The sequence below is a fragment of the Xiphophorus maculatus genome, chromosome 11, assembly GCF_002775205.1.
Source record: "Xiphophorus maculatus strain JP 163 A chromosome 11, X_maculatus-5.0-male, whole genome shotgun sequence".
NCBI lineage: Eukaryota > Metazoa > Chordata > Actinopteri > Cyprinodontiformes > Poeciliidae > Xiphophorus > Xiphophorus maculatus.
Genome location: NC_036453.1, coordinates 16,652,736 through 16,724,824, shown reverse-complemented (window position 1 = coordinate 16,724,824; position 72,089 = coordinate 16,652,736). Strand labels below are relative to the sequence as shown.

At 38.3% G+C, this 72,089-nt stretch overlaps 1 protein-coding gene across 1 annotated transcript; it reads right to left on the bottom strand.

Moving 5' to 3' along the window:
- Positions 1–26,143: 26,143 nt before the first annotated feature.
- On the bottom strand, positions 26,144–70,246 carry LOC102217773 (junctional adhesion molecule C-like). Its single transcript, XM_023342582.1, has 9 exons — positions 70,128–70,246; positions 39,093–39,161; positions 38,901–39,014; positions 38,677–38,829; positions 37,975–38,177; positions 34,278–34,377; positions 32,911–33,040; positions 32,733–32,787; positions 26,144–30,759 (listed from the first exon to the last, which is right to left on the bottom strand). Exons 1-9 carry the CDS (start codon positions 70,174–70,176, stop codon positions 30,724–30,726), a joined length of 909 nt encoding a protein of 302 aa, XP_023198350.1. The 5' UTR covers positions 70,177–70,246; the 3' UTR covers positions 26,144–30,723.
- Between the last annotated feature and the right edge of the window lie 1,843 nt (positions 70,247–72,089).

The following is a 72,089-nucleotide window of genomic DNA, read 5'->3' as shown; positions in this document are numbered from 1 at the left end:
AATAAATAAAATAAATAAATAGGCCACTTATTTTGTATTATGCTGAATACTGAGGTTTGTAAATTAGCTAGCACATCACAAGATAGTTGAATGCATTACATTTAAACAATATTTGAATAAATTACCTCAAGAAATTCTTGCTGTCAAAAAATCTCAAATGACCCATTGCTAAATGTTCATTGCTAAAGACCAACATGGCTTCTATTATGCAAGAATGAAACTTAGTAAGTTTCAGGAAGACAGAAACCATTTGGTTGATAAACGCTATTGTGAGTGTTTATTTTTTTTTATTCATTTGAAACTGATTATCTGTTAAAGGTGTTACTAATATATGAAATAATATAAATGGGTTTCCTGATTAAATCACATTTCATTGCTTAGAATCCTGTCATTTGACGCTTGTCCACTAGAGGTCATCAGTGACCTACTCTTAAAGTTTAATTGACCAGAGAAGAAGGTGAACGTCGCTGTTCACCTTCAGAAATAAGAAAGAAAACAAGGTCGGATTAAAAACATCTTTATTTCGCTGATGCGGGAGACATATTTACATGTTTAGAGTGAACAAAGTGTCTAAGCTTTGTGTCTATATATATATATATATAGAAAGAGAGAGAGAGAGATCTAATCTAATTATTGACTGCCATCTTGTTTTCAGGCAGCGGTGTCAAAAGTCTGTATACAAGGGCTGCTGGTATCCTGCATGTTTTAGTGTTTTTTTCACTGGTTCTTCACACCCGAACCAGTTCATTAGGTCTCTGCAGAACTTTGACATGTTGAGAATGTAGTTTAAATCTGTCCTATTTCAGCAAAAACTCCTATAAAACTGGCAGGGCACCAGCCCTCCACGACTGAAGCTGCACACCAATGTCTTAAAGAATTATCCAAAACTATATTAATTGACAATGTACGTGATATTTATTTTAATGAAAGTCTTGGGAAATAATCGTACAAGTGTGCCAATTACGTCACAATAACAAATTTCTCTGTCTTTGTTTCCTACATATTTTATTGCATTTTATCAAAAACTTCAGCAGAAAAAAAGCAAATAGCAAAGGTTTTGAAAATGGGTGGTAACAGTAATATGCATATGTTCGAATGGCAAAGTCATTTAGCAAAGGCATACTGGTAAAACCCATACTGGAAAATATTTGAGCGAAAAGTTAATTAACAAAGGCTGTAAATGCCAAGCTACAATGGTGTAAAAATTATTCCAGTACCTTTTCTGACTTCACCTTACCTTATTACATCAAGTGAATATGAAGTTTGAATTTTGATTTATGCCCACATAAAAGTCAATAACATAGCAATTTGTTATTGAAAACAATAGCAATTCAAATTCAAAAGAGTTCCTACAGGTTTTTTAGATCAGAACACTTTTCCAGTTTCATCCCGTTACCAGGGTGGCAACAGATTGCATGGGTAAAATTTATCAAGGAAAATGGCCCTGAATCTTTGAATGATTGAATTTTCTCAGCTTTTCGTGATAGTCATTGCTGCTTCATTTAATATTTTCTATATAGTTTACTTGTAAATAAATTTTGAATAATATGCACAGAAGAGACAACTCAAACAAAACATAGAAACATTTTATAGCCATAAATCCAATTCTATAACACTGTGTGATCCAATCCATAAATTAAAACCATAACATCACCCATGCACAGCGTATTGTTAATCAATTTTTAATTTTATAAACAATAGACATGCTGCTGCTACATTGTTTTGGAATATGTTGCTGTTACGGCTACTCTTGGATTTTAACAAAAATCAAAAATCAAAAGGTGCCAGAGTAGTTTCTAGGAGGAGGGTTTTCCGACTCATCCAAAACAAAGCACTCGCGGAAAGTTTTCTGGTGGCAAACGGTGACTTTCTCAATGTACAAAAATAACAGAAACACTCTCCGAGTTGACTTTCCAAAAAATGTAAAATTAAACTTTATTTGGTGCGGTGGAAAAACTATTTCACCCCTCGCTCCTTAACCAAACAATCAGATGCCCCGCAGCAGCTGCTTCCGCTGCCTAATCACAGCAGGAGGTCACCTGATAAGGAGGAGGGTCTAAACAAAACAAGTAAATAAACAAGTTACAATAGATATATTATTTATATAAATTTAGATCTGTAACCTTAATACATTAGCAAAAATAAATTAATCCAATTCTTAATAGGCTCCAACATCCCGGCCCCAAATTGTTAGCCTTAGCAAAGTAACAATTACAAAAATAATATTCATAGGAGCCTAGTATCTAGCAAAAACATGACAAAAATTTAATTATGATCTTTAAAAATCAATGTTCATAATCCTTTTGTCTATAAATGTTATCTAGAGCCTCTCAACATTTCTAATGCTTAAAGCAATCCATAGTAAATATTAGAAAGTCTTTTATTTCATCCTGCTGCCTCCATTAAAAGACAGAGCTTATCTATTGGTCGCTGGGTAACATTGGCTTTGGTTTTAACCAAAACACTTCTAACAAAGCCTTTGGCATCTGGAAAAGTCTTCATAACACGGCCCATTGTCCATGCGCTCCTTGGTGCCGAGTTATCCACAATAACAACGAGATCTCCAGGGCTGAAGTTCCTCTTTTTGCTGTTCCACTTGCTTCGTTCTTGCATGAGTGGGAGATACTCCCTTATCCAACGTCTCCAGAAAAGATCTGCAAGATACTGTGCTTGTCTCCATCTTCTTCTTGAATATTGATCTGTTTTTTCAAAGACTCCTGGTGGTATGGTTGCTTTCCCTTTCAGCTGGAGTAAATGGTTTGGTGTTAGTGGTTCTAAGTCATTGGGGTCATTTGACACTGAAGTTATTGGCCTGTCATTTAGGATGGCTTCTACTTCACATAGTGCTGTTGACAGCGTTTCATCGTCCAGTGTTTGTTCCTTTAGAATAGATGTGAGGGTCTTTTTGATTAGACGTATTAGTCTTTCCCAGACTCCACCGTGGTGAGCCCCATAAGGAGGGTTAAAAATCCATTTTATTCCCTCTACTAAAAGAGCCTTTTGGATTTTCTGATGATTTAGCTCTCTTAATGCTTCTTGTAGTTCCTTTTGTGCTCCCACAAAGCTTGTCCCGCAGTCTGTTCTGATGCTCATCATTGATCCTCTTCTGCAGATGAATCTGCGTATAGCATTTATACACGAGTCTGTGGTTAAGAAATTGGCCATCTCCAGGTGGACAGCTCGACTCACCAGACAGGTGAATATGACTCCCCATCGTTTCACCTGAGCTCGTCCTCTTTTTACTTCAATAGGACCAAAGTAGTCAATGCCAACATGACTAAAAGGAGGTAGGTCTGGAAATAAACGGTCCTCAGGAAGGTCCGACATCTTCTGTTCACCAGGTTTTGCCTGTATGCGTCTACAGAATACACAGCTCTTGATAATTTTTCTGGCTAAAGAGTTTGCATGTGGGAGCCAGAATTTCTGCCTTAGCTTGGAGAGCATGTGGCTCCTTCCTGAATGTCCAACTTGGTGATGAATTTGTTGTAAAATGAGGTTAGATATATGTGAACCTTTAGGTAAAATAATCGGGTTTTTCTGGTGGATTGGCATTGTACTTTTATTTATCCTGCCGCCAACTCTCAAAATGCTACCATCAAGCATCGGATCCAGTTTGAGGATGGTACTTCTTGAACTCAGAGGTTTGCCTTGTTCCAAGTAAGTAAATTCACAGTCAAAGTAGCGTTTTTGTTCAAAACAAATTATAGCTTTCTCTGCATTTTGCATGTCCTCCACTGACAGGTTGTGGGTTTCATGTTGATTTTTCAGCTTTTTCATCACTCCTGAAGACAGGTGAGTTTGACTTTTTCTTTGCTGGCTTAGCAGTAGAAGATGTCTTTTCACTTTTAATATCCAGGCTACCGCCTTCTGAAGTTTGTTCCATGATGAATGATACTTGATTAGCTTGCATACTGGATGTTGATCCTCCACTATCACACTGTTGATTGTGATCTCCTTTCTCACCTCAGGATCGTTTGCTGGTATTTCTTCCAGACCTTCTGTGTGCCTCGGCCATGTTCTTTTTTCTCTGCTGAGATATTCCGGACCGGTCAGCCATTTTGAACTTACGAAAGATTCCACATAAAGCCCTCTTGATGCGTCGTCGGCTGGGTTGACTTTTGAACTTATGTATCTCCACTGGCTGGTGTGGGAGAGGTCATGGATTACTGCAATCCTGTTGGATACAAAAGTGTGAAATCTTTTCGTTTGATTGTGAATATATTTCAACACAGATGTACTATCTGTCCAGAAAGTTGAATCTGTAAGTGGTAATTGCAGCTCCTTCTTTAGCATTCGATCCACTTTTACAGCCAATGTTGCTGCTGTGAGTTCCAGTCTGGGTATGGTCATCTGCTTTAGAGGTGCCACTCTAGCCTTTCCAAATATAAAGCAGACATGGATTTGACCTTGGTGATTTGATAATCTGAGGTAGCTTACTGTACCATAGCCTGACTCACTTGCATCACAAAAGTGATGCAATTCAGCAGTTTCCACAGGATCAAAGTTTTCAGGCTTTATGCACCTTGCAACTTGAAAGTCATGTAGCAGATTTAATTCCTTGAGCCATCTTTGCCAAGGCTTTGCAAATTCCTGGGGAATGACATGATCCCATCCATATTTGGTTTTGCAGAGTTCTTGGAGTAATTGTTTGGCTTTCAGGACGAAAGGAGAAAGAAATCCTAATGGGTCATATACTGAACTCACTGTGGAGAGTATACCTCTTCTGGTAGCAGGTCGACTCCTGATGGTTACTTTAAAGCTGAAGGTGTCACTGAGAGTGTCCCAGTGGAGTCCAAGTGCAGACTCAACTGTTATTTGTTCTTTCAGCTTTTCTTTGTCCAGATCTAGTTCCTTAAATGATCCAGCTCTGTGATGTTCATGGATGCTTGCCAGCACTTCATGGTTGTTGCTGACCCATTTTGTTAATGTGAAACCTCCCTCACTGCATATTTTGGTGAGATCTGTGACAAGCTTCATTGCCTGATTTACTGTTGCCACTGATCGGAGGCAATCGTCCACATAAAAGTTACTTTTAATGGTTTCGATAACCTCATCAGAATAATGCTTCTGGTTGTCAGTAGCAGTTTGACGCAGAGCAAAATTAGCGATGCTTGGGGATGATACAGAGCCAAAGAGGTGAACTTTCATCCTGTAAACTTCCAGAGGTTTGTTAATGTTCCCTTCTGGCCACCACAGAAACCTCAGGACATCTCTGTCTTTTTCATCCACATAGACTTGATAAAACATTGCCTCAATGTCTGCCATTACTGCGATTGGTTCTTGGCGAAACCTTAGCAGTACCCCAATAAGGGTGTTTGTTAAATCAGGCCCTTGGAGGAGCTCCTTGTTCAGAGAGGTTCCTTGATATGAGGATGTACAGTCAAACACCACCCTCAGTTTGTGCTTTCGCTTATGGTAGACACCATGATGTGGAATGTACCAGACATGTCCATCCTCCCTGCAAAGCTGCTCAAATGGAACCTTTTCTGCATAGCCCCTTTTCAAAATGTCCTCCATAAATGATGTGTATTCTTCTGCATACATCCTATCCTTCTTAAACCTTTTCATAAGGTGCTGTGTGCGTTCCTTAACCATTTTATAGTTATCAGGCATAACTTTGTCTTTATTTCTGAAAGGAAGTGGTAGGTGATAGTGTCCATCTTTAATATACAATGAGCCAGAAGCAATCTCCATAAAACACTTATCCTCAACAGACATCTCAATTTTCTCCTCATATAAGTTCTCAGAGAAATCCTGGTTATATTGTCTGATGAGCAGATCCTTCAATTCAGTAACAGAAATTCTGTTACTTGACACTGCAATAGGCCCAGCATATTCTGCGGTACTATCAACACCAAGTGGTCCAGTTACCACCCATCCAAGTACAGTTTCCACTGCGTATGGTCCATTATCATGACTATTTATTATTTTCCATGGCTCTAATGCTCGAGGAATGTCAGTTCCAATGAGGAGTTCAATGTCTGCCTCAATTTTCTTTAAATGGACACCCCTGAGATGAGGCCACATCTCCAGATCAGCTTGTGTGATGATGTTTTCTTTTGAGACAGGTATTTTATCCTGTGTGTAAACCTTCGGCAGGTCCAAGTATGTACAGCCCTTCAAATCTCCCACCTCTAGTCCTCTAACCTCATAGGTTTCTGCAGGCTTTTCCTGTCCCATTGTTCGCAGAAGTATCTTTGTTTTGCGTCCTTTCAAATTTAGTCGGTTCATCAATCTTACAGTACAAAACGTTGCAGTGCTGCCCGGGTCAAGGAAAGCATAGGTCTGAATATATTTGTCCCCTTTTGCCTCCTTAACTCGGACGGGAACAATTGCAAGTGCACATTTTCTCCCGGCCCCGGTTGAGTCACCTGCTGAAACAAGAGCACTGCTTATGGGAGTTTCTTCAATCTCAGTTTGACTGTCCTGCTTTGAAACTTTTGCACTTTTAATATGGAGTACTGTTGGATGTCTCATTTGACAAACTTGACACATTAGTCTCCTCTTACAATTTTTGCTTAAATGACCTTTTCGTAGGCAACCAAAGCAATATCCGTGACTTCTCAAAAATTCAACTTTACTATCACGTGACTCTGTTTTAAAATGCAAACAGTTAAGTTGTGTTTTCCTTCGCAAAATCCACAGTGAGGGATAATGGGACTGGGTGTGGTTTCAGGAGGTGGTGGAGGCAAAACTGATTGCTTTATAGCACATCCTGTATTCTCGGTAACTATTGATGTTGCAAAGCTGCTGTTTTTACCTCTTATTGATTTTAGTTCACCTTTGCCTCTTGGGAATGTTTTTCTGGTTGTTGTTTGGTCTTGAATGTCTCCAAACAAAGGATCCAAAAGCATGTTAGCATGATTTTCCACAAACTCAACAAGATGTTTAAATCTGACTCTCCTGCCAGTTTTCTGTTGTATTTCATAAGCTGTGGTTCGCCATCTTTCTCGCAGTTTATAAGGTAGTTTGGATGCTAGCAGCCTTAAGTTTGATGGGATTTCAAGGTCCTCTATGTACTGTAAATCTTGCATTACATTACAACATCCTCTCAAATACATTGCATATCCATACAGCATTTTTCCATCCTCAGCTTTAATTGCTGGCCAGTTCAAGGCTTTATCCAAATAAGCTCCAGAAACTTTAATTTCATTTCCAAAGTGCTCCTTTAATAGTTGTTTAGCTTCTCTGTAGCCTCTACTTCCTTCCATATGTAAGCAGCTGCGAACCAAATCTCTTGGCAAACCAGATGTAAATTGTTCTAGATAATACAGTCTGTCTTTATCATTTTTAGTCCTGTCTTCAATTAATTGTTCAAATGCATGAACAAAAGACTGGTATTTTAATGGGTTACCATCAAACACAGAAATATTTCTCGGAGGTAACAAAGACAGGTTTTGCTGGCTGACAATGAGTTCTGCTATGTCATTTTGTCTTTGAATAACAACATTAAAATTGTCATTAGCAGCAGTAACAGCCACATCTGGGTAATCTTGTACAGTTTGAGATGCATTATGATCATAAGTTGCAGCTTCAGTTTCACTTTCAGTGGGTTTCTTATTTTGAGGTTTATTCTCTGCTGTGCTTAAACTCCTGGGAGAAGATATACATCTCTCAAAAATAGTCCGTTGAAGTGGAGTTTTTGGTATAGCACCTAGCTGCATAAATTCCACATTGCCCTCTATTGACTCTGGTTCTTGATGAGAGCTATAATATTCATTCATGCCATCACCTAAAGATGGTTTCTGGTCCACCTCATCACTTTGCAAGGTCTTTAATTTAGCGGTTGATGCTGCAAGATCAGCTTCTAGCTCAATTTGCTCCATCTTTAACTTCAATTTTGCTTCCTCCATTTGCAAAGCATGTTTCTCTTTCAAGGCAGCTACTCGTGCCAGTGCAGCAGCCTGTTCTGCTTTGGCCTTTTTTAACTCTGAAGAGACTGAGGAAGATCTGGATGCTGATGATCTTATGGAAGAAGAGGATTTTGATTTCTGTGATACATTGGATATGCTGTCAGATGGTCTGATTGTTGATTGTACAATGTCTTTTTTCCATGTTTCAACATCGTTCAAAAAATAATTTAGGTTAGTTATTCGAGGCTCAAACCAGTCATCGTAATCATTTTCTTTTTCTTCCTCTGATAAGAGCTCTTGAACTAACTTATGAGCATTTCTAAACTCATCCACAGCTTCCTTAAATGCTTGCACTGATTCATTGACTGCATCAACGTTTCCTGCATCAGACATCAAAGTCTTGGTTTCATTAATCTTTCTAGTACAGGCACCCAGTCTGCCTCTGCGCGAAAGAACGCGCACCTTTAACATGTCCTCAGACGCAGGAGGAGTTTCAGGATCAGACATCGTTAATTATCACACAGACCCCTTCTCTTTCAAATAAGTTCATCAATAAAAATTCTTCTTTGCCACAGTCCTTTTTCAAAGTCAACAACTTTGCTTTCGGTAGTGATCCATAGTTTCTTTGTAGCGCAGCGGCGCTTTCATTCATAAACTTAATCAGCTGGTTTTACTCACGACCCGCTGGCTGCTTTCTTTGTTCGTCTGCGAGCGATCTCCGCTGGATCCCCCAACTTTGCGTCTTTCATCAAGTCATCAGTGAAGTTTTTCCACTTGTTACGGCTACTCTTGGATTTGAACAAAAATCAAAAATCAAAAGGTGCCAGAGTAGTTTCTAGGAGGAGGGTTTTCCGACTCATCCAAAACAAAGCACTCGCGGAAAGTTTTCTGGTGGCAAACGGTGACTTTCTTAATGTACAAAAATAACAGAAACACTCTCCGAGTTGACTTTCCAAAAAATGTAAAATTAAACTTTATTTGGTGCGGTGGAAAAACTTTCTTCTTCTTCTTCTTTTCCTTTTTTATGGCGGTTGGCAAACAACTTTTAGATGTGCATTACCGCCATCTACTGGAATGGAGTGTGGATCGGGACGCTAACTATATACACCCCCCTCAAAACAAAACCAAACAAACAAAACAATAAAATAATAATAATAATTAAAAAAAACAACAATATATATAAAATAAATAAATAAATAAAATAAATAAATAAATAAAAAATAATAATACTAATAATAATAATAAAATAGCAACACTTAAATCTTTTCTATCAATTTTGTTTTCTTAAGATAATTAATTAAATAACTTATATCTTTAGAATTAGAAATTTTTCCCAAAATATCTTGTAAATTTAACTGTAATTTATTTTCTTGTAACCGGCAAACTAATTTCCTTCTCTCAACAGAATATTTGGTACAGAACAACAAAACATGTTTTACTGTCTCTTCTTGACCACAAAAATCACAACTTCCAGTTCGATGTTTTCCTATTTTAAATAAATTACTGTTTAACCTTGTATGTCCAAAACGCAACCTAGATATAACTGTTTCCTCTTTTCTATTTCGTCCCGTTCTCATTGCACCAACTTTTCTTTGAATACTGTACAGCCATCTACCAGTTCTATCTTCCTCCCACTGTCTCTGCCATCTTTCCTTAACCTTTTGTTTAATAATAGATTTGATTTCTTCTCTACTAAATGGAACTAATATATCAATAACACTATATTTTGAAGCTTGTTTCGCATATTTATCAGCCAACTCATTCCCTCTTATTCCTATATGTGATGGTATCCATGTAAATATAACTAATAACCCCATTGCTTGAATTCTATATGTTATTAACTGAATTTCTAATAAAAGATCCGGTCTACTAATAGCATGATTATTTTTTAATGAATATAATGAAGAACTTGAATCAGAGCATACTATGCTTCTTAATGGACGGACTTCCTCAATCCATCCTAAAGCTAAAATAATTCCCATCATCTCTCCAGTATAAACTGATACTCCATCAGTAATTCTTTTACAGTTTTTAACTTTGAATTCTGGAACAATGAACGATACCCCATTACTGCTATTTGAGTTTTTAGATGCATCTGTAAAAACTTGGACATATCCATAGTACTTACTGTCTAAATATGATTGAACCAAATATGGATCTGAAATGTTTTCTCCTTTCCTTTTCTCCAACAAAGTTAAATCAACAACATTATTATGAAATAGAGACGGATAAACTGGTGAAAGAGGAACTGTTTGACTAATGTTTATATCAGATAAACCAAAATCTTTTACAACATTTTCTATCTCCCATCCAAAAGAATTTAATTTCTTCTTTTCTTTTTCCCAACTAGATTTTAAAATGTCTTGACATGGATGATTTCCATCATGGCCCTTTAAATTACACCAATAATTGGACTTTAACTGTAATCTTCTGAGATTAAGTGGCATCTCTCCCATTTCTATTAGCAAAGCTGACGTTGGAGTTGTTCTAACTGCTCCTGTACATAACCTCAAGGCTTGATACTGAATACTATCTAATTTTTTTAATAGTGTTTCTGATGCTGACCCAAATACAATACTTCCATAATCAAATACAGACCTTATTAACCCAGTATATATTGATTTCAATGCCTTCCTCTCAGCACCCCATTCACTTCCCACCAAACACCTCATTACATTTAAAACTCTCTTACATTTATTCACTACTTTTTGAATATGATTTTTCCAAGTAAGTTTTTCATCCAACCATAAACCCAAAAACTTAAATTCCCTTACCCTTTCTAATTCATGATTATATATTTGCAGTTTTAAATTTTCAGACACTTTCTTCCTTGTAAAAAATAAAGTCTTTGTTTTGTCTATAGAAATTTTAAATCCCCATTTAAATGACCAGTCTTCTATAATACTAATTGCTTCTTGTATCTTTTTAACAATAAACTTTAAATTTTTCCCCCTCTTCCATATTGCTCCATCATCAGCAAATAAAGAACACCCCATTCCACTTTCCAAATTGTCAAACATATCATTAATCATAATAGAAAAAAAACAAAGGACTCACTATACTTCCCTGAGGTGTACCATTCTCAACAAAAAACTTTTCTGACAATTGTTGTCCTATTCTTACTTGTATTGATCTATCTTGTAAAAAATCTTTTATCCAATAAAACATTGATCCATTAATTCCCATTTTTTTCAATTTAATTAAAAATCCATCTTTCCACATCATATCATAAGCTTTCTCTATATCAAAGAAAACAGCCACTACACTCTCCTTGTTAACTTGCCCTTTTCTGATTTCATGTTCTAAACATAATAAAGGATCCATAGTGCTTCTCCCTTTTCTAAATCCACTTTGACATTTTGATAAATATCCCCTCTTTCGGTGGAAAAACTATTTCACCCCTCGCTCCTTAACCAAACAATCAGATGCCCCGCAGCAGCTGCTTCCGCTGCCTAATCACAGCAGGAGGTCACCTGATAAGGAGGAGGGTCTAAACAAAACAAGTAAATAAACAAGTTACAATAGATATATTATTTATATAAATTTAGATCTGTAACCTTAATACATTAGCAAAAATAAATTAATCCAATCCTTAATAGGCTCCAACAGTTGCACCAGTTTAAATTGTTGCACTTCAATTGATTTAGCAATTGTTTCCAAAGTGAAGTAAATGCAATTTTGTCTTAGAGTTTAATTGTAAGAACTGGCCATAATGGCAGGGAATGTGGAAGTCTATGATGTTCATCTAAAACCTGTAATAGTTGCACCTTTGCTCAGAGTTTGGTGAAACTTAACAAAAGGTATAGAGCAAAGATTCTTTGAAATTATGGTCAAGAAAGATTTATTGGAAAAAATATGTCTATACTAGAAAGGGACTATTTTCCCCTTTCTCCCAAACACATTCAGTAACATTCAACAAGCAGTGCGATGAGAAGAAATCAGAGGACCAATCCCTTAAAGAGTTGAATATAATTAATGTGAATAAATTCAAAATGGACACTACTAACAGACTGAGGAATCAGTGTAACAAAATGAAAAGTTTTAAAGGTTTGGGGTAACATAATGGAAGCATGTTAAGAAATATGCTTGATCTTTCACCAAGGTAACAAGATCGTGGAGACTAAAGGTTTGTGGTTAGTATAGTCTTCACATTAAAACCAACGTTTTGTACATAAACACCCTTATAGAGTGTTTATGTACAATGATTGACCCATCTCCTAAGCAAATTTTCGTTAAAAATTCAAAGACATCATTTTAGAATTTACCCAGACATCTTGAAAAATGTGGTGACAAATTTAAAGATGAGAAGATGTTGTCATGAGGACAACTAGTGATATAGGTGTAGAGGAAAAACTTATTATGACTTATCAAAATATACACCCAGCTGATGTTGATTACCGCACCAGTCAGACCCGCTGCAGCAACCAGCGTTTAAACTAAGACAGAACTGAGAGTCAGTCCCAAAGTGAGATGAAGTGGATTATGATGATGATGATGATGATGAATATGTCCCATTGCATGTCTAATCTGATGAGTCATCAGAAATCTCCACATTAATGGTTCTGTTTATTCGTCCCTCTTGAGTCTAACGCAGGGGTCTGCAACTGTTACAATGCAGTTATATCTCTGGAGAAATGCGTAGGAAATGTGGTCATTTTTAAATAACCGCTATTTTATTTCTAATTTGAGGCTCAACTTTTTGATCCAATTTGAATAACAAACTAAATTTTACTGAATTGTTTGGGAACTGGGACTGAGTTTACTTTTTTTTTTTTTATTATTGTAAAGTGCTTTGAGTTGGTGCTGTATAAAGAAGCTGAACTGACTCACACAAAGCTGCATGGCGGCACAGTTGTTGACACTTTTTAATTGCATGAGGGCATGGAGCTGGCATGTTATTCCCATCTGTGTTTCGGTTCCTCCCAACGTCCAAAAACCTGAAAATGCTTTGGCGTTCAAAAAATAAAAAATAAAAAAAGTTTTTTCAATATAAGGGTTGACGAAATCTTTGTTTCGTTGAGAGCAGCCCCAGAGCCCGGAGCTGCTGTCAGGATCCGGAAACATTGGGACCTTAGTCCAGAAGAGAAAGATCTCTACTTTCAAATTGTACGTTTTATTTTAACTGGGCTGTTTTTGTTGTAAGGAATCTGGGTAAAGGATGAAAAACTAACTAATGTTTGTTTGTTGTACACCGGCTTTAAACAATCTCTCTGATGAAATCTATTGTTCAGTCAAAGTTCTCCACTCCTTGGCTTTTATGTTCCTCCTTTACTACGTCATAAAAAAGATTCATTTATTTATTTATTTTTTACAGTCATTAGCATCTACCTACATTTTCTACAGTTTTCAGATTAAAAATAAATAAATAAACGTATACATTGGCGCCTCGCCAAAAGTTATATGAAACTTAAAATTTGTTTGTGTGATGAATTTTATTTAAGTTTGAAACTATATAATATTTCTTTTCTTTTTTCTTCATGTGAAACTCTTGTTGTGATTGTGTTTATTTCTATATGCTACATATAATTAAATAAGATGTTGCTCATGACAAGGCTTGTATTAGGTTGATAAGTACAGAATAATAAACAATATTTCATGTTGGAGTGACGCTTCCTTTAACAAGTGAATATAGGTGAAAAGCTTAGACACTTTGTTCACTCTAAACATGTAAATATGTCTCCCGCATCAGCGAAATAAAGATGTTTTTAATCCGACCTTGTTTTCTTTCTTAATTCTGAAGGTGAACAGCGACGTTCACCTTCTTCTCTGGTCAATTAAACTTTAAGAGTAGGTCACTGATGACCTCTAGTGGACAAGCGTCAAATGACAGGATTCTAAGCAATGAAATGTGATTTAATCAGGAAACCCGTCTGTCTGTCTGTCTGTCTATATATCTATATATATATAGATGTAGATATGTAGACATGTACATAGATATCTATATCTATTTACATATAGAGAGAGATCTATGTATCTATATAGATATATATCTATACTATATATGTATAAATATATGAGAGATTTATATATGTATAGAGAGACATATCTCTCTACTCTCTATACATAGACATATATTTATCTATATATCTATATATATAATATACATATATCTACATATCTATCTATCGATCGATCGATAGATATAGATATCTATATACATGTCTACATATCTACATCTACTGTATATATTTACAACTCTACATATAGAGAGGGGTAGATTTATAGATATTTAGATTGATATCATATGTAGATATATATAGATTTATATATATTTATAGACAGAGAAACATATATATATATATATATATATATATATATATATATATATAGAGAGAGAGAGAGAGAGAGAGAGAGAGAGAAATTTAGATATAGATATCTATCTTATCTATCTTTATCTGTTTATATAGATAAATTTAGATTTAGATATTTATATCTTGCCCATATATATGAGAGAGATATCTATATCCATGTCTACATATCAACATCTATATATCTACATCTCTCCCTATAAATATAGAGAGGGGTAGATTTACAGATATTTAGATTGATATCATATGTAGATATATATAGATTTATATATATTTATAGACAGAGAGACATATATATATATATATATATATATATATATATATATATATATATATATATATATATATATATATATATATATATATATATATAGTATAGATATATATCTATACTATATATAGATATAAATCTATACTATATATATATATATGAGAGAGAGATTTATATATGTTTAGAGAGACATATTTCTCTACTCTTTATACAGAGACATGTATATCTATATATATATAGATATATCTACATATGTAGATATCTATATATCTATATCTATATCTATCTATCTTTATATATATATATATATATATATATATATATATATATATATATAGAGAGAGAGAGAGAGAGAGAGAGAGAGTTATCTATCTTTATCTATTTATATAGATAAATTTAGATTTAGATATTTATATCTTGCCCAGAAAGATAAATAGTTTTTAACATTTTTCCCAATTTGTATAGGTTTAGACTTCTAATAGGCTCTTTCTGTTGCACATTGTTTACATTTTTTTCCCCAAATCTCCCTTTAATTAATAAATGTGGTTGTCTTATTTTCTGTTTAGAATTAGAAATAAAATCTTACACTGGATGAACATGAGTACTGATGTTGTTGAACGTGGGGGAAGCCGGAGCACCCGGAGTGAACCCACACCTACACGGGGAGACGTTTCCCACCGTGCAGTCCTGGCTTTTTAATATTAAAATGTCCAATTAATAACAACAGTAGCTCTTTTTTCAATTACCGCCAATCACCCAACCCACACGTGGCCCCACCTCCCTTTCAAATCTAATATACTAGAGACGTAAAGTGATGTCTATGCTGGATGGACTTTACATCTGTCTTTGAATTTGCGCAGAGATGTTGGAGATAAAGCCTTTTTGAGACGCTTCCACAGTGAAATCTTTTTTCTGGGGCTCTCTTCTTGTTCAGCGATATCGTTCTGCTGAGCTGACTCTTCTGCTACTTGAGTGTCTAATTCCTGAGATGTTGCTTGGATTACATCTTCTTTTACTGTAACCTTTATCTGTAGATTGGATGTTCTCTGTGTTTCCATTAGACCACTCTCCCCTTCTGTGGAAACTATGGGAACCTTACCTGTTACATCTCCTGAAACCTTGCCAGGTTTTGTCTGTATTTGCTCAAAAGCCGTCTGGGGGATCTCTGGTATTATTTCAAAATCAATTTTTGGTGTCTTAATGTTTTGGACTGTCTCTGTTGGTTTTATAATGGTTTCCAGTTCAGTTTTTGTTGCCATCTTTCTGTTTTTCTCACATTTAGATTTAATCAATGGCCTTGTCTCATCTGGCTGGTCCAAAATTTGTTGTGTTTCAGGGACCGTTTCGTCTTCCGTCACCTGCTGTTGTTTACCAATCACCGTTTCATTCGTATGAATCTCTGTTATGATGGTAACTGTTTGATCCCCAACTACTTCCTGTATTGAAACTTGTTCTGTGTTTTCTCCAGAAATTATTTCATTACTGACAGCTTTCAATGCAGAATCAGCTTTCATTGCTAATTTTCTCTTGTTTTTACGTTTTGATTTCTTTGATGACCTTTTCTTCTCTTCATTATCCCCATTTTGTTGTGTTTCGGAGATGATTAGCTCTGCTGAGATTTGCTGGGGGCTAGAGATAACTGTTTCAATCATATCAATGTCATTTATGATGGCAGCTGTCTGATCCCCAACAGTTTCTGGTACAGAAACTTCTTCTTCAATGTTTTTTCCAGAAATGTTTTCTTTATTGAGGGTCTCCAGCTCAGAGGCAGCCTTTCTCTTGTTCTTATGTTTAGATTTCTTTATTGGCTTTTTCTCATCATGATGGTCCCCATTTTGTTGGGTCTCAGAGACCGTTGCTTCTTTGATCGCCTGCTCAAGTTTAGCAATGACTATTTCAATCATATCAATCTCATTTTTGAGTATAGCTTTCTGATCCGCAACCGTTCCTGGTATGGAAACTTCTAGTTGTTCACTGTTTTCTCCAGATTCTTTATCAGTGTTGAGGGTCTCCGGCTCAGAGGCTGCTTTTATTGCTGACTTTCTCTTGTTCTTACATTTAGGTTTCTTTGATGGCTTTTTCTCATCTAGCTGGTCAAAGTTTTTTTGTGCTGTGGAGACCGATTCTTCTTCAATGATCTGCTGTGGTTTACCAGTCACTGCTTCATTTCTATCAATCTCTATTACGATGGTAGCTGTCTGGTCCCCAACTATTTCTGGTATCGAAACTTCTTGTTCACTTTTTTCTCCAGAAATGTTTTCATTACTGATAGCTTTCAAATCAGAGGCTGCTCTCATTGCTGACTTTCTCTTGTTCCTACGGTTAGATTTCTTCTTTTTCTCATCTTGCTGGTTCCCATTTTGTTGAGTCTCAGAGACCATTTCTTTTTCAGTGATCTGCTGTACTTTAGAGATCACTGTTTCTTCTGTACGAATCTCGTTTTTAATGGTGCCTGTCTGATCCTCAACTGTTTCTGGTAGAGAAACTTCTAGTTGTTCATTGTTTTCTCCAGATACTTTATAATTATTGAGGGTCTCCAGCTCAGAGGCAGCTCTCATTGTTGACTTTCTCTTGTTCCTACGGTCAGATTTCTTTGACGGCTTTTTCTCATCTTGATGGTCCCCATTTTGTTGCATTTTAGAGACCGTCTCTTCTTCGATCGCCTCCTGTGGTTTCCCAATTTCATTTGTGTGAATATCATTTGTGCTGGTAGCTGTCTGATCCCCAATTACTTCTGGTACTGAAATGTTTTGTTTTTCACTGTTTGCTCCAGAAACCTTTTCATTACCGAGGGCCTCCTGTTCAGAGGCAGCTTTCATTGGTGACTCTCTCCTGTTCTTACTTGTAAAATTCTTGAATAGCTTGGTCTGCTGATCCTGATTCCCATTCATTTGTATTTCAGACGGCTGTTTTCTTAGCAATAAAAAGAGCTCAGTCTGCGTTGAAATTGTTTGATAATCTGGTTTGAATTGAGATCTGGCTTCTAACACATCCATCTCAGTTTGAGTTGAAATCGTGTGACGGACTGGTTTTAATTGATAGCTGTTTTCTTGTACATCCATCTCCGTTTGTATTGAAGCAGAACTGACTGCTTTCTGCTTTGGGCTGTCTTGGTAATCGGTCTGAGTTTGAACAGAAACCATTGATTTGTTGCTTTGTTTTCTTTCTGAGAGTCTTTTCCTCATCAGATCTTTCTGCTGTTTAAGTTTAGCGTTTAGTTTCTGGTTTATGTTGAACATCTCCTCAAGCTGATTCATTAAGTATTTCTGTACTTCTATATATTCCAATTCAGACTCCTTAGATTTGACAAGACACGTACACTTTGCCTGACTTGTGTTTTCAGAAGAGTGGGGCAAATTCTGAATTTCAGGTAAACACTCTAGTTGAAGATTTTCTGCTGTTAGATTATCAAGAACCTCAGTTAAACTCTCTGTTTGGATGTTGTCCTTGGGCTTAACCGTAGATGGATATTTCTCCCCTTTTTGATCGAGCGTCTCCTGCGGTGTGAAGATGGATTCCTTTTTGGTGGCTATCTGTGTTGTAGAAATCACTGTCTTCTTGGAGTAACTTTCCTTTTTCAAGGAAGCTGCTTCATCATGTTCTGGTGCTGGTATTGAAACATTTTGTTTTTCAATATTCTCAGCTAAAAAACTTACATTTATGCGAGGTTCTGACTTGGGGAGCATCTTCCAAAATGTCTTATTTCCGGTGCTGGGCAAAGTTGCCTGATCATTTTGTTTTTCTGGCAGAGGACCATTATTGATGTCATTGTTTTCAGTAAAAAATGTAAGATCAATGCAAGCATCTGACTCTGGGAAAGATTTCCATAACAGTGGAGTCTTCTTGATGCGCTTCGTCTTTGATGTTTGTTTCTTCTCTTTTTGATTAACTTCCTTCTGGGATTTGGAGATGGATTTCTTTTCGCCGACCAGCTGTGTTGTAGAAATCACAGGTTCCTCTTTGCAAGTCTCCTTCTTTAAGGAATCTTCCTGATCACCTTCTTCTTTAGGCAGAGAAGTGTCCTGCTTTATAACATCTTCAGCACCAGACTTAGAGGGCTGTTCCTTCTCTGGAATCTCCTGCAGTACGGGGATCGATTCCTGTTTGGTATCCAGTGAAACATCTTCCATTCCAGTACTTTCAGCTGAACTCTTTAGATCAGCAGGGGCATGTTTCTCTAACCAGATTTGAAATGGTATCATTTTCTTCCTGTTGCGCCTTGTCCTTGGTGGCTGTTCCTTAGACTTAGAGGGCTGTTCCTTCTCTGCTATGTCTATTGTCTCCTGCACTCCAGCGGTGGACTCTTCTTCACTGACCTGTGAATTGTTCTGCTTTTCAATACTCTCTGCAGAAATCGCTTGGTCAACGGGGATGTGTTCCTCCGACCAGGTTTTAAATGGTACCTGGTTCTTCTCATTGGACTCACTCTCTGGTGTCGGTCTGTCCTCTTTTTGATCCACTGTCTCCTGTGATTTGAAGATGGATTTCTTTTCACCGACCAGCTGTGTTGTAGAAATCACAGGTTCCTCTTCGCAAATAACCTTCTTTAAGGAATCTTCCTGATCACCTTCTTCTTTAGGCAGAGAAGTGTCCTGCTTTATAACATCTTCAGCACCAGACTTAGAGGGCTGTTCCTTCTCTGGAATCTCCTGCAGTACGGGGATCGATTCCTGTTTGGTATCCAGTGAAACATCATCCATTCCAGTACTTTCAGCTGAAATCTTTAGATCAGCAGGGGCATGTTTCTCTAACCAGATTTGAAATGGTATCATTTTCTTCCTGTTGCGCCTTGTCCTTGGTGGCTGTTCCTTAGACTCAGAGGGCTGTTCCTTCTCTGCTATATCTATTTTCTCCTGCACTCCAGCGGTGGACTCTTCTTCACTGACCAGTGAATTGTTCTGCTTTTCAATACTCTCTGCAGAAATCGCTTGGTCAACGGGGATGTGTTCCTCCGACCGGGTTTTAAATGGTACCTGGTTCTTCTCATTGGACTCATTCTCTGGTGTTGGTCTGTCCTCTGTTTGATCCAGTGTCTCCTGTGATTTGGAGATGGATTTGTTTTCGCCGACCAGCTGTGTTGTAGAAATCACAGGTTCCTCTTCGCAAGTCTCCTTCTTTAAGGAATCTTCCTGATCACCTTCTTCTTTAGGCAGAGAAGTGTCCTGATTTATAACATTTTCAGCACCAGACTTAGAGGGCTGTTCCTTCTCTGGAATCTCCTGCAGCACGGATTCCTGTTTGGTATCCAGTGAAACATCTTCCATTCCAGTACTTTCAGCTGAAATCTTTAGATCAGCAGGGGGATGTTTCTCTAACCAGATTTGAAATGGTATCATTTTAATCTTTTTGCGCCTTATCCTTGGTGGCTGTTCCTTAGACTTAGAGGGCTGTTCCTTCTCTGCTATATCTATTTTCTCCTGCACTCCAGCTGTGGACTCTTCTTCACTGACCTGTGAATTGTTCTGCTTTTCAATATTTCCTGCAGAAATCGCCTTCTCAACGGGGACGTGTTCCTCCGACCAGGTTTTAAATGGTACCTGGTTCTTCTCATTGGACTCACTCTCTGGTGTCGGTCTGTCCCCTTTTTGATCTACTGTCTCCTGTGCTTTGGCGATGGATTCATTTTCGATCACCACTGAAGCGTCCTGCTGTTTGATCTTTTCAGCAGAAGTCTTCAGCTCCTCAGGTGCGTACTGCTCCATCCAGACTGCAAAGGACACCTTCTTCTTCTTGTTACGCTTGGGTGGCTTGGGTGGCTCTATTTCCCTTTCAACAATGTTGTTGAATGCAACCTCCTCGACTCTACTTTGGCTGGACTCCATTATAACCTTTGCTTGTTTTAGGTAGTAAGCTAAAATCACTTGTCTATAAACTCAGTAAAGATTTCACGTTAAACTTGCTGTCAATCTCCAAAGAAATGTGAACCAAACAAAGCTGAAATCTTACTGCGAACTTCTAAATAAATTCTCACGAGAAATGTATCAACAACGGCTGCTAAACGGCTGTGATGAAAGTAGATCGATGTGAGGAACTTATATAATCGCTGGTGATGTCAGAATTCTGCCTTTGGAGTTATATTGTTATGTCACATTGTGATGTCACAGTTTCCTTCGATATTCAAAGTGGGCTTGTCTGATGGATTTTTTATTAACACGGCGGATGCGCGCGCAACGTGACTGCAGAAAGAGTCAGTGGTCTTTTAAACTGTCACTGGTTGCCATAGTTACCCCCCATGTAGCAACCTAGGTTACTACAACTGTTTAAAATTGAGTGATAAAATAAGTTATGCTGCCAAATTGACATTAGGAAAAGGAATACTGTATTTTACTGTATTTTCCTGCTTTTTCCTTGGTCCAATAGTGACACTTAGTAGTCAACGTATGCTTTTATTTTGAAGAAAGGCATATTTCTTATTCGTGTGTTTTGGGACATGCTGCACTTCCTGTTTGGGTCTAGCTGTTTTTTTTCTGACAGAAAGTTCTTTTGCTGTAGTTCAGGTGCAGGATTCATCTATCGAGTAAATTGTTTTAACTTTCCAACAAAAATCTTTTGTTTCATTATGATAAAATATGTAATTGATATGTGGCTTAACTGATGCTAGTGAATAGAAAATAGCGCCAAGTGACAATATGTGATCATTTTCCATGTGCTACGATATGTTCGATGCATTCAAGTGATGACTTTTAGAAATGTTCAGAAGTGACATTATGTCTAACACTTTCCTTAAGAAGTTATAAAATGACTTTCCCAAAATGTAAAAGTCTTTATATTGAAAGTGAAAAGATAGTAATGGTTGTATGTTTGCATAATTTAAGCAAAACCCGCACTGTGCTCACAGCAGGTTACGGGGACTGCAGCAGTCAGAATGACCAGCAGAGGGCAGAGTGACACCACACGAGTCCATGGATTGACGTGAGTGCCCTCCTCCATTCTGACCGAGTTCAGATGGGTTATGGATTTAAGCTCCGGATGTTTTGTACCATCGTTCTGCACTATAAAAATATCCATGCTGTATAAATCCTTGCTTACATTTTAAGCACATTAGTAAAGTATGACCAAAGGCTCAGAGGCAGAGCCTGAGCTCTGTTCATCCATGTTGTCACATAAGAAAGGGAAAAAACCTAAATGTTCTTTATTTATGATGGAACATCCTAATAGCCTATAATCTGGCTAATACCTGATTAAAAATAGTGATGTGGTCGAGAATCACATTGGTTGCAAGTTCCTTTAAAACTTTAAGATTTTTCTAAAAATTTTAGTTTTTAAAAAAGTAAATGACCCCATTTTGGAAGAGTTTAGAGTCTTTAGAAAGCAAGAATTTGGCTGAAACTGAAAAATCATCACATTACTCAGCCCGGATTGTCACTGGAAAAAATGTAGAATATGCATGAAAATAATTTTCCAAATTAACTCTGATTTTAGACAGGATAGCACAGCGCTTGTGCTTCGAAACTGACAACAACCCAAACAGTTTCTTTTGCGACCTCTGACCTTCCAGAGCACATAATGCTGAGCCAAGACTAAACTTCTCCTCACTGGGAGGCCTCACTTTCATCCTGCTCATCCGTTTTCATCCAGTGTAGTAAAATATTTACTATCCACGCTCAGAAATAGTGCATCCAATCTGGTGAGGTCGTAGCCAGCAACGATTTGGGGATTTGGGAGGGTACTTATCGTTTTCCTGCTGCTCCGAAAAAAACAAAAAACAAAAACAAAACAGCTAAATAATTTGTGTCTAACTAAAAACGGCATTTAATTAACTAAAATATTCTTAAAGACAATGTTTAAAGACGATGCAACGTGCGAAGGCCTCTGAGGTTTCTTAGAGAACAATTTACTGCACAACTTTGTGTTTCATTGCGAAAAATCCTAACAAAATAGGTAGAAATTGAAACGTGATGTGAATGAAAGTGGAAAACTGGATGCGTTTAGCCAGGTACTGTAAAATCGGTGCAGTTCTTTTAAGTCGGGAAGCAGTTGAATATGAAAACTGAGCCATGGCTCATCACTGCTGGCGACGGTATTTCCCATTTCGCGTGTGAACACGTGAGGAAGCGGTTGTTCCAAACGGCGTTGTGCTGCTTCATCTCATTACGACGCTCCGCCGGGAACAGATTTTCTTACCAACCTAATTAGTTCTGGTGACTTATGAAAAAAAGATTACGATGATCCGCTTACTGTGAATAGCTTTGTGATCCAAACCTGACAACAGTTAAATTGCTCCCCTGCAGCTCAGACGTAATGATGTTCTTTAATACAAGCTGACTCAGACGGTGAGACACAATCAGGAGAGAAATGAAAGTCCTCAATGAAATCCCATCAGGAATTGTTCGACTCTTTGGTCTATTTATGGCAGCGGCACAAGGACTTTGACCAAGCGGAGTTTTAAGCTGTCCTAAAACAGATAATAGTAATAATTAAAAAAAAACAATTATTTCAGCTGAAATCTTTGTCGTCAGTTTGTCGTGTGGTGCTGTGATGGTTTTGAAACAGGCGACAGACATCTCTCACCGTCAGACACGATCTGCATTCCTTTGACTGTTCTGCAAGCATGTCAGCTCCAAGTTCTCTGCTCTGAAAACTTCCAGACACCTACAGAGTGTCTGTACCTTAGATGTTATAAACACACGGAGCAGTCTTGGATTACTCCATGGAAAAAAAAAAACCCCAAAAAACTTTAGAGCAACAAATGGAAAAGTCAGGTCTCTGCAAGCTACCTTCACTTTTTAGCCTCGCTTCTGTCGGTGACAAAGACAAACTATTCAGGTATCAAATCAGCTCAATTTCTTTTTGTTCAGTGTCACTTTAAGAAAAACATTTTAACAATGGGGATTTTTTTTTTTTTTTTGCATGATTGGGATCCTGGGTGAGTGGCTCCTACAGAAACAATGTACTTTTAGAAGTAGATTTAATGCATTGCACTTTTTACTTTTACTTTGAGTGATATGATTATGAAGCGCTGCTCCTCCCGCTGTGAAGAACTTCTCTAGATGAAGAGCAAGCATGTTTCAACCAAAAATGCACCAGACGCAGACTCACTCCTACGATTTGTGCTAAAGTGAAACTTCCTGTTTGTACTCAAGTTTCATTTTTGTTTAAAAAAACACTCTGTTGATTTCATAAGTTTCATGTAGGGAAAAGTATTTCTTCTGTTTGAATTTGTTATTTTGGAGATATGCTATTTATTTGTATCTTTTTCCATTTTGTTTTCAAAACACTTCATATTGTTTTTGTCCGACTCCATAATTTCTAAACATCAGATCAGATGTCCTGATCAGTTCGCCGGTAGCTGCGAAACTTTACAGTGTTAGACTTTATCTGAGTGGTTTATTGGACAGATAGCTTTACGTAAGTAAGAATAGCAATGGTAATCTTACTTGAGTAAAATATCTGGCTGCCTGGGGGGGGGGGGGGGGGGGGGGGGGGGGAACAACAAAAAACACAGCTGATCTATAATCCAGTTTCAGTTAATTGTAAAGTTTGGTGAAAGGACTGTGAATCCATAAAATGGACTCAACAATAAAACATTGCTTCTGTAGCTGCTGCTGCGTGTAGCAACAGGAGCCGTTTTTAAACGGAGTTGTGGAAAGCAACATGTATTCTTCTTCTTCTTCTTTTTTTAACGTTGTCATTTAAATGTTTTGTTAATTTTCGTATCGAAGGAGAGTACTTTGAAAACCAATAACCTGGACTTATTTGGGAGTATTAAAGACAAGCAAGCTGAATACCAAATACATATTTTCCTTCCACTTCACCATGTGCACTACTTTGTGTAGGTCTGTCACATAAAGTCTGAATAGAATTGAAATCAATTTTGACGTTTTGCTGTTGTAACGAGGCTAAATGTTAAAAAATCTTCCCGAGTTATGAATGTTTTCGCAATGCAGTCTGCAAGATAATACAAACTTCTCTGCAAATAAAAATGTGTCCCGTCAACAGAAACGACTGAAATGAATCAGAATTGCTCTTTTAGACTTTTGCAAATGTAGCAAAAAACTGGATAAGAAATGTGGAAGTTTGTCTGCCTGAATGGCTGCAATAAGAGGAACACACAAAGTTATACTGTGTGGGAAGCAACACCATAAATATACATATATATTTATATTTAAAACGGTAGCAGGGAGATTTCCTCCTCCTGCCACCTCTCTGTTGTTTGCTCCCATGTCCCACTTTGGTCGTCACTCATGATTCGGCTCAAATAAAATATCCTTCTTCTGTATTTGTCTATTGAGACCGTGAAAGAATCAGTGTGACTTATTTAAAAAAGAAAAATTCACTAAAATGGACAGCAGGGACTGTAGGGATTTTCAATCCCTACAGATGAGCCCCACTGTGACAGTAAAAAGCTACAGTGAGGCGCAGAGAGGAGTAAAAGTATTCCTTTGTGGAGCGCTTGAGAAAATGTTTTACCTCCTAAACATCTGAAAAGTGTGAACCTCTAGTCTTGTCTCAAGTCCTGTTTTTAACTTCATCCATATTCCCATCAACTTACCAGCTGAGGAAAATTTATACTTATACCTATGAATAAGCATGACAGTGGCAGCATCATGCTGTGGTGTGGAGGCAGAAAAAGTTCAGTTTGTTTGCTGGGCCCCCTTCACGATAAATTAAAGGGGAAGTTTTAAGTAAAATGTACCTTTTAAAGCTTTATGCCATGTTTTAATTTCAATTTTCTCATCAAAAACATACCTGGAGAGTTGCCTTGATTCTCTGCGGCATGTCTAAGAATCCTGTGCAAAACACTTGGGTGGACTAGAGCAGCCTTCCCCCGCCGCTCCCCTACTCTGCTCCTCCAGACTAGTCAGCAGCAATTAGCAAACACCTGGTGGAATTGCACATCTGCTGGGCTCAATTAACACCCAATTTCAAGGTGTTAAATTATGAAGTCAAATTTCTTTCATATTTGATGTATAAAGCGTTTTTATAACCACTGACGTTAACATAGTTATTTGATTGTGATATGAAATAGCACTCTGTGCCTATTGTTACACTATTTAAATGATACACTGGCTGTTGTAACATGACTAAATATCAGGGACGAATATTTATACAAGGCACTTTAAATGCCTCTTTACTCGCTTGCTTTCTCTATGAATGGATTTCTTTATTCAACAAGTGGCTGTCGGTAGAGGTGAGCAGATTCATCCAAATTTGATAATCCAATCCAATATTGATAATATTGATACCAAGTCAGTGTCAGCATTGGATCGATTCTACTGGGGTTAGATCGACACATTAGTTTCTGATTCCGTCTTGAAATTTGATCATTTGTCTGTACTCTAGTTCCTCAAATCTAGCTCAAAAATGATTTTTGTTTCGATTAGCTCTCAAGTGATCATTTATTTTTGCTCTAATTTTAGAAAAATATGCACACACACATATTTGGTTAGTTTTTCTATCGTTTGTATTCGTCATATTAAACTTTGTCCAAATTCTGTCCCAGGTTTCAAAAAAAAAAAAAAAATTCAAAGGACAAACCACAAAAACACCTGAGGGTCAGAGGCTTGATGATATACTAAGCCTAAATAATAAAAAGTCTCGATACTGATATCGGTAAACGTATCGATATTGGTGATACGGGCCTGCTTTACCTAAATTTAACGCAGCACCGCACACCTCCAGCTGACGGTTTTCACAGACATTAAGTAGTTCTAAACAGAAACAACCAGACTCTTTGGGGACTGACGCACAAGAACAGAAAACCAAACAAATACGTTTCTCCAGGAAAACAAGGAGTGAGTTTTATTCATCACAAACAGTTTGCTCTAAAATGAACAAAAGCAACCCAGAGGCTCCTTTAAAGACGATCCCCTCTTTGCCCAGGTGGCTCAGAGTCATGTTTGACAGGCAGCACTTCCACATGTACATGATGTGAAAATAAAAAACCCCACATCGTCCCAGCCTCCACACACACTCCTTCAGAGCCACCTGCAGGCAAGAACTCTGCCTCATTTCCACCTGCCTGTCATATCAGTGAACACACAGTCTGGTTTTATCCCTGCGCGCGGTGTTTACCTCGGCGAGCAGCAGAACAGGGGCGGGTTCGCAAATGAAATCATGTGGGTGAGCGCAGCAGCGGCGGGTGGAAAGGAAACCTGTTGTAAAGCCGGAGTGCTTTGGGTAGCAGTCGTCACTCCCCGAAAATCTGTCCCACTATATATAGTTATATATATATATATATATATAGGCACTAACAATTATTAATTTCTACTTCAACATGTCTATATCTTCAAATCCATGGAAAAAAAAAATATTTACAAATGATCAGATATGTAAAGAGGGAAAGCAGAGTTTGCAGTAGCATCATTCCTCTCAAGCTTTTGCGGGTAAAACGGTGAGGGGACCTCCGACGACGCCATGAGACGTCTCCGGTGACGCGGGACGGGTCTGAAGGCGGAAGGCACTTAAGAGGAATGAGCGGGTTTTTTTTTGTTTTTTTTTAGAAATGAAGAGTAGGGATTTCAGCAACATGCTGAAAAACGTTGATTTGTCGTATTTGTCCCACTTATTATTGGGAATAGAGTACACTTAGACACAGGGTTCCTGCTTATGTTTTTTTAATCTAGTAGTCCCAGAGCCAACTTTTAAAAATGTTCTGCATTTTTAACTTCGTCCGGAAGCAATAAACGTGACAGTGGGACATTTTATTTTCATAAATTCAAGTTGCACAATTGGCCGTACGTTTTTCGACTTTGCAGGAACCAAAGTGACGGTGTAAAATAGTCGGGCACATCGTCTCTACCATGACTGACAATAAGTTAACATTTCAGCTGATTCTCCGTCTCTGATGATCACAGCTGGCCTTCTGGAAAACCCTGAAGCAGGTGATCTACAAAACTCTTTTAGATTGCAAAACTAAAATGGACAAAGAGCTCGGAACGAAAGCTGACCCGAGAAGCTCTTGTTCTCACCGGTTGTGAAAGATCGCACGAAATGTTCTTCAGTCTCACTAATGGAAAGAGTTTCATATTGCCTCAGTTTAAAAGAAATAAAAATAAAAACGCGTTTTCACTCCTTCACATAATCTGGAGAAAGAAAGAAAGAAAGAAAGAAAGAAAGCAGACATCTATTTACAATCAGTTCAAGTGTTAACCATCCAGACCCCAAATGAATCAATACTTCACTGTGACGTAACGCTCCGCTGAGTGGAATGAGAACAAGCTGTGATTAAAGCTGTAGAGGCTGAGCTGCACCAAAACAAACCATCAGCTTGAAATTACAGGGTCTGAAGCATTTTTGCCAAAAAACAAACAAAAAAAGATTTTTCTTTGTATTTGGGCGTCTAAAGAGGCTTTTTTCTGCATTCGATTCGCTTCATTGGGAGTTTGGATCTGGGAATGATGATGTTCCCAGTTAAAAGCGACAACTTCAGCAGCGTGTCGAGGTTTTATTTTTTATTCTAATTTTTTTTTCCTATTTAGGGTTGGAGAACAACTGTCAAGATTCCTCGTTAAAATGCCGATTTCAAAGAGGAAGTTTCACTTTATTTTTCAGACTTGGAACTCAGAAATTATAAGTTCCAAGTAGAAATATAATTGAAGCCACATGTGTCTGTTGATGTTTGTCTCAGTCCAACAGATTCAAGGGTTCACTGTAAAAAAACAAACTCCTATCAAGAATGGTCTGGTTTCTAATGCAGATATGTTAGTACACTTGAAATAAGAGAAAAATAACATGTAAGTAACTTTTAAGCACAATACAGGAGCTTGTCAATAATTCCTTAATATTAATGAAAAAGTATCACTTCCACTGGCAGGTTTTCCCCCTCATAACTACATTTCCCCATGTTGTGTTAACATGGGGAAATATTAACGTAACATTTTCCCATGAAACAGTGCTTTTCCCAACAATATTAATCCATCAAAAAAGCTCCTATGTTGCAAGTCAGTTTTGTCTTATTTCAAGTGCACTAAGATATTTGCACTAGAGAGTGGACCAAAAATCCTTGGTAGGATTTTGTGTTTTTGCAGTTTTCTGGTATGTTAGTTGAGGAACTACTCAACTAACTAAACTAAATCCATCATCCTGCGTTTGCTGCACATTATGCATTTAAATTGTGTTGGGCAGAACCTGCTCTGGTTTAACTGAGTCATCAACAGGAAGATAATGTGACAGAGGAATTAAAGTGACTCCCTGATACTTTACCCAGAGCGAGCTTGCTGTGGGCGTTAGGACAGGATCGCACCTGAAAGAGGAATCTTAAGAAAAGAGAAGATGTTGCTGTTTCTTCTGGCTCAGCTGGCAAACTAGACAGCCATTTTGTGAATAAGTGTGGATACAAAACGGGTTCATTCTTCCTGTGTGTAGTTATTTGTGTCAGCAGCTTCTCTGGGCTCCCTTGGTTTGTTCAAACCAGAATAAGACTTTTCCCAGATTGAAGGATTGTTGGTGCAGCCCATGGGCTTTATCAGTCTTTGTTCCATATTTAGCTTTGTGCACTATGAAAGCTACTAAGCAGAGTTGTTTGATGTTAGTACGCAGAGTTTGGACAAGGTGGAGTCTAGTTAAAGTACTGGGTTCTGATGAGCTATTCCTCTTGTTAAATTCATTATTTAGTCGTCTTTAAAAAACATCTTTTTCTTAGTAGAATTAAAAATAAGTACAGGGTTCCTACGCAGGTTTTCTCTGGAAATTCTAGACTTTTTCCATATTTAGTTCTTAATGTTTACTTCAAATGTTGAATACTATAGTTCAATGTTCATTTTTTAAGATGATATTTATGATTTCCAAGCATGGAGGAAGGCTGGAACGAATGAAAGACTGAAGGGGGCAGAAGGCAAGAGAACAGGAGAAGAAGAAAAAGACCAGGCCTGTCACAATAACCATTAATGACATGATAAATTAAAATGAGTTCAATAATTTCAATTCTGATGATTAACATTTTTTGAAGGCCAATTTTGTGTGGAGGCATCATAATCAAGTAAATTTCTGGTTTTAGTTGCGCTTGTTTAATCTATTGTTTTTGAGTGTTGTGTTTTATTTTTGTTTATTTACTATATTTTTCAGTTCCAGTGTGTAGTGTTCTGTACTAAATTAAAGTTTATTAGCCTGCGAGACTGCGAACTTGCATTGTTAGGCCATTATCAACAAATTAGTTGAAAATTGACTCATACCAACAATATTATTATTCATTGCAATAATTTCTGGGGCAATTTACAGTCCAGCAAAATGTGTTATTGTGACAGGCCTAGAGAAGACATGAGGGAGGACACAATACTTAGTCAATTGGATGGGGAATAAAGTCTGGGAAAACAAATTTGTTCTTTTTACCTCCAGACCTGGGTAACACTGAAATCAAATTCCAGACTTTCCCAGACTGCGTAGAGACCCCGCCGGTACCACATCTAGCTTTTTAGCAGTTTTGTTGTGGGTCCTCTGGTTCTGGAAGGTTAACTTACAAACCCTGTATTATCGTCACTCTCACTGCTATGGTGTAATACTCAACACATACTGCGGTGCACGACGGCAAACTCTATCCTGACAGGAACTGCAATACACACAGGACTAACTGTAAGCATTGAAGGACACTTAAAATGAGAAAACACGCAGCTCCGATTGGTACAGTGTTTACAGCGTTTGGCTCTCACTGAAGCCTCTCGCTAAGACTACCTATGAACACAAACGTGGAAGTTTTGTCACTTTAACGCGGACTGGGTGGAGCGACTCAGTAAGTGAGAGCGGCCATCGGGGTTTACTTCTGGATGTGGAAGCAGCAAGTCTTTCTTTTGAGAAGGTGAGAATGCTTACAGCTTAACACAAAGTGGTTAAAGTGTTACAAACTTTTATCCACAACCAAAGGAAAGGAAAAAAACAATCTACACACATGTTAGTATATTACAAATATTTAAAAAAGTAAACTTTTATCTATAGGCATTTTAAAATATATTCCATCAAAAATAGTGTTTCAACAGTAGAAAACAAATGTTATACAAATGACAAAAGCTAAATGTTTACAGTAGAAAGTTGACATGATAGACTGCCTCCTCCGTTTCTACCTGGCACATCAGAGATGCTTCCTTCCTGCCTCCTCAGTTTATGTTAAAAACCATGCAATGACTGGAAATAAAGAACCATAATTTAGCAAACAAAACTCAAATGAGGGTGATAATATTTTGTACATCTTGTGGCCTGCGAGCTCCTGTCACCTTTGGCAAGTTTGAGTGGTTGGGTTTCAGTCCCGCTGTGACCTCCAGAGCTCGGCCTGTTGCAGCTCGGCGGTCCAGCAGCGTGGAGGGCGGGCCCGCGTGTCACGTCTCGGAGCGCGGCAGCCCTCACTGTCCTTGTTCCGTCATCAGATCACAAATGACGACTTGTGTCGGAAATCCCCCTGCGGAGAGAACATGCAGTCATATTCCATAAATTAGGATATGCGATCTGATGAGGCCCGTTTGTGAGATTTGAAATGAACAGCCTTTAAGCAGGTCTTAAACTTCATTAAGTTTACATTTCTGTTAAAAAACCCCAAAACATATATATATATATATAAACGACATTTAAAATTTTCTAATTTTAAATGTCATGTTTTAAATACATGTATTTGGAAAATCCTCATCGTTAAAGGGGCAGTATTATGTATTTTCCAGGCACACAGTATCATCTTATATCACAGTCAAGTAACTATGTTACCTTCAGTTGTTATAACATTGCTGCATATATAAAATATGACCTAAAAGAAATTTGACATTGAAATTTAACATCTTGAAATTGGGTCTCTGTCTCTTTAAAAACTCCTGCTCTTCTAAAACAGGAAGTCATCGCAACATCTCTCCTCAATTAACTCTTTAGTAACATTTTTCCCAGAGTTACTCTAAAAGTAGCCCCTATAATGAGCTCAGCAGGTGTTTGCTAATTGCTGCTGGCTAGTCTGAAGGGGCTGAGAGGGGAAGTCGCAATGTTTATTTAATGACCATCGTGGCTAAACTATTATAAAGATAATCTGCAGGGTTAATAAATAACATTTAGAAAAGTGATTGTACTTTTGGTTGTACTTCTAAATAATATAGTTTAGAATACAGTTCAAATAATCGATTGTATTATTACCTGATTGCTTATATAAACAAATTTATGTCCTAAAATATACCCAAATGGAAACATTGTGCACTTTCTGATTACACTTACAGAATATTACTGCTGGAAGCTACACAAAGCAATGGCCCAAAATTCATAAATTCATTATTTTACACTAACATGGTGGAAAGATGTGACAGTCGTCAAAAGAGTTTACGTCTCTTTGCTACTTAGAAAAATTAGAGAGAACTCCTTCTGAAACTCTACAGGTCTTATTTAGAAAGGTAAGTGCTAAAGGTTCTGACCTCAGAGCTTTTAGTCCATTTCCCAAAATACATTCAAACCAGATCAGAATCACCTTCCTGCCACATTAGTATGATCTGTGTAAGGACTGAGCTGACACGAGGGTTGAAGCTGAACCAGTGGTGTTGCGGCTCTGATTTGAAGTACTAGCGTAGTCACATTTGGAAATTTCTTTTAACTTTATGATTCATCTACTGGATGAAATAATTGCAGCAGCAAACACACATCCTGCACTTAAACCTGCAAGTACGACACAGGAAAAAAGGAAGAAAAGGTAGTACATTCAAATTTTCAAAATAATAAAAAAAAAATTCTCTGATGTTGCACAGTCATAAATCTGTAAGAAAAAAACTCCGAAATTTTAAGATTCATTTCACATATTTTTTCTGTTGAAGTCGTAAGTTTGCAAGAAAAAACTACTAATTTCCAAGACCAATGCAAACTTTTCAATATGGGTATATTTAACATTTATTCAATTCAACTATTTGATCAGTTTTTGTCTCACAAATGTATAACTTTTAACCAGCAGAGACTTTATTATTTTTCTTCTTGAAAATTTGAGAAATGAATCTCACAATTTACTCTTTTTCGTCCTTTTAGCTAAAATGGCAAGTTAATTCATTTTCCCTTTGGGAACAAAAAAGCATACATTTTGACATATTTTAAGCTTGTGTGGACATAACAGCAAGCTAGTATATTCAACTAACATCCTTCGTCCTGATTGTCATATCAATGCGATGTCATGATATAATTAATATACTAGAGAAAACTCGAGGTTTCATCTTCAAAGCTGTGTCATGTGGTCATAGTTCCAGACTGCACCATCCTAAGCAGTTATTATTCAGAAACAGCTAAAATTGACAAGCTGGTCTCACGTTAGTTTGACTGTTGAGGCTGTCAGTGTTTGTTGAGCCTGAGATGTATTTAATAGGCCAGTTTCAACAAGCTAGCTTTTACTGAGCGTGATTTCTGTAGGCTGGATGTACAAACCTCATCCTCTGTCCTGACGTAGTCCACTCCGTCTCCCTTGGCTGGAACTTTGTAACTGGCAAACACAAATCAAAGCACAGCTGTTGTAGTCTGGCAAGCTTAAGTGTTTATTAATTTAAAATAAAAGAATATATTTGTGGATGTTGAGATGACAGCCACGTATATTTGGGCATCTTACTTGTTTCCGGTCTGTTTCTGGCCGGAGAAGTAGCCTTGTTTGTATGCACAGCAAATTCCCACCGTTATACATAGGAGCACAATAACCACCACCAGCACTCCCAGTACGATCCCCACAATGTCAATATCATCTGCAAAGGTTAAATCAGGGGGAGGAGGAATCAGAAATGACATTTAGAATAAATCTAACGACTAGGGATGCACCAATTGCAGTTTTCTGGACAATCACTAATCTTTAAAAAGCCTGACCTGCCAATTCTGATTTTGGCTAATACCAGTTTTTTAAATAACTGACACTGTCAGGTGTTATAAAGGCCACAATGCACATCTGTGTTCCAATCTTATTATTGGAAAACATTTTACAATACCTGTGAAACAATACAAACGAGTTTCAGCAGCACATGATGTAGTGATACAAATGAAAAGTTTACAGCATTACTGTCCAACTGCTAAATTAACTAAATCAGTTCCTTTAGTCTTTCATTTTTCTCTTAACTGAAGATCTTATCTTTGGACCTAAAGAGGAACTATCTAATTTCAGCACACAGACACTGTTTTTATAACAGCTGGAAGGTATTGATCAGGCCAGAAATGTGGGTGTGGTGATGAACGCAGACCTGAACTTTCAGAGACACATAAAGAGGGTTACAAAGTCAGTCTTCTATCACCTGAGGAGCATTTCCAGGATGTCCCAGGAAAATCTAGACATGTGTTTAACTTTAGACGGATTGATCACCGCAACAGTGTCTTCCTGCCTAAATAGTCAGACAGCTGCAGCTGATCCAGAACGGTGCTGCTCATGTTCCCACTAAACCAGGGAGACAGAGCACAACACCCCAGTTCTAGAGTTCTTCCAATTGCTCCCTGTAGCTCAGAGAATATACTTTCAAACACATTCAGTTTACAAATCACTGAACAGCTTAGCACCAAAATACATTAACGGCCTGTTGTCGTATCAACCTTTCAGACTGGTTATGGTCTGCATCCTTAGAACCAGAACCAAACATGGAGAAGCAGAATTTAGCTTCTATGCACCACAAATCTGTAACAAATTAACAGAAAACTGCAAAATAGCTGGTGCACTGAGGTCCTTTAAGTCAAGGCTAAAAACCAGTCTGTTCAGAGCTACTTTTGCCCTTTAATCACTGGAACATCGATGAACATATCTGAGGATTTTGATGGTAGCACTTGACAAAACGTAGTGCTTGATACTGGCTTTGCAATCGGTGACTGTATGATTGTTTTTATGTTTTCCTGATGGTAAGCACTTGTTACTGAAATGTGCTATAAAAATAAACATGACTGATTGACTGATTATTTACAATGATGACAAACACGATCAGTTTGATGAAGACAGTTAACACTTACACACTTCCATCTTCTGGGGTGCACACTGAGCATGTCCTGCATCGTTCTTCGCTCGGCAGTAATATTCGCCTGCATCTTCTTTTATGACCGAAGTGAATCTCTGCACAGAGAGGGTGAAACATGTCAGAATAATACAGGCCCCTGCTGCGACTGCACTTTTCTTTTCTTCAGTCACTCGCTATTTGCAGACAATTTAAGAACATCTCAACACATTACAGGATGAAGACTCTGGCTTTGCTTGGTACTGACAGTCACTACCAAAGAACAAGCAGTGACTTTCACACCATATTAATGTTATCCACTAACAGACCAAATGTTACTTGTCAATCAGGCAAAGTTATATTTAGATGATTCATATAATTTAAATTCAACTTAAATAGGAAAATTGGAGAGACATGGACTATCTGCTCACTTTTCTTGATAAAGTGGCAATTTGGTTAAAATACCCTTTGCTAATGCTAATGTCTTCAGTATTTAGTGCAATAATACCCCAATACCCCAGTTAGTTTTCATCTGAAGATGAAAATACATCTCAATAAACAGTGCTCAGCAATTTATTGTCATGAGACAATTTGATTAGTATTTCACTGTTGACAGCATGAAGTCAACAATATTTCAGTTTTTTGCACCAACCTTTTCACTGTTGCTTCATTTCGAGCATGTAAAGAAGTCACAAAGTGTCGAGAAAAAGAGGACCAACAAATTAGATTTAAAGATTTTCAACAAATATTTTAACTTTTGTCAATAATAACAGTTTTCAGCAAGGAAATGTAGAATTGTGCACGCCTCCATCTGGCTCTACTCTGGAGGAATCTCATCAGTGACCGCCAGTCATCAACAGCTGGCGCAACATGTGGACCCATCTGGAAACCTTTGACAAGCCCTACAGTGCAGGTTAACCTGGCTTCTGACATGGACCGTCAGAATTTTAATTAGAAATAAAAATAAATAATTATTATTATTATTGAAAAGTTAATTTATTTCTGTCATTAGATTCAAAAAGTGGAACTGGTATATTAAACAAGTAAAGATATTTATTTGTTAATTTACATTATAACAGCATAGCTATTTCCAAAGGCATGGCTGACCAGGAAGAGAGCGCAGGTGCTTAGGAGTTTTATTGGCAGTCTCTTCCTGCAACAAGCCGTTTATCCCCAAAGGTAGCATCATAGCTCCTTGGTATATCCTGCTCTGAATCAGTCAAAAAGGTGCCAAGTAGGGATGCACCAATTGCAGTTTTCTGGCCGATCACCAATCTTTAAAAAACAGACTGACTTGTCGATTCAGAGTTTAGCAGATAAAATTTCTTTTTGTCTGAAAAATCGCATCCCTAGTACAAAGCATTTTCTGATGACAATGCTTGTTTTAGTTAAAGTTGTTTCACAAAGTCAAAGTCAAATATTTATTTATTACACCAACATTAACTCCATTTGCAGCTTTCGTCCCATTTTTCTGCTATTACGTGTGCAGACTGGATACACTAAGTTTAATAGAGGCACAGTGCCAATAGGAATGTGTTTTAATGATTCCAACACAAAGTCAAAATAAAACAACTAACTTTAGCCATTAGAGCAGTAGAAAGTCCTGCAACAGATGGTCTAACCACTATAGAGTCCAGATCGGAACAGCATGTCGGTCTGGGATTACGCGACATAGAGACAGGCTAAAACCACAGCAGATCAAACACATGTTCTCCTGCATTATGCGTCCTGACTCATGATTACCTTGACAAACGGAAGACAAGTGTCCTGTTTCAAAGCAAGCTTGCAGCACATGCCAGCTTTTATTTCTGTAATTCTGTGTCCTGCGGTACAATTGCTTCTTTTTAAAAGCATTTCACTTTACTTTTGCTTACAACAATAGCACTAAATGCATAAATGTTGCTTAGTGGAAACACAGGAGTGTTATTTTCCTTCTACAAAACGCAATGTAAGGTAAGTTATGGCATGGTATAAACAGAGGTTGAGAAGAGTAGCAAAAAAGCTGTACACAAGTAACACTAGAACTACTTCAACATATTTTTATTCAAGTGAAAATAAGAAGGATCCCTCCGAGAAATTACTCAAGTACGAGTAAAACAAGTGTTTTGTAAAAAAGGCAACTGATCAAATCATCGGTTATGTAATATTTAAAAATTACACCATCAGATGGTCCGAAATATAAAAGGCTGTGGAAATTTTGGTATTTTAAAGACCAAAACGAAAATAATTCATTTAAATAACATAATTCCAAAATAACAAAATCATGTAAAAGACACATTTTTCCGAATCAATTTCTTTCAATATAAAACCTATGAAAACTTTAACAACTTTAACAAAACCTGACTCGCGCTGGGCACATTATCCAGAAATTTTACTTAAGAAAGAGCAGCAATACTTCATAATATAATTATTCCAGTAAAAGTAAAAAGGTCAGTATAGTGAAAATACTCCTAAAAGTAACTTTTCAGGAAAAGTTACTCAACTAACCATAACAGAGTAAATGTAACTACTAACTATTGCCCGACTCTGTGTGTAAACAGTGCAAAAGTAAACTCTCTATGTTCACTTTTTCTTGTGTTTCATTATGTAAAAATAATAATGCAATTTGAAATTACCAGCTGCATTTCCATTAACCATAAAATTGAGCAAATTTAAATGACAAAAATAAATCTGCTTAATGGAAACATGCCAATTTTGATAATTTTTTTGGCAGTATCAAAATGGGTTTATTTCGCAAAACTGCAATGAAAATTGCTTTACATAACATTATCAACAGCACCCCATGATGTGACTAGTGGTGAAAACAATAAAGAAGACAACAGGAAGTAGTATGAGGATGAAGGTTTTTTTTTTGGACAATGAGCAGCCGTCTCCACCAGAGCTCTCACAGTTTTGCCCAGTTCATAAAAAGTTTTGTGTCATTCAAACATGTTGAATCTTTAGCGGTTCTGTAAAATCACAAACTACAAATTCCCCAAAATGGCACATATGTATGAGAGGTTTGTCGCAGCAACCCCTGAATGAGACGCTGATGTCTCCTCTGATGGCTGATAGACGATGACCGGTAGTGCCATGGCTAAATTATGAATTTATTTCATGAAATTGTTTACAACCGTGAACAGTTTCATGATGCCATGATTTTTAATGATGGCGTCATGAAACTGCCATGATTTTGAATGACTTATTGCGTGAACAAGGTTATTCAATTGTGATTTTAATTCAATTTCTCATTTAATGAAAACAATGCAATCGCAAAATTATATTTTTGCGGCATCAGTAGAATATTGACAAATACTCCATTTACAATGGAATTGCAGCTACTTTGACTTTGTTCTTAACACTTTACAGCTACTTTTTTCTGTGAAGGCTGGAGTTCAGCATAACAGGTTAGGAGAGAAAGTGAGACAGAGCTGAAGGTACCATTTTGAAATGTCTTTCGTTTTACCGCTCTGCCTGGTTTTGAGACAAAGAGCAGTTGATTGTGCTGTGTCACATCTGATGGCTGAGAGCGCAGCAGTCTAAGCTGTGCTGGAAACTAACCTAGAATTGAGGAATGTGCAAACGAGGAGAGCAGATTCCTGTCGCGGCCCGAGCTCCTCGACTGCCTCCCTAAAATATCTGCCCCTTCCCCTGGGCGTTAGGCCACTGTCCCCTCAATGCCCCGCCCATGCCCCGCTTGTGTGTCCTTGCCCAAACACGTGCACCCGCATACTGACCAGAGTTCCTGTTCCTGTGTTGAGCGTGTATGAGGAGTTAAGGAATTTGGGACTGGACTTGGGGTCCTCTGGAATCTCCTCGCTGTTCTTGAACCACTGGTACTGAGACTTGGGGAAGCCCTCCTCCTCCACGCAGCTGAGCTCAGCTAACTTCCCGAAAGGCACAGACTTTGGAACGCTGCATTTTGGCACCACTGGCTTCACTGTGGTGGCACAGAACATATGACACGAATCAGGACAGTACATCTTGAGCTTTTACATTCCAAAAGCATCACCGAGGAGAAACAAACTGATGCCTCGGTGCCTACAAATCAGCCTGAAGCTTTAGAAAGACCAAAAACTCATGGGTCACTGAAGTGGCACCACTAACAGGACCTGGCGAAAACCAGCCAGAAAACGTCACCGAAACACGCGGCGCATGCTTTCTTTAGCACTGCAGTTCAGAACAGATGCAGTTTCAGAGCCTTCCTCTTATAGCCCAGAACACGCCTTTGCAGCTGGGCAGTTCTGAACGCATCCTAGAGAATATGCCACCCGGGTCGGTGCGACCCACAACAGGGTTTCACTTTACAGCATCCGCAGTGTGAAGTCTGCCTTTTAAGGGCAAAGTAACGGCTCCTACTCTGCGTTTCCTGTGATTTTATTCTGTTTTCCAACAGAAGCACACAGAGTTCAATTGGGGATGAAAGGAAGCCGGAATACCTCTCACTACAAGGTCGATCACAATCTCGTCAAATGACTTGTTGTCATCAGCGGCGGTGACCTCACAGCGGTATTTGGCTGTGTCTGACCTTGTGGCGTTGGTTATCACCAACGTGGCCGGCTCTCTGATCACAGCTCTGTTCTCCAAGTCACCTGACGGGAGAGATGAAAAAAGTTGAACAACAACCAGCAGAAAAACAGCAGCAGCTGAAGTTGAACCTTACCCGAGATCCTCCTGTCGAAGTAAACGTAACTCGGCTTATTGTTGGTGATCTTTTTCCATTCGATGCGTGGATTTATTGTGGATATGGACTCAATCAAACATGACAACTCAACCCCTGCAAAGGAAGAGAAACAGCAGGTGATGAGTTCATTCGGGGCCATTTTGGGTTGTGTGTTCGGTCATAAGCGCTTACTGTTAAATTCGTCTGTGGAGGGGGATTCCTCGCTCGTTTTTAGCACCACTGCCAACACACTGAAGTAACCTGCAACACAACAAACAGGCAGGCAACATAAGACTCTGGATTTTCATGATGAACTGATGATCTTGTCCAATCCAAGCTGGTTCCGCCGATGTTGGCCTTGTTCTAACACCCTCCCTGGGGATGGATTTCATGCTTGTATTCAATTTCACAAACATAATCAAAGGGAGCATAAAGTCTAAATCTGTGGAACAATCTGGACAGGCAGAAGTATTTCTCCTTGCCTTGTTACTGTCCGTCTTCCAGTCGAGTGTTCGCATGTCAGCGTGGGTGTGTGTGGAAGTTGAGGGTGGGGGGAAGGTTGGGCTGTTGCTTCTATGCACAGTGGATAATTGCGCAGGGAGGCATGTGGCCTTTTCAAGGCGAGCTCACCATGGCAGTTGTTTAACCTCCTGCCGAGCCTCTCTTCCCCCGCCCCTCCTCACTGTCTATCTCTGGGCCTGATGCTGCTGTCCATGTGGGACTAACAGTGCAAAAACACCCCAGAAAGATGTGAAGGACGGGTGGGCATGGGAGGAGCCTCCGCTGAATCATCCTGACAGCCCATGGTCCGCGAACAAATTCGTGGAAATCACTTCTGCATGACTGTTGACCGAAGAGCGCGCTCATCAACACTTAGATCGGCTGAGATCTAAAATGATGGCCTGGCTTTTGGATGCAGGGTCACTGAAAATCTATTTTCGTCAGGCTATTTTCTACTGAACATTCAGATCAGCAAGATGCTGCTTTCACAACGAGGATATGTTGGAGAGGCAAGCATTGGAGAGTTCAGGCCCCAAAAAGTCACGGTGAAGCTGGACCTGAACCACCGGAACTACAAGGTGTAGGAAGGGCTGAAGAACCAATCATTAACATATATAAAGATAAACATGATCAATATTGTCACCGTCCTACAATAACGACTTAAAAAGATGACTTGGACAAAAAAAAAAAAGACATTTGGCAAAAAATTACTTAGGCCAGAAATATATTAGGAAGGTGACGATATTAATATATAATATGTCTGATAGAGTATTAAATAATTTCACTGAACTCCGATCCAGAATCACATAGCACATAAAAAATGAAAAGGAAAAGAAAAAAATGTGGATAAAACAGGAAAAGTCAAGTCACCTTGTTTGGCAGTATTTGAAATGTTTATAACACAAAAACAATCAATAATTAACTGAAACGACAATATTGTGATATGTTTTTCAGCAATATTGTGTAGGCTGGTGGTCCTTTCAGGTCAGGGATTTGAACCTGAACAGGATAGGCCACAAGTGTGTGACGCTATCAGTGAATGTCCTCCAGTAGAAACGGTGCAGTCAGCCTCTAATTAGCGGTGGGAGGTTTAAGCCCTCTGATTCTAAGGAAAGCACTCAAACAGGGATAAAGTGACCTCAGCCAACTGGCATTTGAATACACAGCAGAGTCTACGGTCACCTGTTAAAGCAGACAGCCTAAGCTGATTAGCCCAGGCTCTAACCCAAGATCATAACAAGATAGAAGATTAGACTTAGCTGATGCTCACAGCCACAACACAACACTAGCGTAAAAAGGTGCTCACTGAGGGGGAAAACAAATGCACAGCAGCAGTTTAGGGTTTCGCCACTGTGCCTCTTAACTACTTAACAAAAATAAATAAATAAATAAAAAAACAGCAGCGTGGAGTGAAAGCAGAAAATGAATACAACACCTTGAGAGGAATTTGTGTATAAAAGAAGAAAGGTCACGTGATCAGTTTGGCAGTATTTTGGATATTTAAAACAAAAAAGTAATCAATAATTATCAATTTCAACTGATGTGAAACCCTTGTAGTGTGATATGTTTTCCGGCCTTATCATTCAACCAAATAATAATAATAATAATAAAAAAAACAGAGATCTAACTATTGAAAAAGAAATTAATGTTTGTTGCTGTGATAAGTACAACCTCAGGCTCCAAGCGTAATAGTTAAATCTACAGCTATCGCAATCTATCTGTCTGTCTTTCTGTTTATCTAATAAGAATGTCTACTTGAAAACTGCTACTAAATTTAGCATCTTTGTATTCCATGTTATCACATAATTATCAAAATAAACATACAAATAAATTTAACATGTAATAGTATTCTAACTGTAACATTTACGTTTTTGTTTACCATGAACTTGTGCCATTGACTGATTTATTGTTCAGGTTTCTCTCCCATAATTAGTTCTACTTTACTTACAAATGTTTGGCATGTAAAAGTCTTTTATTGTCATCACCATACTGTAGTCTGTCCAGGGCAAAGTGGCTTTCTGAATGCCAGCTGTATTGCTAAATAGAAATTGTGTCCACCTCTGTTCTTACACACAAAGCCATCAACAGTTTTCCCTCTGCTCCGACACAAGTACTGGAGTTTCCTCCCAGTCCACACACTTCTCCTTTATTCAGTCAGTATTAAAGCAGATTAGGTGCCTAAGTGAGCTTGACATGGAGATAAAAAAAGCAAGAGATGTGCCCTGAAAACAGCTGTCCAGGAAATCACATTAAGCCCCCACTCAAAAGGACTGGCTTGTGGCATACTTCCTTCCCTTCATTAGAAAAAATATATCCTTGTGTTATTATTTAAAGGCACAGAAAGGACATCTTCACAAGCCACACGAGTAACACTATACCCTAGAACTTGCATACACACGTGTACAGAATTGTTTTACCAAAATGTCGTAGTTCATCAGTCGATTGTGCATTTATACCAATTCATGATTAATTTCTGCATTGTTGTCCTCTGCTCTGTATTTCAAAGTAATCCAACTAATTATAAGTAAAATACCCTAAAAAATTGTAGTTGTATAAACATTTTTCAGAATATGTTAACTGGATTTCTAGTGTCTAGTCAATCCAAACTCTCTGCTCTGATGTTAAACCTCCTACTCACGCTCATAAAACACATAAAAAAGGCGTAAACAGATTTTTGAAGATCAGATTGATGCATGTAAAAAAAAAACTGCTAAAGTAACCATCCAGCAAAAAAATACCTTTAGCATTTCCCTCCAAGTGTTTTGCAATTAGCACACAAATCCAGTAAAATATCAGGAAGTGCTGATGATAGGACATGGGAGGGGCGTTTCCCACTCTCTTTCCAAGCACCTTTCTCTGACTGGGCCCAGTTCAGTTCCTGCTGGCATTCTTGCTGTTCTTAAACAACCTCCTCGGTGCTGCTCTAATGGAGCCAGGGATGAGTCCACAGTCACTGTGATCACGATGCAAGACAGCGGTGCAGATCAATAGCATTTAAATCATGCAGGTGCTCACTGACCTACATAGCGGTTTTCCTTTCTTGGTTCGCTACAGATGTGAGTTGTGTTAATCTGCAAATCTGCAAAGTTGTTTTTTTTTTTTTTCTAATCTTCCTTGCCTACTCTATGATGGGCTCAGGCTATTCTCTGTAATCTTAGTGTAATGCCCTCATAACCCACTCTCTCAGTTTTACATCACTGAATAATACAGCAGGCCCGGCAGAGCGGAGGAGTTCTCCGTGCCGGCGCGCTGTAATGAGCTCCTCCTTGTTTGGTAATGTCTCCTGGGATGCTGCACTTGTCTCCTACGCTGCCGCTGCTGCTGCTGCGAGACGACGCCGGCATCATAAATAGAAAGGTTCAATTAAACAACCAGTGATATTCCCCGTGGAACATCCAAACTTCATGCCTGTGGAGAATATTCCCACGCCTCTTTGGAAACTCAAGACATCAAAGTGGCTGCGGCCAGTTTTACACGCGATCAAAAGCTGGCATCGAAACTGTTTTGTTAATAGTTTTTGACGGTTCTTATTTCATCTGTTATTTCATTTATTTAAACCTGATCAGTGCAGATGGTGCAACATACAGTCATCCTTTACTCAACAGAAATGACTGTCATCACAATAAAATAATTCCCTGATTCTCTGATTGGTTTGTCACTTCAACCAGGACGTTTCCAGGGTCAAGTCCAACACATAACATACCGTATACCTTTGGCTATACTTCAACAGTAGGGTGTTGTCAGGTGTTGTAACTCTTTCCTGTAACATTGGTAGAACAGGCTAATGTACATTTGGAGCCAGAACAGGAGAACATGCTCCACTGCTATTGCTACCTGAACAACATGGCCTACATACCCCTGATTCGTATTCAGCACCTTGTTTCACTGTTTCAACACTGGCAAACTAAGTAGCTTGGCTGGTGACGAGTCAAAGCCGTTCGCTGTGGGGGAGAGAGGAAGACTGGGATGGCTGAGGAAGACTCCACTGGGATCAGTGGTTTTTATTCTCCAGTTAAACCTGCACAGTGTGACTCTTTGGTGTTTCCTCTCTATAACATCTTATATCTATTTTTAACCCTCATAAAGGTGAATTTATTACAGCCAATTAAGTAATTAAGGTTTTGTGCATGTGCAAATACATAGTATTATTAAGTAAATGTAGTGACAAAAATGACCTGCAATGATATAAAAATGTTCTGGTAAATATTTTAGTTCAACTATTAAAGGGATTGTTAGGTTAATTGGTCTTTCTAAATTCTCCCTAGGTGTGAGTGTGTGTGTGAATGGTTGTTTGTCCTGTATGTCTTTGTGTTGCCCTGCGACAGACTGGCGACCTGTCCAGGGTGAACCCCGCCTCTCGCCCGGAACGTAGCTGGAGAGGCACCAGCAACCCTCCCGACCCCATTAGGGACAAGGGTGAACAGAAAATGGATTGATGGATGGATATTAAAGGGATGTTATTGTGTTTCCTTCTAAACAAGTTAGGACAGGTCTATGGGCAATACAAAACATCCATTTGCACAAAATCATTCTGAAATATATAGATTTCACCTGCTAACATCGCCTCTTTAGAGCTCCTTTCAGAATGAGTTGTTTAAGGGCCTCTGTCACTTTTATGCAAGTTGTTGTGGATCTCCTAATGATAGAATGATGATGCTTCCATGATTTATTTTAATTCTAACCAGCAGAAGCAGCTTAAAGCATTCTTTTATTATTATTATTAAATATCTTATCTGAATAAAGATATGTGTCAGATAGTTTCTCCTCTAAGCTTACTGTGGAGTTTTCCATGGTCTTCCCTAGAAAGAGTCTCTGATGGGAATGTTCCTCTGGAAGCACTCAGAACTGCTTTTACAAGGTCTAAATGTTTATGCTCTCAAACAAACTAGCACTAGTTTTATTCCCTCAATGTATGACTACCAACGGGTATAAATGTTTAACTTCCAGTAATAGAAGAGAGGAAGAAACACATTCCACCAACTAAAACAGAATCAGAAATATGCTGGCGACGATGCACGTCTTTCTGCAACACGACCATGACACGTGCTCTGATGTTCCCATAGAAACACAGGGAGATTTCTATAGTAACAGAATTTCCACCATAATAAGGGTGACCACCAGTGAAACACACTTTTTCCACCTGTTCCCGTGGCTGTGGGAGGAAGTGACTAAACAGGCCCCAGAATGGTTCGTTCATAAAAGCAGTCAGCTTGAGCGGTGATGAAGACAGGAGGAAGGCTTCAGAGTTGAGCTGGCATGAGGAATGACCCCGGGTTGTTTCGTCACTGCTGCGGTCATCCAGCAGCTCTTCTCCATCCCCAACACATCTTTCCCACACATCCACCTGCCTCTACCTCTCTGCTCCGAGAGATTAGACTTCTACAGACCTAGTATAAAGTAAAAATACTTTGGTTTCAGAGAAGTATGCTATTTACGCAATTATCCACATCAACGTATAGCAGTGCTTTTAATACAAACAGAAAAACTAGTAAAAATAACAAAACATATGGATTATTACTGCTTTATTTTATTTTATTAATTGGAATGCCCTGTAGCTCTGGTAATAGCTTCCAAGAGCTCATTTTGCAGAATATTGGATAACTAGTTGTATAATTAGTGAGGTTTTCTGCAGTCAGCTGCTTTGCACACATGCTGCTTGTGACCTGCCAGCTCTAGTTTCAAACAGTGTTATCTGAATAAGATTGATGAATGGTGCGTCTGTGTTTCCAAAGCTTTGCCGTCTGAGTTTTTACAGACCAGAACTATTTTCAAGCAGCAAACTTTGTTTTTTTTCAGTCAGGTGACTGACAGTGCCCAGCAATAGGTAGACAAGGGGCAGTGTCACTGACATCTCATTAAATGCATTTTAAATCATGGAATGGTGACAATTTTTGTTGCTGCATCTGAAAAGGTAGTTTTTAACTTTGTTACCAATACTCGATCGAGAATTATTCTCACTATTGGGACTGATATAGATATTAATATTGGATCAGTGAAAACCAAAATCTCTGGCTCCGCTAGCTCTGTCTACAGAAAAGCATTGTTTGCTGGCAGATAAATATCCTTCGATGTAAAATGCTTCAAAGTATTATTATTATTATTTTTTTGGAGCTTGAGTAAAGAATACTCAATGATAAGCACAAACAAACATGTTTCTGTTTTTCGTTTGTAAAGCACTGTAGGTTAATCACTTTAGATCAGCCACTGATCTATCTGGGGCAGTCTAATGCAAAATGCAGATAAAGCGATGAAAAAGAATGCGTGTACAGGCGGAGAGGTTAAAAACAGCATATGGCTACTGGTAAGAAACAAAAGTGTCAGATGTTCCTTCAGCTGCTAAGCAAATGCCACCTCACTGGAGCTGAATCCAGAGCAGCGCATCGCTCCAAGAGTCAGGAAACCTCAAGTGAATTCTAAATATGCAGCTATATTAAACCTTCATATAAATGTATTACATACTGAACACGGGTGGAGTGGGCCGCTCAATTCAAGGTGTGTCATGGCATGAATGGCATAGGTTGACATGTTTCCTGTGAAGTCAGGAAGTCCCTCTTCCCATTCTTCCATCTGATGGAATTCTCACAATCATATAAAGGACCAAAACAGCCAACATTTAGGTGCAGTGATGTAAATTACTGATGTGGGAAGGATTTTAAAAAGGCGCTAAAAGATCAGTGTTGTATATGTTTTCTATTGGCTGAAAGCTGGTGATGTGGAAAAAGAGAGAAACAAAGGAGAAACAACCTGCTATAAAAATGATTCCAGTAATCAACGATAAATGGTCAAAATAGAGCAGAAAAGTCTGATGCTGCTGTTTCATATTCACAATATGAATATGAACACTTTTCATATCCATGGATTATTGAACATCTCTGACCTGGATCTGAGCTGGGATGAGAGTTTTTGAAAACCAATAAAACCTTACAATCCTCTGTAAAAATCAAGAAATCAGTAGGTTGCCCGGGGGGGGGGAGTTGAATGCGCCCATGTTCTTGTTCTTGTTAGAAGAACTTTAGCATTTTCCATACAATCAAATGCAACATAAAATACTTTCCAGAGGTAAAAAATATAAAGAAATATTTTTTTGTTTTAAAGAAATATCTAAAAGCAAGAGACCCATACAATTCAGTGATCAAAATGATCAAACCAAATATAAACAGTGACTGGTTATCAAAAAATGAGGAACTGGTCTTTGACAGTGAAGGGCCTTGTCCTCCCGCACTGTTTCTATCTTCTGCCTAAAATGTCTGCTTCTGCACCATTCACAAATTAAAACATAATCTATCTCACAAACAGCAATCCAGTTGCTGTCAGAAACTGACTGATAGCAGTACAAGTTGTTATAATGAGTCTAGGAAGTGAAGGAAAGTTTAATATTATGCATTTATTTTTAAGAGACTTATTCTGAAGTATACATTCATTTTGTAGTAGTTCTTAAACTGTTGCCATGTTGTGCAGATGTGGTCAGCTAATAAAGATTGCTTGTTGATCTGACTGACAGAAACATGATAAAGATGCGACATGGCAACATGTTGGGGGTTTTAACAAACTAAAATAATTACAACAATGACAGATTAATGGATCAAATATGAATAATCTGTAAATACTGAGAATACAGAGACTAGCTAACAATGACCTTTCTTTTAATACTGGGCTGCGTTTGATCATCACAGTTTCAGTAAATAAAACCTCTCATCTATTTGTGGTAAAACTAGAAGAGCGAACTGCAATGTTTGTTTCTGGTCTCTGTCTGGTTGTGAAAACAAACCACACAACTCATTTAGCTGGACAGACACTGACCAGACCCTGGTTTTCAAGGTGTTCATGGGAGCCTCGTCTGTTTTTTCTCACTCAGCTGTTTGGTTCTGCTGTCTACATGTTCGATGGAACATTCCTAGAACCAAAAAAGAAACTGAACCGCTCTAGTGACGCATAAATTAAAAGCTAAATGTAAACCATTACCTACACGATTTTACTTAATACAGAAATAATATAACATGGCCGCTTCAAAAATAATGCTATTGATTATTACACTAATAATCATTTTGTCATTTATGCCTTGTATAAAAAAATATAATCAGTATGTTTTATATTACCATGACAATAATAATAATTTAAAAAAATTCTATCAGCTAAGAAAAAACTTTAGACAAAAATAATGAGATCAATTTAAAGTCAGTTACATGACAGTCTTTAAAAATGTAACAAGTATGCACATTCTGTTAGAGGAAAACTAAACCACCAGCAGATTTAAGTCATACTGACCTGTTACTGTCTTAAAACAGTGAAGAATGATTCTCCTTCTGTTTCCACAACATGACTTTTAAAACAGATAATGTTTGGTTATGTAAGCAATGATTGTTGGGAGCAAAATTTGACTAACTATGGCAGCTTGTTAGGGGGCAAATAAGATGAAACATTACAATGTCAACTTTGTTCATCAAAAGAACAAACAGCTGTACGTAGGAGCCGTGTTCCTGGCAGATTATGAGTTACAAAGCTAACTGCTCTGGCTTTAGGCTAATATGGTCAAAGTGCAAAAAATGATCAATAAGTACAAATCAACTTGTTTAGACAAACTGATTTGTCCATTTGAGTTGATTTAAAAGTGCAGTCAAAACTTTTCAACAGAATCTGTGAAAGTCGTGTTAAAGATGATTCTATAATGATTCTATAATTCCTTGCCAAAGGCTGCACTTAAAAACAGCAAAGTCATCTAATTCAAAAACAAAAAGGAGGTAATTTAAAACTCTGAGTGCAGGGGTTTCATTTAAAATATTACCGAATATTTTTAAGAACACATCGTCTCTCTAGAAAAGTTTGCAGAAAGGTAAAAGTTTTTTTAAACACTTAAAGATGACTAAGAAAATAGAGCAGTATGAAAGGGTGAAAAGCTGTACTATAATATTTTTATATTTTAGAGTTCATCAGGCAAAGAATATATTGACACAAAAATATTATATTGTACTGTCTAGTTTTTGTATCTGAAAATTAGTAACACAGATTAAAAGCTCAATATATTTTATATCTTTTGAAAGTTGTAGCCTGTCCTTGTTTACATGTCCTCAATAAATCACTTTAATGTATGTTTTCTATTTACTCAGAATAGATTTTGTCTTATTATTTTATATTCAATAAAATTAAAGATAACAATGAAACATAAGATCTCAGAGATCTCATGGTCACACTAGTAGCAAAGTTACAAAGCAATATTTTCCCAAACAAAACGATTTCAAAGACTTATATAATATATTATAAAATGACAGGGGTAAAGAAAGCCAGAAATAGAAAGAGAAGTCTGTAAAACTGAACAAACTGTGATGTCACAGACATCCCACAATAACTGGATAAACTCATTCTGTCTCTGAACTGGATCCCGGTATCAGGGGTTTATTCAAATGCTCCGGTATCTTATCCAGGTGTACTCAAACATAGTTTGCTCTGCCTGCAAGAGCTCTTTGTGTATTCATTTATTCCGCATTTAAATATGCAGCTGCTGCAGGCCGTTATCTGTGAGCCCGGTGAGTCCGGCGTGACCCACGAGCCTTACCGCCGGTGAGGCCTCTGATCCAGCAGGGTCAAAGACGTGGACAGAGCTGACGAGAGGGTGGAGGAGGTGGGGGCTTTGCGGTGGGGCTGATGGTGTCATTGAATGCCTGGGAACCTGTCACATTGTGTCAGCGTTAGCATCTACATCTGGCCCGCTCTCGCTTTAACCCCGAGCTAAGTATGACTAGCTCACAGGACCGGACCACAGAGGAGGAAGGCAAACTTTCACTTTTTCACCTTACTCACAGCCGCCGCCACTGATTGCTTTAATGTTTCACTTGCTTGAAATGAGTGGAATCCAAATGTGGTAATTAGTTGCCAATGGAACATGCTGATGTAAAAAATAACTAAAATAAAAAAAAATTATCATAGTGTTAAGCATTAGCAAGAGCTAAGAATCACATTTGTTTTATTTTTAGCTCATGTAATAAAATAAAGATCTAATAATTCAGGCCTTGTGTCAAATAAATAAAAAATATAAGGTTTTGACATACAAGTGGGTGTTTTTTTCCATTCTTTCATTTGATCCCTCAACATTTTTTTTCATGAGCAACCATGAAACCATTGATTTTCTTCAATAACATTCGACATTCATTAAATCATGTGAAACATCTTGGGCCTGAGATAATCGGATGGCTGTTGCATAAAAATAGTCCGGTTATTTGGTGTCAACCTGCCTCTTCGCATGCCCTCGGCGGCCCGGCATGCCAATGAGGACCTTTGTTTTCTGACACAGTTTCAGGCAGTCAGGGTGAATCACGGCTTAATTAAACAGAACAATGGCGACAGTGTACTGTAACTTTGGAAACAATAAGCATCAAACGCCAAGATAAAAAAGGCGGAGACCTAAACGTAATGACAGAAATCCAGGCATGAGATCTTCATGGAAAACATGATCCGCTGCTGGGTTATATTTGCAATGCGCTGTAATTCAGCCTCCTCGGAAACACTATGACCCCACCCCTGCGCTTCCCTTCTGAACACGAATAATTAGCAACACGATCCAGATTTTCTTTTGAATACGTCCATAGAAAATCAATGAAAGGATAGACCAAACAGTAATCACAAACAGCTGGATGTTCCATTGACCAGTCAGTGAAACAACCCTGCATAGCTGCAAAAAGCCAATGGAGCTGATCAAGCATTAGCTGCTCCATATATTTACAGAATAATAACCTGATAACAGTTGTGATTTATCATAACGATTAACTCTATTTTATAATGTAAACTAAAACTGATCAACTGATTGGGATACTTTTTTTTTTTTACTGTTTAGACTATTTTATCCAGTGAGGACTACCTGATATATTTAATAACTAACGATATATCTGAACATTTTGTTATAAAACGCAGTTATTGTGTGCTGCTTAATAGTGCGCCAGTACTGTTGTATGTGCAAGATGGCCTTTTAACGACAAAAATAAAATGTGTTTAAAAATATATGACTGTCTGTTTTTTTGGTAATGGCCCAACAAAACCACAAAGCCTAGACTCAACTTGGGAAGTAATAGATGTCAATGTCAGTCATAACAGAAATGTTGGATGTTTATATTGCTGTATCCCAAGTATGTTGTTATAGCCAACTCAAAATAATGTTCTGGTTCAAAAGAAAAATCTTCTGTAAAAGATAACTGTACAACATAAGGTGAAATGTTACGAGTAGCATTTATGTAATTATGATTTGTTTAAAAAAATACTGATAATAGATGAGTGGTCAGACGCTCAGACACTATTTAGTGTTTGTAACAGAAAGACCTCCAACCTTCGAATTGGGATCTCTCCCAGGTAGGTGGAAACAGCAGTGACTCTTCCTTCGTTCTCTCTCTTTCACACACACACACACACACACACACACACACACACACACACACACACACACACACACACACACACACACACACACACACACACACACACACACACACACACACACACACGCCCACACACACAACAGAAACAAAACTTGACCATTGTTTATGACCATTGTTTATGATGAACTAATTGACAACTCCTTTACTCAAGCCTAGGTCAGCCTCTTGAGGGAGACAGTATGGACGGCTTGTCACAGCACATCGAAGCACTGAGGGTAGATAGTGAGCGTGCTTCTTCTGGCGCAGCGTCTGTGTTATGCGAACAATCTGACATGCTGCACATGTTCCATGTCCAAATGAATTGGGCAGCTCTGTGGCGTCGGCTTAAAGTACATCTAAGAGGAGAGGTGCATGGGGGGGCTAATTCTTCTCTCCGCAACAGCTTTTAGTCTGCAGCCAGAGTCAAAATCCCATGTTTGAAGAGAAACTGCGACCACAAAATCTTTGTTGAATCAGGCCACACTCTGAGCCAGAATTAGCTCCTCACCATACTTTGCACAGATGGCACCAGAGACAGTCACTGCAAATGCCTTACATTCTAGCCAAGGCTGCCTAACCCTTTTCCTTAATCCTAATTAGGAATGCAATCTTCACACAGCATTTTTTCTTTTCTTTTTTTTTTTTTTACAACAAAAAGATACAAGTACAAATGCATTACTACAATACTGAAATATGTTTATAAGTCCAACGTTTTCAAGTACCGTAATCACCACCAAATAAATGCTACTTTTAGTGCTACAACTAACAATTATTTTAGTATTGATTATTCTATCGATTGGTTTGACGATTAACAGGATAAGAAATTGCCACACTCTGCAGATTTTACATTTATCCACTTTTACACAATATTAGAAATGCATAAGAAAATTCTAATAAACAAATAATTAATTCCTTTTTTAAAAGACAAAACATTTTCTTGCCTAAAATGCAACAATATAACATCCCTTTAATGTACGGTTCATCATTTGTAGCTTGACTTAACATTAATACAGTTTAGGGCTAATCTGTTGGGGCAGTTTTGGCTTAATTACCACTCTCACTTTGTTCTTTCAAATGGTCTTTTTTGAGTCTATTACCTCCAGTTAACGATTAATTGATTGCTAAATTAATTGACGTTTATTTCTGTAATCCATTCATCACGACTAATCCAATTAATTGTTTAAGCCCTGGTTACGTTAAATAAATTCAATTAATTAGTTATACTAACACCACAGTGGTCCAACAGAAATACAGTACAGGAGCAGAAAAAAAAAAAATCACTTTTTTCTTAACGCTGTCAAGAAGCTGTTCCATAGCAACACGTGAAGACCTGGAAACATTCACATATGGACATAGCAGGCTAATCTGACTGCTGGGATAATAACTCGGGTCGTTTTATGACCGACCAGCAGTCCCCTTTCCTAATAATGCCCTATTTGGCCAACACAGTGATGGAGAGATGAGGGAGAGCTGACCCACTCTACCACTGCCGGATAAGCCTGCATTGTTGAGCCTGTGGATGGGGAGCGTATCCGACCACGACTAGCTAAAGCTCCACTGACAACAGAACAATAAGCGAGCAGCACATAGCAGACACATGATGACTTAGCAGGTCCCAAAGGTTTAATCTGCATCACATCCTGAAAACTCACTCTTGGTTAAGAGAAAAAAAAAAGAATAAAAAGAATTTGACTGAAAAGGTAAGTGTGGCCTTTTAGCCTCTAGGTAGCACTCCAGGTATCTTTTAAATAAATAACTATGATGTTTAACCTCACTGAATCACCTAATTCTACTTTATTGTTAATAAAGGGGAATGAAATCAGTCTGCAATGTTCCAACGTTGTTTTTGGCATACAGAGGCAACATGTGTGAGATGGTAGCAGCAGTAGGCTTATGAAGGCTTTATAACAAGGCCTCCCAGTAGAGTTCAGCTCAGTCATCAAGATGCTATCAATCCTGAAACAACATGTCCTGAACAAAAAAACACAGTCTTCCTAAAGTCTACTGTTGCAACAAACGCTACACACAGCTCAGGCTATTAACCAGCCTTTGTTTTCACGTTGGAACAAAAGCCATGTTGTGTAGAGGAGCCTTTATGAAAAGCACTGCAGTCAGACGCTAAATGTAATGGTTACAAATTTACATTTGAAATATTTCTGCATTAATAAACATGAATCAGATTTATACCCTAGATCAGAAGAAGGTTCATTTTGGGATTATTTTTTTTGCTCTGCTATTAAATCCAGCCTCCAGATCACCAGCAGAATCAGAACTTATGGTATTTAAATACAGAGCACTGCAAGTTTCCCTATCAGCCTGTCAGATCAACAGACCAAATAACAATCTCAGGATGTTATTTAAATATCTGAAAAGTGTGATGGGGCCAGTGGTTTATGATTCCAGCACAAGAAGAAGTTGGGGAGCCTACAGCCTTTTAGACAGAAAGAATGTAAATTTAATGGCTATCATAAAGCGAAGAGTCAAATGTGCTACAGCAGCTGACCTGGGTGTAACTTAAGCAGTTTAGTTTTTTCTTTCTTTCCTTTTTCTTCTTCCCCATGTTAGCACAAATAAGGAGGAATAAAAAAAGAGTATAAGGGTCTTGTTGCATAAAGTGTCTATTTAGTGGGCGACTGGACATGTGAACTGGGTAGGTGTGACTGAGGGAACTGGACTTACATAATGTCTACAGATTTTTATTATTCCAGTATAAAAACAATGAAACCCCTCCTAATAAATTTTGAAATTGTTTTCTGAGTTGACCTGATAATAACTATACTTAAGATCTCAAATGTAAATGTGAATTACATTTACATTTCTGACATGTTCCTCCCGCTTTAGAGACCTCCCATTAGCGCTCAGACTATATGCTTTTCTTTGCAGCAATAGCAGAGAGAGAGGCTGTTAGCTGCCATGCTCCGACATGTTAGCTACAATGAAGAGCATGTTGTACCTAATCTGCTTACAGCGTCATTCTAAATATTAACTTTTAATGCAAAGATGGATTATGTAGCTAAAGAACACACACACACACACACACACACACACACACACACACACACACACACACACACACACACACACACACACACACACACACACACCCCTACAACAAAACTGAGCTTGAAGCAGAAAAAATCAAAGTCTCTGAATGACACAAGCAGATAAGCTTTAATTTTGGGATGTTATGTTTTCTTTTTGTTTGGTCAAAACTATTTTATTTCTGTTTTTAAACATATTTAAATTAGAGATATTGGTAGTACAAATGGTCCATGACCCTGGTAATGGTGCTGAGCAGCTCGCAGTGACATAATCATTGCAGGGAAAATCAAATAAGTAAATTGGCAACTACTCTACTTTCAGTCTGCTTGCTGTATTACTGTCTTTGACTTTAATGCTCAAAGCTGATGATAATATTCATCAGCTTTCTGCTAAATAGGTCTGTCTTTTGAAACAAAATTTCTTAAGCTGGATGGTTTCATAACAAAATGTGGTTTAGGTTTTTAAAGGGATGTTTTTATGTAAAATTCACCTTTTGAGCTTTACATCGTGTGGTAATGTTATTCTCTCATCAAAAACATACTTGGAGTGTTGCCTAGATTCATTTATGCTGTATTAGAAATCTTTGAAACTCCCATGACTTCAACTGCACAGTAGCCCTCATGCAACTCCTCCACTGAGCTCCTTGAGACTAGCTAGCAGCAATTAGCAAACACTTGGCGGAATTGCGCATTAACAAAGTTAATTATGCAAGCGACTTCTCAGTGCATTACTAGTAAAAACGTTGTTAAAGAGGTAATAGAGGAACACTGTCCATTTTCTCCCAAAGTTTCCTACTTTGTGTGCTTTTAGTGTTACTGTTTTCTATGCTGCTTTACATAAAATGGTCCCAGAGTCGACTGGTTGGATGAAAGATTGCAAACCTTTGACATTTCTTATTTTTCTAACCTACTGGATAGCAGGAGAGGGTCAGATGGCCTTGGTCACCGAGCTATGGATTGCTAAATATATGCCATCCATCTGTTTTCTATTCCCACTTAATCTGGTTCAGGGTTAAGGAGGGGGGCTGGCGTCTTCCTCCCTTGTTTGATGGATTAAAAAGAACAACATTTAATTTTTCTCTTAGAATAGCTAACTTTGGAATGACATACTCAACAACAATTGGAATTTAGTGTCTTTGCTGAAGAACTAAATCAACATGAAAATAAAAAATGTTGCAAAAGAGCTTCTAATTAAAAGGGTGGAGTCGGCTCTCATGAGCTGCATTCTCCAGTCAGATACATTCCACTCAGCAGCAGACAGAGGGAACGACTCCTAATCATTTCAGGGCCCAGTTGTTTATGAACGTGATGTCTTGCAAAAAAATATTGGGACATCAAAGTGCGCAAACTGAGCAAGAATTTCCCAACAAGCAGCCCACTCAGACAACAAGTGTGTATAATGGCATCCTCAAATAGTTTGCTCAGGCTGCATGGGAGAGAATGTCGCAGGAGCAACAGGTGGCCAGGGAAAATATCTGCACTTCCTCCTGCTTCCAAACCCGCTGGAGCCACACTTGCATCACCTATTTGGAGAGGAATTGGAGTTGGTTTTCATGGGAAATTCCGGAAAAGGGGACTTGACAGCAGAATAATCCACTCGTCCACGCTGCTAGCTGTGCTTCTATATCAGCTATTCTATTGTAGTGCAGTGACGGAGGAAACAAAGCGGGGCAGGACAGTTACAGAGCTGCAGCAGCACGCAGCGGCTGACGAACGGACTGCTTTCATGGTGAAAAGAGAGAATGGGTCATTTTTAATTTTTTTTTTACCTGCTGGTAAAAACCTACAAGTCACCAGAACAGCATCATCAATGGTACTTTCTCGTCTTTCTGCCATGAGCAGCGATGAGTTGTTTATATTAGGAGCAGAGGGGACATCATGCTGTGTGTGTGAAGTAGTAGATACTGTAAAACAGGATTTTACTAAAATGATTTTTAAGTTTACATTCTAAATTGTCTTAGCAAGTAGCGAGGGAAGAATTACTAACTGTAAGCAGCAATCTCAATGTATATATGCCTGAGCAATGGTTCAAACAGGGTTCTTGATGCTACATGCTACAAATGTTTTGCTGAAATTAAACCTGTTTTGTTGCAAAATTATTTATGACACTGAGTTATGCAATTACAATCAGATTTTTAAGTGAACAGTTTACGACTCCAAAGTGACGTTCTTTGTGGCGTCTACTGTGAATGTAGACACCACAAAGAAGTGCTCTATTTACAGAAGTAACAATGGATGGGAAGATTTATTTAGAGTTGACAGTATTGTGAAAGAAATCATAACAAGACAAAGGAAGTTAATAAAAATAAAGCACAACTAATAGAAATGACCTTTAGTGGAGCATTGACTGCAGCTCCTGTGGAGAATTTTGTTTGGATGCCTAGTCAAAACTAGTGGTGGGATTGTGCTGTGATGCGCTTCACCAACACAGACTTTGTTCATAATTTCATATAATTTTCAGCCATTGTTCATGTCTGGATTTACCACACCTACCAAATTATGGTGCATGTATCACATCAATGACGTAAAAGTTGGATTAAATGCCACCTAATCGTTCAGACGGCATCGCTTTTAAAACCATCAGATAGGTATTTGGTACAACATATGGAAGTGGCATGAATCTGATTTTAGTTTTTTTGGTGAGGGAGTTTGGAATTGGACCATACAGATTGCCATAAAAAGTTGAATAAGTGTTGCATATCGACAAAAAGAAAATCGTATTTGGTACGTTTTTGCCTACTGTGTGAGCAGGCAAGTAGTCGATTCCATATTGCGTATCTGAAATTTCGGACAAAACAGACAAAGCTGCCAACATTTAAAAACTCCTCATGACAGACAGGTTGAAAGCTTAAACTAATAAAACAGAGCTACTTTACTCATTGATACAGATAATAGATAGCGCTGATTTTTCTGAGCTCGGTGGTAGCGAGCTCACCAAGTGAACTGAGCAGAGCAGGCCCTGCCCTGATAAAGCATGACTGCAACTGGCAAGGAGCCAGGCTCAATCTGCTTAAATGCAACCAGCTCTGTATCAGTAGAGAAACAGCGTAACAGGCAGCAGCAGTTTAGTCCCAGCCTTACAGGCTGTTGTTCTGCCTTAGGTTAGAAACCAGTACGTCACAACAGCTCTGCAGTCGTCTCCTCTCTCTGAACAACTGAGCTGTTCTCGCTGAACGGCATTAACACGCTAACAATCGCCCCAAAGGAAGCTGCCCACAGATCTCGAGTGCTGATGATTTGAGATAAAACTGTACAGTTGATCAGTTCTGCATGAAAGAGTCTGTTTTAAGGAAGGACAGTAGGAGTGGGCGGTGCTGGCTGGGAGAAAAACAGGAGATTTGTTACATTTTGATACAAGGAGAGGCAGATTCTCTTTGAGTCTTGAGGTGAGGAGTCTGATGAAACCCAGCAGTCACCTTAAATCCAGAGCAAGCTAGAATAAACTTTACTAGCGCACTATGAGTGTAGTGGTTTCTTTGAGTTCACCTGTTTTCTGTTTTATCCCTAACAGCTAAATGGCTTTTGTTCTCCTCCTGTTGTTTTTTTGAAAAAATCTCAATAAATTATTTGTGCCTCTTTGGTTTTGTATGTTGAATATTTTAGGAAGCACATATCTGTGCTCAGAGCTTTATATGGTTAGCAGAACAAATATGAGAAATGGCTTTGTTTTTAGGGGTCTGCTGCTATTGAAGAAATGGCCGAAGCTTTAAGAGAGCGAGATAAAATGTGCTGAAACGCTTATGTGTGTGTTTTCTGGGAAGATGGCTCCACCAATGTCATTCAAAGTTGTTTTTAAGCTTCAAGTTTTAATTCAACAACATGGAGGAAAAAAAGATTCCGGCATACGGATGTAGAAATATTTTTACCCTTGTGTTTCAACAAGAACACGCCTACAAATCGGGTATTGTTGCTGCAAGATGGTGATTTAAACAAGTTCAATACAACTCTCAAACTTGTATTGTTTGTCTTTTTGTAATTTTCTGCTGTATGTTCTAGTAAATGAGAACAGCTTTAGACTGGGAAATGTTGTGTAATAATAAGCAAGGCAGAGGTAGAAAGACAGATTTAAAGTTGCAGTTTATAGCTCTAGAAGAGTCTGGCTTCACATCTAATCTGTCTTTAGATGTAAAGCAGGAAAGGAAATGGCACAGGAGATAACATGGTCATTTTGGGAGTAACTCTCCTGTTGCACGTTTTATCAGGTTTAATGTTGACAAACTGACAATTTAGTTCAATTACTACATTATTGCAAAAAAAAAAAGAAAAAAGAATAATCCAGGAAATCCTTTAGAAGAGATAGGGTGTGGAATATCCACAGTCACATCCTCTACAACTGAATAATTTCTTCTTTTTCTACTGTCCCTCATGTACCCTAACTCATGTAGTTATTCCTAAAGATTGTGATCCGCTTTGAGATTTGAGCCACGCTGTTAGTGTAATTCAGAGCGTAAAACAAACAATCTAGAGTGAAATCTCACCAAATTACACCCTTGTTCCGCTGCCCTGTGGACGCAGAAACTTAGGATGCCCTACTGTAAGGCAACCACTAATGGAGCTCAGACAGGAACCCACCACAGTGTTGCAAACTCGTCGCCTATGTCTGGCATTCTGACAAATATCTAAGGCACTCACTTACCCAGAGTATGCCCTCACACACATGTGGCAGCAGCTCTGTGTGTGCTGAGCCTCCACTCTGGATATGAGTCACAGCAAAGTCTAAAAGGCATGGACGCTTTGACCACTTCTCGTGATTGGCCTCAACAGAAAAAGTCGCATTTTTCTTGAAGTAATAACTCCGCTTCCAAAGCCTGATGAGAAAGGTTTGGTAGAAACAGATGCGGAGTTGTTTGCCAGGGCCATTTTGATCAATCACATTGAATTGCTTTCTGCCAAAGCATGTGAGCCAACCACAATGCTATCAATTGCGATTCGGTTTCAATATGTTTAGCACTAAGCAGCCCTGAAGGGATCGTCCTCACACCATATGGTCAGATGATCTGCTCAACTGAATGTTAGCTACTCTTTTGTTGTTACTGGTGACTGTTCAATTGAAACCAAGCTAATGACCACATCTATACTGCAAATACAATCTCACAAACCAACTGTTTGGTTTCAAATGCTAAAGTCAGCTTCTTAAGTGCTGTCTATCGATGAAGAAATTTAATCAGCTTAATCACACTCTAGTGCTGTGATTAATCACAATTAATCATTATGCCTAACTTTGTAAGCTTAAAATAAAATATGTAAGCAGATGTGGTTCTTGCAGGAACCACAACTGCCAACCAATTAAAATGCAAGTAATTATCTGGCTTTTTTGTTGCTGTTGCTGCTGTCTTTCTTGTAGCAGAAATTAGGTTATGTATTCTCCCAGTACTCAAGAGCAATTAAGAAAAACTTACTCCACTACACATGCACGCAAGTAGTAGAAAACTTGTTCTGGGGACAACTGATAGATAAGCTATAGCTCTTTCCTAGTTCTTGATGTGCCACACCTTTCTGATGTCACCCTGGGCAAGTGCCCATATAGCTCATAACAAAAACCATCACTGTTTTCCAAAAATGTTTATGAAAATGTTTTATTGTCTCAACCCAAACATGTCTGAGGATTCTCAGTTTTTCATATTCAGAGAAGTTTAAAGGAAGTCATTTTGTTTTATGCACTAATTAAGAAAAGTCCCTCTATGTTCAATTCCCATAGAACGTGTGCAGTGTTCTATGGGAATTGAACATAGAACACTGCACATAGAACATTGGATGCTTCTTACAGTCAGAAGTATCCAAGCGACTGGTGTAATTTGTACATGTGAAATTTTAGGTTTGTGCACGTGGACGTTCACAAGTGAGGTAGCAATGCAACACAAGAAAACTGAAAAATGTTCAACTTTTGTTGTTGTCTGCTATCGTGGAAAAATTTCACCTTTCGCTGTTGTTCGTTGCTCCCTGTGTCGAGCCCATAACGCACTACTGTGAACCAGGTAACCCTCCACAGGAGAGAGCCTTTTAGGTCAAAATAGGAAGCTCAATTTATCTACATTACGTAATATTAGCGCGTTCAAATTTTCATATTAGTCACATGCGTTAATGCGTTAAGCACTACTTCTTACTTCTCACTGCTTGTTGTTAAATAAAAGAAGAAAAGCAGCAGAAAAATGTTGACACTGCAGATTTTTTTAATTAGTTGATACCACGGTCGATAGATTGATGAAAGGATCAGATATGGGAGGTAAATCTCACCCCAACCAACAGCAACAACAACAAATTTACCACAACCACAATGACAGAAAGCAGTGACCTGTATAAAGTTCACAGCTTTATGCATCGGATCCTGCTTGTTTACAATTGGATATTTTTCTAGGGCCTATATGCCAAATCATATCTTTGCTCCAAGCAGTTGCTAGGCAACACAGGAAATTTTCAGCCAAGCCAAACCAGGGAACTTTTGTTTTTGCATTTGGGTTTGGTAGAAATTAAGGCAGGAAAATGCACCATGTAGATCAATAGTTTTAGTTAATTACAGACTTATATTTGATTCAGTAGGACACCTGAGTTGATGCTATCGTCTTACTGCTCATCAAAACTTCATTAGGCTTGTTTCATATATGGCACATTTATGGGGAAGATAAATGCACCATATATGAAGATAGTAAGAAATATCTCCAACATTCCTGGGCGTTACATCTTGTCCCCTATCAATAACATCATAGCTCTCTGACATTTCAAATATGACAGACACAGTCGCAGCAAAGTGATCTGGTCCAACACTCATTTATGATTTATTTTTACAGTCAGAAGCATCCCGCATTATTTTAAGATGAACTTGAGATGGTGCAAGAAAGCCTTAAGATAACTGGATGTTGAGCATTAACTTCACTCTATTCTAAATGCACCTGGCTTGGTACGATAGAAAGCGATGGAAACAGATAAAACAGTACGAAATAATATTTTACAGAAACATCCACTAATTGCACATAAAATGTGTTTATTTAATATGATTCAATCCTGTTTTTGGATCGAGTCATATGTGAGAAAAAAAAATATTAGACTGTAGTCTAAGAAATGCTTCATAAAGAACACAGATAAAGCATTTAGGATTATCAACAAGCACGCTATTGCACATAGAACAAACTGTGAGTTACTAGTTATTCTCTCTATATATGTAATATAAATATCACATTTCATTTGTTCATTTGCTGTCTCTTATCTAAATCTTAACACATGCTTATCCAATTACTCGAGGAATTATTACTAAAATACCCGATAGCTCCTGTCACAAACGGATGTTAGCAGCTGATGTATGCTTTTTATGTCGATGGCTCCTGCTTTGTAGGTGATTCTACACCCACTGACACTCGCTGGTGATGGATGAGAGAGGATCGCCGCTGGTCGTGAGGAATAAAAATAAAGCCTGTGAAGTGAAAATTTTATATACAAAAAGCTCTTCACAGTCTTAAATTGAAGAATGATTTAAAAAAAAAGATTACTTTCAACAGTACAATAATAAAATCATTTAGTAAACATTGTTTTCCAGAGAACTCTTATTATATTCAGTTGTGCATAGAACTGAAATATCAAATACACAAGGAATTAAAATAAAAATCTTAATAAAAATATGATAAATATTCAAATCCATAATAGCCCTGTAATTATTTTACCAGCAACATTTAATGTTTTAATTAAAATGAATGAAGCTGTTTGATTAGACGCTGGTATCGTTCCCTCCATCTCGTTCAGTGAACCATGACATTGATTTAGAGTTACTGACTTATCATTAAATCTTTATTATAATGGCAATTTCTACACTCTAAATACCTTGATTTGATCATTACTGTTGTGGCAAGAAAATAATTTAAAAATCAAGTGGAGTAATTTCGGGGACCCATACAACAATTAAATACAAAACGCATTAATTAGGACTCTTCTTAAAACTCTGTACAACAAAGCCTGTTGGTGAACCAAAGGCCATTTTAGGATCAGGAAGTTATTTTAATATGACAATGTAAAAAAAAATAATTTCCAAAAATCTGCACTTTTAACCTCTACAGTCCCTATAAGTCCCCCAAATTTTCCATTACTTTCTCATTTTCTTTTACAGACAAACAGTGTTAACAATATGAATGACTAATAAGGTTTGTGTGTCTGTTCACCAGCCTGCTTGTGGCACCTTCTGGAAAAAAACAGCTACATTTTTGGGATTCCGAAACTTCTGACTCATTAACAAGAAGGACAAATATGGCTGTTCGGAAATATTTCCTGTAGCAAATTAAATGCAGTCACGATGTGGAAACATTAAAAAATAACATTCCTCTTATTAAGGCAACAGTGTTTTAAATCAAATAATGTGAGGCTCAGATTCCTCCGGGCTCTAGACCAACTTTTTACACTGGTTACACTGGCACGCCTCACTTCTCGTCATAGCACAAAGATCAGGCGCACCCAAATTTTCAACCACATTGTATTTTATGTCACAGCTTTACAGGTTCACTTTTTAAAAGAAATCTCTGTCCATTACTGGCAATATTGAGTTTGAATTAATTAATTAACAGGGATGGCAATTGTACCTGCTATGTAGAGTGCAGGAATACAGTGACACATTTTTCACAGTAAAACTTTCCAAAAATCTGTTTTGACTCCTCTGGGGAGCTGGGAGTTTAAGTTGACAGTTCAAGTTATTAATATTCATGGTATGTACTGTCACTTGTCACTAGGGACAAGTTCTGTAAATTAACTCATGCTAAGCACTATGATGCAAGCATGAGATTGCTGTTTTATTCAGTTTGTCTATGTTACTGTGTGTCTGTGCCTATCAAATAAATCTAATTAAAAATATCACTGGTGTCTCAATTGTTGACTGCATGTTATTTTAATAACTTTTTGATTAAGCATACTGTTCTTTAATATTTCAGATTTTAATGTTTCCTATTTTTTATATGTGTGCCATCTACAGTTTCAACCTTGTTGTTTTTATAAGTTAAAAACACATTTATTTTTTCTCCTTTTAAACATATATGCATATCTCTGATATTTTCTTATTAATCAGTTTTTCCATCGACTATTTTTGGTTGAATTCTGTCACTTTTAACTCGGCACTTTACTTTCAAAACTAATTATTGTTGCATTCGTTTAGTTGACTTGGTCATTTTGAACATTTTATTGTGCAAGTCTCTGGCGGTTTAAGGTGTTGACCTGTTTATGACTTCGGTAGAAACAGGTCTACAGACTTTGTGTTACACCTGACACAGTACAGAATTGCTGTATGAATAAAGTTTGACTCATATATTGATTGAGTTTTTATTATTATTTCATTCAACAGAGAACTTTAGGTTCTGACCTGATGAAGCCTTCCTCAAAACTTTAAGGAACGGCTGAATGGCATTTCTAAATTCAAAAAGGATGTTTCTTATTTGAAATAATGCGTTAATTTAACTGATCCGATCAAAGATATAAAAAAAAGCATGAACTAAAGTAAAAGTGTGTATAAAATTCTAAAATTATTGCATACCAGCAACACAAAGACACTGATTACATAACAAAGGAACACTTGCTGGCAGAGGAACTTCCTCCAATCATAGTTTGGATCCTGTCAAATTCATCAAATAGGGGCAGTGAAACTATAAACTGACTGTTTCTTTGATTCAAAGTATTTTTTGCAAAAATATTAGGAAGTGTTTACAGGTAAAGAGGAAGAATTCTGCCCTTTGCGACATTCCTGACTCATCTTTTGTAAAGTCAGCAGAACAGATGGTTTTGTTTTTTCCCACTTTTCATGTCCTCTGCCAAAATATACGCAAGCTGATCCCTATTTTTTGTGCAATATGTGTAACAAAAGTAACTCTAGGCTTCGAGAAAGCTAAGCAATTTATTCTGGCTGTAACTTAAATAAATATAAATAAGTACAGGCATGTTTACCCCTGAATTGTGTCAGGGCAGAGAGAAGGTGGTTGCTCTTTCAAGCTATTTTAGGAGCAGCTCTGCCTTTGCGTCTAGTTTCAGAATTAGAAGCATGTGCGAACGCAGGTTTGTCCACATTAAGCGCCATGAAATGCTTTTATGAATATATCCCAGAATCTCAGACATAACCACGCAGTGCCTAATAATAACAGTGTTATTCACAGCTTCACTGATGATAAGCATACATAAACCACCTGTGGCCGGGCAACGAGAAGACGAGAAGGCATTGCTGTTTACAGCACACTTGCCAACACACTTGAGCACCTACATTATTAGAAAACAAGCCACAGGTTCGTTGAAACTGGCTAGAAAAGAAGGAGTGATGTGGTGGCAGATGACAGACAAGCGAGTTCTAAACTTCCACTCAGCTTACAGGACAAGCAGGTGGAAGTGGGGAGTTCAGGAAGGATTAATGGGTTTTGTGGGAGTTCCCACGGCTGAGAAAAGGGGATGACTACATGTTCTGCAATATCTGGAGACAAGCTGGTGATAGAGGAATAGATTTGTCAAAATGACTTACAGGGAAAAGAGTCTAGAGTAACCTCTGACTAGGAGGTTTGACGTCATGTTCGACTCCTTTAGACCCTTAAAGTTTTATAAATCACAGCGCCCCAGCCGTGCCTTGCTGTTTTAATAGGAACATGTCACAACTTTGGAAGAAACATCAAGGCCTAAAATAACAGGTTAATCTTGCTTCTACATTTATTCTAACGAGTTATACTTCTTGTTAAACAAAGAAAATAACATCCCGAAACTTTGGAGCTGCTGTTCAGAAGTCTTGTCCACTATCATTATCACATTGGAACAATTTCAAACACCTGAGGTCGTCAGATGACTCTGCCTTGTGGCTATTTTTAGAAAATAATTGCCCTTTTGCTACAGCCTTGTAAACAAAAGCTGAATCCAGAGCGATTATATGGCTGTGACTCCCAGCAGGGGCGCAGCCTCGAGCTTTTTCCTCTCACACACACTGCGGCTCGTTGCTTCGCCGTCATTAATGAACCCCCTAATTATTTCACTAAGCTGACAGCATTCTAGGGTTTGATCAATGGTGGGATCCTCTGACCTATTGATGTACTCCCATCAGTATCCAGCGCATTCATAAGCAGGGGGAACCGGCGCGGCACTTCCTCCCTCTGGGGACCATGTGATCGCAGATAAAGATCATCAAACAGGAAGCTGCTCTTGTGCTGCCCAAAGCCCAGGCACCCAGTAAGGAAGCAGATCATTCCTGATATAGAGCAGCCTAAACACAGAATTGAGCTATCTTGACAAAACAAACATTGGATGATGGCTCTAATTAAATTAGACCCGTCACTTCCAAGAACTCACAGTCCCCCCGTCAGGTTCAGGATGTGACCAATCTAGAAGCCAAACTTCCCACAAGAATCCTCCCTCTCCACACCTCGGTCATTATCATATTTTCATCACGAACTTTTGGCCAACATGTGCTGCTTCAAGATGGCCTGTGATTTATGAACCCTATATTTTTCGCTTACTTGTCTTATTGACATTTGAAGCATGCGCATGCCGCTGCCATTTCTGGAACGAGCAGTAAGTCGCTGTTTGCGCCTCAACCGCTGCGAGACATTGTCAAAAAATAAATAAATAAACAGAATAAAAACAGGCCAAGGTCCTGAATCCTTCTCTGAGTCACGGCGAAGTGGATTTTCTGTCTCGGGAGACGAACCGACACACCCCGCTTCTTTTCTGAAGGCCTTCAACTGCCAAAAAACACTTAGTTTTCCATCTTCAAAACTTCCCCCTCCTCCTCTGACCTCAGCCAGCTCATCGGCGGGGCACTCTTTTTATCTTTTAGGAAAACAGGTGGTAATGATTGTTAGTCAGAGCTCATATGATGCGGAGCTGTCTGCCTCCATGTGTTTTCTATTTGGAATGCTGCATTTGCTAACATGGCACAGTCAGGTTTAGGAGGGACTCAGCAGATATTTCTGGTCACGCCTGCGACGCAGCTCAAAACAACCACCGCCCGCTCCCACTCAGCTGTTTCGGGTCATTCCACATGGGGTATGGGACATGGGGCGCTTTAACCTTATGACATGGAAGGGCTTCGGTTGCACAAGTAAGGATCGGCTTCAGCTCAAACATGAAGATTGCAAATAACTCTGCAGAACTTCCTAACTCGCACCCCATTCTGACTCATGACAAAACAAATCCCGAACAGCGCAGGGCTTCTTTCTGTTTGCCTGCCCCGATTTCCTCTGCCATTTACCGTCCCTTCAGAAAAATGTCAGACTGTCTGCGACTTGCCCACGGGGACGGAACGTGTCATTTGGAGTGTGTTCCTAACATTTGCTTGCTAGCTTTAGGTGGAGGGAGAAAACGTCAGAAAACAAGGCTCTCCTTGGGGAGCCATCAGCAGTTATCTGGAAGAGAAGGTTCTCCTGCCTGGTCAAACGGTGCAAAAAGACAGAGTCCCAGGTTTCCATTTAGAAAGACATTAGACACTGGGTGACAGAACCCTGGCTATGTGTTATTCTGAAGATTTTCAAAGGTTTAAGCAATCTTCAAGCGGGCAGCTTTCTTTTTTTTTTATCTAATCGATGGCGATAAAGAGAGGGCTTGAATTGGATTAGTCATGATGAATCAATTATTGAAATAATCGTCAACTATAAGACTTCTACAGCACTTTATGAAGACACTCAAAGATGCTTTACATGAAATAATTTAGTAATATAGTAATTGATTAATCGTTAACTGCCGTGTGCAGACTCAAAAAAAGGTCACCTGCTGACAAAAACAACATATTCAGAGCAGTAAATAAGCCAAAATTGTACAAAAATATTTATACATTTTGTACTTAAGATAAAAACACCTTTGTTTGCCAATATGTTTTACCCAAAACTAATCAAGTGGCATTTTTTTATATGCACCTAGTTCGTTCAAATTAATTGAACGTTATGTTATTGTGTTTCAGGCAATGAAATGTTTATCTTTGTATTTAAAATAAAGGAATTTAATTATTTATTTATTTCCATCTTCGATCGCATCTTCCATCCATTTATTTCTAATATTGAAAAGGCTTAAGTAGCTTGATGAAAAATCTGTGGCAATTTTGCTTTATCCGATTAATCAACGAATGGTTAGAATGATCGAGTGATCAACCGATTACCAAATTAATCGCTAGTGGCAGCCCTAAATTGGATCTTGGCAGATAACTGCGAAAATGACGTTAAATCCAGGATATTAAAATAAAACAGATCCTTTAAATGCTGAAAATTAAACAAAAACATTTGAATGATGATGTGTGTATCCTTTTCTTATCGGAGTGCTAAAACTGAGCTGCTCGCTGTAGTCAAAGCTCACGGTTTAAAAAGCAACAACGACCTTTTGAATTCACTCCTCAGCACAGGTGTTTCTTATAAAAGTAAAAGAAATGATCTCACAGTATATATCGGCTCACTTCTAATCCACTTTGAGCATCTTCCAGCCCCCACATATCTTGGCTGCGCACTTGGCAGGAACCTTCTGGCAGATTTCCTATTCAACGAATTTCTTTGGAGTATTTTCGGAGAAAAGGCCAAAGCCAACAAAGGAAAAGGTGGATGCAAGTCTGATGGAAGTGTGTTCGCCTTGCCTCGTCGTTTGCTCCAGTGACTGACGACTGGCCGTAGAAACGCAGCATGTTCCGCCTAGAGTTGTGTGGCCATTAAGATGATCACCATCCTAAGAGCGCCATGAACTGAAATAACAAGCTCATCTCTCACAGAGAGAGAGAGAAAATGAAACCAAGCAAGGCCTGCAGAGAAAGAACAAACCACTGACACTTTCATTTCCTACGAACATTCAGTCTCACACATCGGGGGATGTGTTTGGATCTATATTAGGAGCAGAACTTTTTCCAAAACGCAAGAAGCATTCGAATTACAGTCAGTGCTACCAGCAACAATTAGTGATTCATAACCCGGCTTGTGGCGAGCTCAAGTCTGGCTGCATTTGTCCAGTTTCTACAAAGACAGAGGCGGTGTTGGCTGGGGCCCAGCTGACCACATGGCTAAGCCCTGTCCACTGAGACAAAAGGAATTTCTAAATCTTCACATGCTCGCCGCCCGCATGAAAAACTAATTGTTCTCCTTTTGAGGTTTACACAAGAGAACACCGTTAAGAGTATCTGAAATAAAATTTAAAAAAATAATAATCATCTTACAGCCTGAAGGTATGTCAGGGGAGCACAGGAACATATTTCAAACAAGCTCCACTGCCGTTCCTAATTAAAGTAAAGGGAATAAGCCTGCTCACACACGTGAGAGATCACAGGAAAGGCTCTTATGTCTCCACTTGGTTTCATCTGTTCGCCTGTCCTCTCACACCTTAATCCGAGGAGAAAGACTCAAAGTGCGTTTCTGACAGACAAAGAGAACAAGGTTTCTAAGAGCCTAAAAAGGAAGCACAATTTCCTTTAATTCACTAAACAAAGTCATTTTTTGTAATAGAGAAATCAAAGTGAAAGTTAGACAGAGTATTTTGATACAAGATAATATTCATTTTTAAATACAGCAATAATTAGAACTGAAACTCATGTTTTATTATTTTACATCCACTGTTCTCAAAGCGGTGGTACCTGTTAACTCAATGATTTGCAAGGTAAATGTAACAGAGAATAAAAATAAGTTTGTGACTCCATACTCATTTTTCTCTATAAATGAGACTTTGTTCTAAGAATGATATCACATTAACCGTATTCTAGTTGCTGATCAGAAAAACGCACTGATTCCAGTCAGTGGCCTGGCTAAAGCTACAATGTTCTGAACTTTCAAAAACTAGACACTTGTTTACTAAGAAGCTGTGCTGCTCTATGTGGGGGATTTCATTAAATACAAATTATTGGGAACGTAAGCATAATTTAACCCTCACTTCAGCTATCAATAGGAAGACTATTTTGAAAACTGCATTTCTTTGCAGTTTATGGTCGGATATAAATTGGAAGGTGTTCTATTTTTATTTTGTGCACAACATGCAAACCTAAATTAAAGTCCATATCGTGTTGAACTATTAAGAAATGTTGGTAAAAATGCTATAAATTATATATATATATATATATATATATATATATATATATATATATATATATATATATATATATATATATATATATACATATATATATATATATATATATATATATATATATATATATATATATATATATATATATATATATATATATATGTGTGTGTGTGTGTGGGATAAAACCGATCAAGCAACTATTTCCCTTCCCATCTTTATAGACTCTTAATTGGGACACAAAAGTAACTATGTTCTCTCGATAAAACATCATCAGAAGCGGTTGTCATGGCTTTTAGGGCTCATGCGGAAATAAATAAATAAACCGCGGTGATATCTTACAGGTGTCCGTTTTTCGCTTCCGGCTACAGGAGACAAACCTAGCACACAGATTTCTGAAGCCCTACAGAAACTGTGGGTCCATTTTTTTCTCACTCGTGTTTCTATTAGCCAGCGTTAAGCTTCGGTGCGGTTTGAAAGGCAGCGGTGAAGAAGGAGGAGGGAGAGGAGGGGGCACCCACCACGAGAGTCTGCCCGCTCGGCTGGCTCCTCCCGCGGTCAGCCTGCCTTCACTCCGCCGCAGGAACAACCGTTATCTCGCATCACTACGTCTCTGCCGCCAGCGCGGCCCCGCAGCCTCGCGCTAAATAGTTAACTGCTCCAGCTACGAAACCGCAAACATACATATTTGATTAACCAAACTTGACGAAAGTTTTTTTTTTTTTCTCTTTTATTTCTGTCTGAACCTTTTGAGTCAGGACACACACACACACACACACACACACACGCCTACACACACACACACACACACACACACACACACACACACACACACACACACACACACACACACGTGAACCCCAGCGCGCGCGCTAACAAAACGTGCAACTTAATCAAGCTGACGTGAAACGCTAGGTTGATTTTACGACAGCTCCGCTATGTTAATGTGTTTTTTAAAAAAGCGATATACTGATGTAAACAGCGGTAAATGCGACGCAGTCTATTGGGAAACAACAGGAGGACGAAGCAAAAAGTTGTGAAAAAATGCGACTATCCTCTCTTTACATTTCGGTTAACATTTTCTAAATAGTTCACATGTGCTTGGGGTCAAATATAGCGGGTTCACTTTTGAGTTTAACGGTAGTTGCGTCCAACTAGTTAGTTGTGAGTCCCGGTCCGTTTTCCATACAACGCGGAGGCAGAAACGGTGATAAAAAACTGATGCAGGAGTTGACTGGCCACGACGGCCACGTCCCAAACAAAGCCACGGGGCCGAAACAGCAGCTGCTGTGGGTCGCTTTTTTTGTACTTACAGTGAGTTGAGAGGAGAGTCAGGAGGCAAGCCAGACGTGTTTTCGCCATCTTGGTGTCGATGCAATGCTCGGTGCGGCTGGCCGTACATGCGCAAAGTAGCCTCAACAGCTTTGGTGAGGATAGAGAGACCTAGAGGGGAAACTACCGGAGGGAGAGAGAGAGAGAGAGGCAGAGAGGGGCGGGGGAGCTATTATATGGGGTTTCCATGGCTACCGAAAGCATCACTCACACAGACAGGAATTTATAGTTGACACGATGAGGAAAGCTTTTACTACTGTGTCCTTACACTGCTGTTGGCAGGCACCAGCTGGGAACCCAGATATGAATCCACCAGCTTCAAGACTTTTATTGATGTGGGAGGGAATTGAGATTTGAAAAAAAAAAAAATAAAGATATATATATATATATATATATATATACTGCTCAAAAAAATTAAGGGAACACTTAAACAACACAATATAACTCCAAGTAAATCAAACTTCTGTGAAATCAAACTGTCCACTTAGGAAGCAACACTGATTGACAATCAATTTCACCTGCTGTTGTGCAAATGGAACTTTGTACAGAACAAAGTATTCAATGAGAATATTTCTTTCATTCAGATCTAGGATGTGTTATTTGAGTGTTCCCTTTATTTGTTTGAGCAGTATATATATATATAAAACAAAAAATAGTGTCTTCACATTATTTTTGCTTGAATGAAAAGTAAACGCAAATGCTTTTAGGTGATGCTATAGCTCCTAAAAAGGAATACAAATATAAATTACTGCTCTAATGATCAGCCAAGGCTATTTTATGCTACAGGAAAAATATTTAATGAGATCAAACCTGAACTTAGTACTCTGCTGCTGTGACCAAAAGTGCCCTCTAAAAACTGATGGGTCAGACTAGTCTGCATCCTAAGCAAAAATATAAGAAGAAAAAAAAGTAATGATGCAGAATAATAATAATAATGTTATTATCAGTGGGTTGAAATGCTTGTTGTCCATTTAAGATGACATTACCCTTTTACTTGCTGAGTAGTATGTAAGCATCATCTATTGAAATAATGGTGACACCATAATTTATTCTTGACAAGTGTACATCTACTAATGCTGTGATCAATCAAACATAGCACAGAGAACATTAATCCTCAATAATAAAAAAAAAGAGGAACATGTCTGAAAACTATATTCTGGCATTTTTAGCAATAGTGCCATGAGCAGCAATTTTGCCACTGAGTTTCACTTGTTGAACTTTATAAAGCTGTCTGAACAAGCAACGATATTTCTGAGAAGTACCTCTCATGCTTATTAAACACACCCATTAAAATGATACTCTATTAAAGTTAAATCAGAACTCCTCAACACAAAATTCAGCATGAGATAAATGACATGTAAGAGATCCAACAGAGATCATATGCATTCATCTAAAATTATACATTAACCAATAATCTGAAATGTAACACATGGTTTAATACTACATAGCTAAGGGTCTTGCACAAGTACCACCAGTGCAACGTTAGGAGTGCAACAAATAGACCTTCATTTATTTTTACTCACTGTAAATCATTTCTCTGTCATAAACTGAGGAAATGCTGCCTTGACATGGCACTGCAGTCATGTCAGCCCAGGACTCTCTTACCTTGTTCACATTGAAAGAACAAGCTCTGTCTTGTTAAGTCCTTTCACATCACACTGGATACAGTCCTTGGGTTATGCCAAAATGCATTGCTTGCATCAAGCTATTTTTTTTTCCATGTACTGAGCTCTGCTATAACTCTGCCAGGTCAGAAAAATTCTCCCAAACAAGTAAACAAGCTCTTATGAGACAAAATAAGCTTATTTATGACTTTATGCTACTGTATTGCGTAGAGATGTCCCATTATCCGTCAGTGGATGTGCACTTTGGGTGAATTCTGTTTGCGTAAAAGTCAGTGGAGACAGTTGTTTACCCTCACAGAATACTTAATTAGTGCAGCA

What these genes read in the sequence shown, in the direction of transcription:
- LOC102217773 (XM_023342582.1), bottom strand. Translation starts at nt 70,176, where the DNA reads ATGGCGAAAACACGTCTGGCTTGCCTCCTGACTCTCCTCTCAACTCAC. An exon ending in GACTCTCCTCTCAACTCACT is followed by an intron (nt 39,162 to 70,127) that starts GTAAGTACAAAA and finishes GTTGTGTTGCAG; the next exon opens with GTTACTTCAGTGTGTTGGCA. An exon ending in CTCCACAGACGAATTTAACA is followed by an intron (nt 39,015 to 39,092) that starts GTAAGCGCTTAT and finishes CTTCCTTTGCAG; the next exon opens with GGGTTGAGTTGTCATGTTTG.